General features: G+C 32.5%; 1 protein-coding gene across 1 annotated transcript; it reads right to left on the bottom strand.

Moving 5' to 3' along the window:
- Positions 1 to 16,178: 16,178 nt before the first annotated feature.
- LOC127720273 (protein mono-ADP-ribosyltransferase PARP14-like) lies at positions 16,179 to 59,914 on the bottom strand. The gene is made up of 13 exons (XM_052226774.1): positions 59,633 to 59,914; positions 56,343 to 56,687; positions 55,188 to 55,246; positions 50,107 to 50,337; positions 47,484 to 47,705; positions 44,136 to 44,172; positions 41,519 to 41,670; positions 38,801 to 38,867; positions 21,410 to 22,009; positions 20,260 to 20,625; positions 18,965 to 19,113; positions 18,468 to 18,645; positions 16,179 to 17,750 (listed from the first exon to the last, which is right to left on the bottom strand). Exons 1-13 carry the CDS (start codon positions 59,865 to 59,867, stop codon positions 17,461 to 17,463), a joined length of 2,931 nt encoding a protein of 976 aa, XP_052082734.1. The 5' UTR covers positions 59,868 to 59,914; the 3' UTR covers positions 16,179 to 17,460.
- Between the last annotated feature and the right edge of the window lie 6,411 nt (positions 59,915 to 66,325).

Raw genomic sequence — 66,325 nt, 5'->3', positions numbered from 1 at the left:
CAATAACAGGCACTTAAGGGAAGGATTCTCCTAATAGATACCTTAAACAATCGACAGCAATCCTTGTTCTACTTCATTACATTTATTGAAGGAGAGGAAAGAAATATACCTCGCTTAAAAATACTATAGAATGTTCGTTTCATCAATAAACGAACACAACACAAAAAGTCAAGGCAGCCAGACGTCAGCATACAGTCCTATTGTATCTAAAACACTGTGAACCACCTTTCTCTACCAAAAAAAAAAAAACAACAAAAAACAACAAACAACAAACAAACAAACAAACAAACAAACAAATAAAAAAATCAGACAATATAAAACAAACAAAAAACAACGGGGAAAAGAAAAGAAAAACAGGTAAGATTACGCTTTTAAAATGGTCAGGCTGTTAGTTTACTCAATTGAATTGTTTCATATTTTTCATGTCGGCGCCTTTTATAACCGACTATGCGGTATGGGTTTTTCTCCTTGTTGGAGACCGTACAGGTGCCTACAATTGCTTACATCCACTTTATTAGAACTTTGGTGGTTAGTTGTCTCATTGGCAATCATACCTCATCTCCTTATTTTTATATAAGAGTTGGGCATATCAATTATGTTGGAATCATATTATTCACGATTCAAAATTCAATCACATTCTATTTGAATAATGTCATCAATGCAGACATTTTGGTAAGTTTAAGCTTAATTATTCTTGTCTTGCTTGCTCATTGTTGAAGGCCGTATGGTGATCAATAATTGTTAATTTCTGTGTCAGTTGGTCTCTTGTTGAGAGTTGTCTTATAGGCAATCATACAACATCTTCTTATTTTTATATTGATATGGAAAAAAATAAGACGCAGATATATGTGAATTCTAATGAGGATTCTTCGATTAAGGCTTCTTTTTTTTACATTTTCAGTTAGTTTAAACATATCTTATTGTTCAAAAATGACAAATGGATTAGACACAAGTTTTTCAACTTAGTAACGTCTTCTCCAATATATACATAAATAAACACATGAATGAACATTACATTAATCTGACTTTAACCAATTATTATTTTAGCATGAAGATATAAAAATAAATTACATACAAACATTTTCAGTTATCCGAAGGTTGACTTGGGTACAAATTTGGTCACCCCTGGTCTTCTCCCGTCCCGATCTGCCTTTTTTATCAATAAAACTAAATTTTATAATTTTTAGGTTATTTTGTCTATATTTCACAAAATCTTGTCAGACTCTATACAGGTCTTGTGTGTATTCTGGTAATTTTTAATATTTCAGACAAGTAAAGTTACGAGTTACGCTGAAAGGGGCTTTGATACAAAATTGAAAATTAGAATTTCTTATAAAAGTTCTGGGTTTGTTATTATTTATAGATTCTATCTATGTGGTAGGATATTTTCCACTGATTTCTATTTCGAGTCACTAAATACTAACGTCTGGTTGTCGATTTGTCTAGAGAATCAACTTCCGTTAATAAATCACACAAAAAGCATTTACTTTTTTTATTAAATATATAAAATATTACTAAAATGAAGTGATGAAGTGTGTTTCAAAATGTGTAAGATACATAATTTAATTTTTGTTTTGATCGTTCAATATGCTCAATATGGGATAACAGTCAAACAATTCTTCAATGCACAGATGCAAGTTTATATAACGTGATCGACATCTAATAAAAAAATTGTCTTGAACAAACAGTGAAATTTTTTGCTCCCATCCAACCCCATATATATATACGTTGTAGTGACTTTGAGATGTAGAACAACGCAATACCGCTGTTTCTTAGCCTTTCGGCATTAAGTGATTTTGCGTCTTGATTGATACACTACACTAAAAACCAGTAAAAGTCTGAAATGGCCTATATCTGTACTCGACTGTACTGATTTTTACTCGACCAGTCTGAATTGGTCTGAATTTTACTCGACATTACTCGACCCCAGTCTTAACCATAATCGACTGTACTGATTTTTACTTGACCCTTATCTTTGCCATTGAAAATAGTCTGAACTATTACTCGACCAGTCTGAAACAGTCTAAACCCATTCTCGACCTGTACTCGACCTATTTTTGTCAGTCTAAACCATACTCGACCAAAGGTCTGAACAATACTCGACCAGTCTGAACCATACTTGACCAAATAACCTCTACTTTTTCTAAATTTTAACTGTTAAAATAAATTTCTTTTTAACTGACATGACAACAGCCACAATAAAATAAAGATATATTATAAAAACAGATTTTTACATTCTTACATGATTCTCAGATTTATCGAATAGAGATAGTTAAATCAATTTATCATATATAATAATTTAATTATATTAATTTCAAAGTTTTAGAGTTTTGTTAAAAAAAGATTTTCTTTTACCTAAAAACCACACCTTTACTGACGGTAATTAAACCTTATTAAGGTGCTTCTTGTTTGGCATGTGTTTTTTTTTTAAATTAATTTCCCTAAATTCCTAAATAAAAACTACATAGGTTTCATGGTTACATACGAAAAATGTACAATAGTTTATAATTATCTTTTAATGAGGTAACAACAGCCAACAAAATCACTGAAATTGTTTAACCTTATTTTAGAAATATATCTATTATTATAATTTGGGATATATTATATATAATATATATCAAAAAGGGATAAAAATTAAAGAAATTAATAAAATTGTTCTTCTGATTAGTGGTGAAGTATAAAGTAATACCTCCTGCTTGGGGCACACTCATGAAAAAGATCACACCTGGTCAGAGAGTATTTAATTCTAAATAACATTCATTCAAAATTGCAACATCCTGTGAAACTTAAATTGCAAGGCCTTTTGAATTCACTAGATAAGTAATACACGAGTTTAAGAAAAATAGGGCTTTCCTTTTACCTGTAAAACACACATGTACTGAGGTAATTAAACCTTATTAAAGTGCTTCTTGTATGCCATGTCTTTAATTTTGACAAAAAATATTTAAATTTAATTGAAATAAATGTTTACTGTAACTTTGGAACACATTTCCTTTTTTGAAAGTTTATCACAGGATTACTATGGAAATTCTATTATCATGATTATATTAAATTCTTGGTTTAACAAAACAAAGGTGTCATTTCTTAAATTTATTAAGTTGCTTTATATGCTATTTTATATATATTTTAATAAAACAAATGTTCACTGCATTATTAACTAAACTCAACTGACACCATAAATCTATACTAGGCTTAAGTTAATGGTGAAAATTGTCCAGTAACCATAAAATATATCTGAAACATTCAAAAAATTTTGAATAACATTGAAAATATTAGTCACAGTACAGTTTTGAGATTATTTGATCAGCTTATTTTATTTTTATTTTAAAGGTGATATATATGTATGTATATAAGTGTTGATGAATATGGTGATGAAGTTATATTATGTTTATTGTGAAATTTTGGTTTCAATGCTATATTGAATACATTTTTAATTTCAAATTGTTGTTCAAATTTCTAGCCAGGGAAAATAGCTGTTGTTGTTAAAAACAGTTCCTAAATTGATGAAATACAATAGATAGATACAAAAAATAGGTCTAGGTTGGTTAAGACTTGGTAGAGTATGATTCAGATTAGGTCGAGTATGGTTCAGACTAGGTCGAGTATGGTTCAGACTGGTCGAGCATGGTTCAGACTAGGTCGAACATGGTTCAGACACGTATAAAATGGTTAAGTACTGGTCGAGTAAGGGTCGAGTACAAGTTCAGACTGTTAAGTATGGTTCAGACTACAGTCGAGTATAATCAAGTAAATTTCAGACCAATTCAGACTGGTCGAGTAAAAATCAGTACAGTCGAGTACAGATATAGGCCATTTCAGACTTTTACTGGTTTGTAGTGCTATATCATGAGGGTCTTGATGGGGTTTACAGAATTGAGAATAACAGTCCAAATGAACAGAAAATAGGCAAACAAAAAGAGTAGAGAAAAATAAGAAAAATAAATAAAAATAAATACAGAACAGAAAAACAATGGGGTGCTTAAATATAAGGAATACAGACCAATGGGCAAAACATATAAAGAATAGAGAAAAAATGAAAAATACAGAAAACAGAAAACAGAAATGAAAGACCCCCTATCCAGAGCCACATATCCTTTCTTTTCTATTACACCAATGGTATATTTGTAGACAAAGATAGATGTACAGAAAGCAAGAGTAAGATTAGAATATACAAAAGACATATTCACGCTACCGAATGAATTTGCAGGTACATAATATGTTAAGAAACAATGAAAATTATGTATTATTATATTTAAATGTATATAAAGTTCAATAAAGGTAAAAGCAAAAATATGAAATAAAGTAAACTTTTGTATGTTTACAACTACATAAAGTTGTGATATATATGATAATACCAATGCGACAAATAAGAGGCGGAAGATATCAAAAGGGACGATAAAATGTCATGGATCGAAGAGAGAGAGAGACAAAATCCGTGCAAAAACGAAAAAATGACGAAAAGACAAACAGCAGTTTACAAAAACAGCATAAAAAGCTAAAGACTAATCGCGCGAACCATAAAAAACCGGGTGAGGAAAAGTGGTGGATGTCAAGTGTCACAACTGTCCACCAGAAATCAATTGACGTGATTATGAACAACATTAGATCAATTCAAGTTATTCTTAGTTCGTTAGGACATGATGATTGATGATATGTTCAGAGATAGAGGGTGGGGTTGGTGCACAAGAATATCAATGTCATCTATGAAAAGTGTTACCCTGACACGAATAAGCCTTGGTTAATGATTTTGTTGCCATTTTTGTGCAATTTTGCAGTGTGGTTCAGTATTTGTAGCTATGTTTTCGTTTTAAAATATATAAAAAATAATTTTACTCTGTTTTTTTTGGGCAAATATTCCTACTCATCCCTTTTCGTGTAAGTCTATGATTTATCCGTCAACTGCAGGAGATTCAAAAAGAAAGTTTCCCATTTAAATTCCAGTAGAAAAATCACAATCATATAAATTAAAATGTCAGCTTGCGTTATGTTTATATTTTAACACTTCACTGATTACATGTGAACTCGTTTTATATAATACACTAATTATATGCTTAAAGCTTTTTATTTGTTATTGTAGAGTTATATAAGGAGACCATAGTTACCACCCTTTATTTCATCCCATTAGATATTTTTAAATGATACAAAATACGAGAAATAATATAACTGAGTGAACAAGAAAATAAATAGAATGTTAAAGAAGTGAAATGTAAATGAAAAGAATATAAAGTGGGTTCTCCATTACAAATTTAATTGCAAAATATCAAATATCAAAATACCGTAAAACGTATTGTTTACATTACAATAAAGTGTCGGTTTTCATAAATGCATTGTACTCATATCTAATGAAGTTCATCTGAAGGTACGGGTACCAACCTTTCCCAGATAATGGTAGCCAGTGGAGTTGTCCCCAATGGACTGTAGTTATCACAGCCCCGCGGGAGTAGAACCCCTATACTGTCGCGGCCATTGGAAACCTCTTAGCTTACACCCACACGGGGAATGTGCTCATATCTGGGGTGGTGAGCTGCACAAGAGGAGTCACTGGGAGAGTTGTTTTGAATGAGCGAGCGAGCGAGCGAGCGTGTGAATGAATGAATGAGCGAGCGAGAGAGAGAGAGTGAATTAATGAGCGTGCGAGCGAGAGAGAGAGAGAGAGAGAGAGAGAGAGAATGAATAAATGAGAGAGAGAGAGAGAATGAATAAATGAGCGAGCGAGCGAGAGAGAATGAATAAATGAGCGAGCGAGAGAGAGTGAATGAATGAACGAGGGAGAGAGAGTGAGAGAGAGAAATGAGCGAGAGAGAAAGAATGAATGAGCGAGAGAGAGAGTGTGAGTGAATGAATGAATGAGCGAATGTGAGAGAGAGAGAGAGTGAATGAATGAATGAGCGAGAGAGAGAGAGTGAATGACAGAGCGAGGGAGAATGAGCGAGACAGACAGTGAATGAGAGAGAGAGAGAGTGAGCGAGCGAGAGAGAATGAGCGAGAGAGAGTGAGCGATCGAGAGAAAGATTGAATGAATGAATGAGCGAGCGAGAGAGAGTGAATGAGCGAGCGAGCGAGAGAGAGTGAGTGAATGAATAAGCGAGCGAGAGAGAGAGAGAGAGTGAGCGAGCGAGAGAGAATGAGCGATCGAGAGAAAGATTGAATGAATGAATGAGCGAGCGAGAGAGAGTGAATGAGCGAGCGAGCGAGAGAGAGTGAGTGAATGAATAAGCGAGCGAGAGAGAGAGAGAGAGTGAAAGAGCGAGAGAGTGAGCGATCGCGAGAGAGAGAGAGAGAATGAGCGAGAGTGAATGAATGAGCGAGCAAGCGAGAAAGAGAGAGAGAGTGAATGAGCGAGAGTGAATGAGCGAGCGAGAGAAAGATTGAATGAATGAATGAGCGAGCGAGAGAGAGTGAATGAGCGAGCGAGCGAGAGAGAGTGAGTGAATGAATAAGCGAGAGAGAGAGAGAGAGTGAGCGAGCGAGAGAGAATGAGCGAGAGAGAGTGAGCGATCGAGAGAAAGATTGAATGAATGAATGAGCGAGCGAGAGAGAGTGAATGAGCTAGCGAGCGAGAGAGAGTGAGTGAATGAATAAGCGAGAGAGAAAGAGTGAAAGAGCGAGAGAGTGAGCGATCGCGAGAGAGAGAGAGAGAATGAGCGAGAGTGAATGAATGAGCGAGCAAGCGAGAAAGAGAGAGTGAATGAGCGAGAGAGAGAGAGAGAAAGTAAATGAATGAGCGAGCGAGCGAGCAAGCGAAAGAGAGAGAGTGAATGAGCGAGTGAGGGAGAGAGAGAATGAGCGAGACAGAGAGTGAATGAAAGAGAGAGAGAGAAATGAGCGAGAGAGAGAGAGTGAATGAGCAAGCGAGAGAGAGTGAATGAGCAAGCGAGCGAGAGAGAGTGAATGAGCGAGAGAGAAAGTGAATGAGCGAGAGAGAGAGAGAGAGAAAGAGAGAGAGAGAGAGAGAAATGAGCGAGAGAGAGAGAGAAAAATAAGCGAGAGAGAGAACGAGAAGGGAGAGATAATGAGAATGAGAAAGGCGAGAGAGAGAATGAGCAAGAGCGAATGAGTGAGTGTGAGTGAATGAGCGTGAGAGGAGATAGTGGTTGTGTATGACAGAATGTGAATGAGAGAGAGTGAGTGGGAAGGAGTGAGTGTATGAGAGAATTGGAGTATGTGGGAATAAGTGTGTGTGTGTGAGAGAGAGTGGGACTAAGAGGGAGTGAGAAGTGAATGGGTGTGAGATAGTGGGTGGGATGAGACAGTGGATGGGAGAATGTGAGAGAGTGGGAGTATGAAAGGTATAGTTCGAGTATGAATGAGAGGGTAAGTGAATGACTAGATGAGTGAGACGGTAGGCGAATGAGAGAGTATGTAAATAAGGGTATGATTAAGGGAGTGGGTGTGAAAATGAGAAATTGGGTGAAAGAGTGGATGTATGTATAAAAGAGGGAATGATGGAGGTTAGTATGATCATATGCAACGGCACTCATCAGCAAGATATACACATGAGGCAGTTAGAAGAAAGAGCAATCTAAATGAAACGAGTGGTTTCAGTATTTCTTTTGTCAAGGTTACTAGGCATTTTTCAAACAGCGTAGATTTATTTGTGAAAAAGTAAAAACCGTAAAAAAGAAATCAGATTTTGAAAAAAAAAAAAAAAAATTAATAGCTAGTATTTAACATGTTATATTTGATGAAATTTCATTGAATTTCATTGTTTTAAATTCGATATTTAGATATCACAATTGGTATTTTCTTCTTTAGAAATCACCACTCAGGACATTAAATGTTAAAAGGTTAATACAATCAATAATAAATGCATGCGACTCAAAACAAAATTATATCTTTTGCACTGAATCCAACATATATAAACATTTAAACTTATGTTCGATGGAACAGATTGTTCATAAAATGGTTTATAAAACGTATGACATTGATTGCACAAATATTTGTGATCCCACGAGCGTTGCAAGGAGTGAGACCTAGGGTATTGACTGGGTAAGAATCTCCTGCAATGCAATCGTCAACTGTCATTCAACTTAAAAGTCGAAGTCAAATGTCAGGTCTATTTAATAGAAAATATGAAAGGAAAAGTCAATAACTAATTCATGTCTTCATGTACATTGAAAATATGTATAATATTGTAGCTAATTCAAATACATGCTACGAGTACCATATATTATACATGTTTATCATGCACATATTCATCATTATTATACCTCTTTGTACTTGTTCAATGTACAAGATTGTCATCTTAGCTGATTCTGAAAGAAAAATAAACACCATTCGATGGGCATCAAAATCTGAAGCAAAACGAGTTTGAACTATAGATCCCATTAAGCATTTATATTTTGTTTTGCTCACTTTGAGCCCATCAGTTTTGCTCTTACTCCTAGTTGGTACATGTTTCAAGTGTATAAACAATACAAAATAGTTATTAATTGGTGTAACTATTGAACCTAAGCTTAAAAACTTTTTTTTTCTATCTGTAGATGACGTGATTAGAGACCAACACCAGATATTTAAAGATATTAAAAAAAGGTCAAAGGTTAATTACATCGGATTAGCTAACGAGGATAATGATCAGTATTTAGGTGTTGTAAGTTTTATTTTACATATTTGTTGAATAAAGGATATATGCTTAATATAAATTAATATTTTGAATTTGGTAACCGACTTTATTTTTGTTTATCATTCATTCAACATTGAGATCTTGATCGAAAATGACGCTAAATATTGCAACAAGGGTTACTTTATTAGGCTGCAACAGCCATAAAACATACATGTATGTTTTCACTACGAATACAGTAATAGTGAAAAGGACGAAGATACCAACAGGGCAATCAAAAACGAAACATCAAATAAATACCGGGAATACTTGGAAAATTAAAGTCGAAGATAAAAAGAGAAAACTATTGCAAATAAGAAAAACAACAGTTAAAAAAAAACTTTACACAGAAAAACAAAAGATTGAGCAAAACGAAAAAAAAAATCTTGGGTGTCCGGGAAGAAGTTTTTGATTGCATAAAACCAAAAATGAAAACGATTTCAAAGTGTTGTCGTTTTTCGTTTTTGATTTTTTTAAAAACCAAAAATGAAAACGAAAGTATTTCCGTTTTTGTTTTTGATATCTTAAAACAAAAAACGAAAAACGATAGTGTTTACCTTTTAATTTTATTTTCTTAAAACGAATAACGAATGCAAGCAAATTACACGGACCTGTACGATTAATTTATTTCAATTCAACGGAGATTAAGTCAGCAACAAAACTTCAGCTTAATAAAACAATATCTATGGATTGGTTTTGAACCGAAGACGATTTATAGACAATTCTAGGAATGTGTTGTTATCGATTTTACTTTCCTTTCACATAAATGTACATTTATATTAAGAATATATTTTCAACAATGTGTTATATAAGAGAAGAATTTATATTTTTTAGTTTTTTGTTTACTTTGTTTAATATTGTTTATTGATTTATAAATTTTTTGTAAAATTTTGTGTCATAACATTTCACTGTATCATATAATAATGACAGCTTTCTCTAAGGAATAAAACCACTAATTCATGGCCCCATTGCTTTCTATGTTAAATTCTGCAATTTGAATCATTATTTACAGCAGTACAACTCCCTTTAACAAGAATGCAGTAGAAATTTTGAAAAAAAAACTTGCCCCGCCTACCCCCTCAATCTTGACGATGTGAGTTTCATACATTTTTGTAAGAATGGTTTGAACAAAATATAATTGGTCTCATCCTGCCTATTTGTTTCCATGTTGGTCATCTTTTAAATGAAACACAGTTACAAATAACTTCGTCATCAGTGCTTTATAAAACAATTAATAAGATAAAACCTGGTTATACAAAAAACTACTTTCCAAGCTACAACAAAGCTTTAATCTGAATTTAAATTGATTGTGATTTTAGATATATTGCATTGCATTTCAGTCAACGGTTTATTTTACTATAATTCTAAAAGTGTTATTCAACTTCATCTTGGTTTCCTTTTGCTTGACACAAATAGGTGTTATACATGTAATATGTAAATAAAGTTATAAAGTGCAAACAAAAAATCAATCGGTCCTTAGGTCTACAGAGAGGAATGCACATGCACTTGTATAAATGGCGAAAGAATAAAATGTTCTATCAGTTTTGCTTGAGGCGAGTAAATCTATACTCCAACTTCTTGCAAATTCTTTAAAAATCCACATCTGATTCGTACAATCACTTAAATAAGAAGTTTCAAAGTAATTTTGAAGCCGGCGTTGGTTACTGGTGTAAAATAGACTATATTGTTGAGCATCGATCTAGAAGAACCTGCAATACATTGTGTTTTGAAAATCAAGGAGAGTGAAAGGTATTCAAATAATTTCCAAGTAACTATATATTTTTGCATCACTTCGTGATTGACTATGAAAAAAACTCTGATAGGTATTTTTCTTATTGACAATCATACCAAATCTCTATTAGTTGAAATGGGTAATTTTTCCATAAATATTTTTTCCCGTTCATTTGAAAAATTCGAAATTAAAGAAACATTCTGAAATTTAAGGTAGATCGTTGGTAAAGATTTCCTCAGATAGAATTTTCTTATATTTTGCCTTACTAGATTTTTCCATGCTATTTTTAAAAACATAATAAAAAGTATGGGTCACCGTGCTATTTTTCAAGCTACAAGTCGTACAAAATTGCCCAAATTTGCATAGATCGTTCATAAAAAAACACTTTTTTGTGAATAAAAAGAAATCTATGAAATAGAATTTTGAAATAAAATATTAGAAGATAGGTTTTGAAATATGCTATAAGAAAATAAAAAAGAAAAAATGGTGTCACCGACCTTGTTTTCTTGCTATAAGTAAAAAAAAAAAAAAAAAATCTGTATCATTCCTTCATAAAAAAAAATCCCATTTGAGTTATCTCCCTTTATCAGTAGATCACTGATTTTTCTTTATTCTAATAAACAGTCATTTCCCATTTGTTGGCAATCTGCCTCAAAATTTGCAGATTTAAGCAAAGAACTAGACCTATTGTGAACTGTTATTTGACAATCCAAGATGGCGGTATACAGTTAATCTACCTTAAGCATTGACATTCGTAAACATGGTAAATGAATATCTGTCAGTCAGTTGTTGAATATTTTAATTATTTAAATTCTTAGATGCTGCTACAACCAAAATGGACATTTAGTCATTCGTTTAATGTTTCATTTGTTTAAATTTAAATTTAGGTAAACGTTGCGTACTGTATTTACCATGAGTATGTGAAAAGGGAAAATATAATTTTACTACTCTCAAACGATGTAACCATGGCCAGGTCAAAATTTTCGATATAGCATATAGTCATTTAACTGTTTTCCCTTCAAACTGTAATTTAAATTTCAGCTATGTATTATTCTTTGCATGACTGCAATCACAATGAGATAAACGTAATACTAGACACGGAACAAGGCTAAGTTAATAGTCTGTAATAGCACATGGGGTTAAATTAGAACGTAATAATTACAAAGATCTATAAATATAAAATAGAGACTAGTTGTATTTTCGTTGGTTTATCTTCCGACTGTAATTTGACATAGTATCTACGTCACAAGTGTTAATGTCCTGTCAGGAAATCTTATGTGTTGGAGTATCACTATTGGCCAATTTCAATGAGGCAGAGTCGATTCCTCCGTTCATTCGGCATCTCCAGAGTTATCCGAATGACTAGGATGCTTTTATGTGGTTAGGTAGAACACGCAATATAATTGGTAAAGATGCAAAAGCTTAAAGTGGCTTTAGTAGGAATAAGTCGATGCAACATAATCAACTTTTAAATTTTTTTTTTAAATGTAAATTTTTGATTATGTTAGACTCGAAATTTTTATAACTTTTTTATAGCATTGTCAAGCGAGTACCTCTGCTTAATCCCCTGACTCTAACTGAAAGAATAATTGAAACAAGTAAATATTTAACTAATACAAATATCCCCCATCTCAGATGTCTGTGTTTTTTCATTAATATCTAATTATAAGTTTGTCAAATGATTCAAAGACACAAACATATTTTTTGGCCGATTTCAGTATATGTTTTTTTTAATAGACCACTTTTGAGTTATGTCCTTCACTGGAAAAGTTCTTCAAATATGCGCTCCTTTATGACGTCATTTATCAGATAGGGGGATCGCCTGTATCCCTGCACTATTAAAGTTCAACAAGCGTCTTCGTGATCTTGATTATGTAGGACAAACTAGAAATAATGTTTGTTTCGTAGGTTTTTAATCACAATTCCCTAATGGACAGCATTGCTGATTATCAATTACTAGTATAAGATTTAAATTTGCCGAATAATTCATGCGATATAGCATCATATTTTTTCAACGGCTCGCTCAACATGGGAAGGAAGTGACGATGCCCCTTAAACGCACGAATGATGTTCACTAAAACCAAAGTTTTTGACGGAAAAACAACGAACTCGAAAGTATTCTATTGAATGATCAGTGTCAGAAAGCTCTGAATATGGACAAGGGCACGGTGAAACTTATTTGAAGTAGAAGTTATAAAGCACAAATAGGTTATGGTAACACGCAAGTAAAAGAGAGACGAAATATACCATAAGGACTTTCAAATTTATAATTTGAAAATAAACTCACAACGCCATGGCAAATAAAGAAAAAGACTAAATGGCAAAGAAAGAAAAAGATCAAAAGACAGACAACAGTACACAAAATACAACATTCAAAAACTAAAGACTGACCACGAGCACCCCACCACAACCGAGCGTGATCTCAGGTGCTTTGGACTGGCAAGCAGAACTTGCTCCACATGTGGCACTCGTCGTGTGCTTATGTAAGTACACACCCGGTGATAAGTCTAATTCGGTAGGTCACATTCCGGTAAAAGAGGAAGGGTTTGTGATTACGACAATCGGAACATATCTGTTGTCATCTGTAAAACAGATATTCCATAACGATCAACCAAATCTTTATTGCGTACGTAAAATTTACGAAGGGATGATTTCAACTTAAACACTTGAAACTCTTGATTTGACAGGTACCTTGTGAACAACAACTTCTATCGAGGAAATCATAATAGGAACTACAAGCCCTGGAGCATCGTACTCATTGGGAGATATATATTCTGTATGCAGTATTAACAAATAAACGCCACCTATTCTATTTATAAATTCCGATTTAACGAGATAATAGTATGAGGTGGATTCATATAGTCATACAATCATATAATATAGTTTGACACTTATTATGAGCATTTCTTAGCTCGATAAAACAATTGAACATTTCTGTTGATCATATTTTTCTTCAACGCAATCGCCCATGAAGGTATATTGTCTTTCAGACTGAAATCAAATTGATTATTTCTTATTTATTTAACGTCTAGTGCCAAAAATGTATCAAACATATTCAGGGAGAGAAAAAATTACCAATCAAAACAATAAAAAGGCTTTGTAATGTATGTCGACTGAATTAATTGTCGAGAAATATGGACTGTCATTTAAAAATTAGGGCATTATGGATAGAGGCAGAAGTATTACAACAGGCAATGTACCTCCACCTGAGATATCAATTGCAGGGTTCTCTAACGTACTAGGACCTTTGCATCGGAATTTACTCCTCCGAGACCGACCGATTGCGGCTGCTTATTAAAACCAGTTCATCCCGCACGGGTCAAGGGACGCCCAATTTAGCAAATGTTTATTGCCAGACGGGAGAAGTTAAGGGATGACCATATTTCTATACTCTAGCCAATATTATTCATGTACCAAATTATCTTCAAAAACAAATAACATTTCTTGAAAAAAAAGCCGACATTTATAGTAAATTGAAAACAACAAATTTTCTGCGTCTGAAGTGCCTTTCTGAATTTACCTTCATCAGGAACGCCCAATGTCGAAGCTATATGACCAAAAAGTACATTAAGATAACAACAAAATACATTTAAGGCCAACGTTGCCTGAGGCAGCTTGAGTTGAAACCTACGTTTTTTTTTCTTATTTTTAAATTTATAAACGGACAATTTAGAAAGGTTACCTGAAGAACTGACTACATATAGTTTATGTCTCATATGTTTTTTTCGATATTTCTGTTATTTATATTTTCAGCATCCGGTCTCGCTTTTAGGAGTTCTTAGGATTCCCTAAGTTTTTGTTTTTCTTCCTAATGAACTTATGACATTGACACACATTGGTAAACTACTGTTACCTCTTCTTTTACGTAGATTCGGGTTCAATAGTGTATTAAAGTCTTACCATTCACAACAAATATTTAAAACAAGATACATATAAATACAGCAATCATATATAAAACAAGTAAAATATATGTAGGTGCCATTTGTTAAATAATTATCAGAGAATCTTGATAATGTTTGTATCAATCTTTCAACATATAACATTTATCAAAGAGCAATAAATGGTAAAGAATACTGTTTCTCCTTGTTAATTAAGTATGGCAGGCTAAGGACACAACATTAAAAAATATAGTTGTTTTCAAATAAATATCTTAATTTTGCAGCATCAGACAACCTAAAACGATGATATTTATTTATTGTTAATCTATAACATGAAATTAAACAGACCTTGAGAATCTTCATTACACGATTGCACGTGCTTGATTATTCATCCATATTTATATTAATGTTTATATTGGGGTTAATGACCATCGGTAGTCTTCGGTGTTTACCTCGATAAATACTAGTCTTAAATGCGCACGAGATGCCGATTCATTATAACGAGTCCATGCATTGTCAATTTTTTTCTTTTTGACCTTTAGTAACTTGAATATATGATTCAGTATGGTATAATTCAAATGCGAGACGCAATACCCCTTTAAAAAGTGCATATGTTCTCAATTTATTACCATTACTACATGATTACAAATCAAGTAAAATATCACTTATATTACAATATCTTTTAAAATCATAAGATTTTAACATCTCAATAACTCGATAGGACTTATTTACAACTACCTTTCATCAATGACAATGTATTATTCTTATAATTAATTTTATTGTTTTCCATTATAAATTCGCCATAGGAATCAGGCTTAACATTTTGTACGCCAGACGCAGATTTCGTCTACAAAAGACTTGTAATGAATAATGCAGGCTGTGTAAAATCCACTGATGTGAGGTAATTCAATTGCTTAAAATTGCCTAATCAGAATCGAACCGGTTGTTGTGGTTCAGTGTTTATGTTGTTCTTTTGTTTTCCTCTTATTTAGGTGTTTCCCTCGGTTTTAGTTTGTTCCCCGAAATTGCCTTTTCTCAATCGAATTATGACTATTGAACAGAGGTATACTAGTGTTGCCTTTATTCAAGCGCTCTAAAGCATATTTGGATTACCTTTTCTAACTTAGAGCTGTCTAGCTTTATCTCTATTTTGAAATACTACACAATAAGCGTTAAAAACAGCAAATAACAGTTTTCAAAGGATGCAAGTATTAAACACAGATATATAATTATTTGGCTATATGTTTTTTTCATCCTTTTGATTTCCCCTCAACGGCTTTCCTGATGAAAGGAAATATCTATTGCTAGATCCAGAAAAACAAAAACGATTTGGACGCATAAAATTTAGTTAGTACCTGCTAATACTTTTCGATTGGTACTTTTGGTTCTATTTTTATATATTATTTGTTTTTATGCTTCGTATTAGTCTTTCGCATTAAGGTTAGTCATTTTAAATTGTATTATACCTTATGTTCTTATGTTGTGCTGGTACATCAATGCTCAAGATAAGTGGGCGGATGACCGCACACACACGTGTGTAACCCCGCAATATTCTTCTTGTGAATGTCAGAAGTCTTTAAGTTTGTTTATAGCCGGTGATGCTGTATAGATTTTGAGCATTGTTTAAGGCCCTTCGGTGACATACTTGACAGAAAATGGGATATCAGCAATCAACGGGATCTTAAAAATTCCACACAATACAAGACATGTCAACACTTAATTTATCGGAAAAAGCAATCATACAGAGACAAAAAACGAACAACATATTGTCAAGAGAGCCGGAAATGTACAAGTACAAAATTAATTAAGGTTAATCCAGTTAAACGTGCCATCCCGAACTACACGATATCTACACCATATGTCATAAAACAACACACACAATAAACTTCTGCACAGTGTAGCTAACAACAAGATATCATCGCGTATATCGCTTACGCATAATATTTATACCATTAATTGATAATTCATATAAATGTTATGTCACTTTATTGTTACATACCCCTTACGTCTAACTATATGTTTATTGAGAAAACATTATGAACCTACATTTTGTAAAACGTAAAGTGTATAGCAAGATGTTTTGGTGAACATGGTTATCATACATCGTCCTTTCCTGTGTCTTGATTTAGATGCAGAAAGTTGATAATTTTCTTGCAATATCTTAATTCAAGTCTTCTCTATTTCCCGATAGTCAAAATAATCATAGTATCTTCCTTTACGGGTAACTATGTATTTCGAAGACGGATAAAAAATTCACTTTTAAAAATATGCAAAAATATTCCGAAGGCTATAATGCTGTTGTTATGGAGCAAGTTAATCCCCGGAAAAATATGACAAGCAAACAAGAAAATTTGCGAAAGTTCGCCTTTTCAATTTTGTACTTTCCTAGCCATTAAGAATTAAACTCATTTTAGTACTCTTAAAACAATATACATTTAAAAACTGTCAATAAAAAAAGTAAAAAAAACATTGATATGTAAGAAAAATCAAATACGGGTTTGTTATAGGACAAGTAGATATATATAACGATTAACATTAAAAAATAAATACTTCACTTTTCCCTACTATAAAATTATAGCGAGCTACAACGTTTAAGTATTAGTATTCATTTTTTTAGTCTGTAAGTATATATGTTATAATTTAAAAGGAGGAAATATCTAGAAATAATTTAGAAAAGAACAAAAGAAAATCAATGTTTTTGTCATATGATAGTATAATATATTTCTCTGGTACCTTAATAATAGAAAAAATTGATTAACTAAGTCAAAACAACCTATGTGTCTTTTACTTAGAGTTTAATCTTCCAAAAAACTTGAAATCAATTTTCTAGTGACAGAAATATTGAAAAATTCACCTAATAGACATCTTAAGATTTTTAAATAATTCTTTTTTACTTCACATTCAGATATTTGTATTAATCCAAATTTTGCTCTTAATCCAAATAGTTCTGTGAATTGATGTGCGTAGAGAATTCTTGTATTATTTCCTCTAATCATTAATTTGTATTTCTACCCAGCTGTAGCAGGTTGCCCTCAGCCTGTAAGTAGTAGCAGTTATAATTGTCTTGAACAAGTAATTGAATTTCAACTGACTCTAAGAATTTCTCAATAACAATAACTTGTTAATTATACCATCAATCTAGTATGTAGTTCTTTTTATAATGTCACAAAATAATCGTATATACAGAGTAACACTGTTCCAAATTTGGAGTGCATCTAATTATTTCAACATTGATTGAAAACAATGTCTGATTATCTAAACACAATTAGATACTCAGGGTAAGCTTGAGAATCGTGAAATATAACAAACATTCCTGGTGATGACGGATTGTCAACAACACTATCGTATAAAATGTGTGATCTTGACGCCCCATATTTTTGTGGAGGTACTCTTATGCCCCGTTGTCCTTTAACATACTCGCCGACGAGAACTTTACATAGATATATCCTTTTATTGTTATTATGGTCAGGCGTCGAGTATTGTGTCTTCGTCGAATATGACGGATTTACGGCAAAGTATACTCCATTGCCATAGGAAGCAGCTAAAAAGAAATTATAATTATAATAAAAAATTTAATACAAGATTTAAAAAAGCTGTTTCAGTATGTGTAATCAAACGAACCAAAAAGATTTCAGAGATTATTGAATGATTCCATGGAAAGATTCTTATCTATAGAATACTATTTCTTGTCGAGCAGTTAAAAAGACTTAATCTACAACACGACATATATCGAAAATATATATCGTGCACTTTAATATATGAGCTTCCAATCAAAAAATATTTTCCTGAAAACTGTTACTATATCAGTATCAAGCGCTTGAATAACGTATCAAATTGGAGAAATATACTCCATATGGAGGCCCTGCTGAAATCTTATATATTCCAGTTGTTGATTAATCATCATCTATTCTACCATAGTTCACAAACTTTAATGAAAAAAGTACGTTAATTTTTCCCTTTGCATTTACATTTATATTTTCATAACTCAATGGGACAAAAATTGTATACCTTTTTTTAAAAGCTGCTTAACAATATTTTGATTTATCGATAAAGTTGTTCTTTGCAACAGGTCGTAATTTTGAGTTTACGTAACCCAAAGTTCATTTAGCTTGATGCAAGCTACTTTATATTCAAGTTGTGTTCCGGCTTTTTTTGTCTTTGGGCTGTTGTTGCAGTGATAATTACCCGTTATCTCCCCTTTTATCAGTATTTTGCATCATCAATTGTGGTGTTAATACGCACTTATAAAGTACTTTACCATTTTTTCCACAATAACCTCTGTTGAAACCATAGGTATTTATACCATCGACTGCATCCAGTGTAGTGCCATGCCATAATTTACGTTCATTGTTGTGCATGAAAGGGTTGATAGAATCCATTAATTTCTTTCTGGCTATATATTGCTGGTGCAAAGTTTTGTTCTGTATTCTTTCAACCTTTCAGATTATCAAAATGACACCAATAAGCTTTTTAAGAATCAACTGACTTACATAATTCAGAAAATAAAGATATTACCAAGAAGAGTTGAAAGTATTTGAAAGGAACACCGACGATAAAGGCAGCTTCGATAGTTTCTATATGAATAGTTAACGCACATAGGAAACATTTGCAGAAGAACTAGCAGAATAAAAACCGGAAAGTAAAGTCGATTTATAAATTATAAATATTCAGTTCATTAAATAACGCGGGGTAAATCACTATATGAAAAGAAATATGTTAACATATCAAATAGTAAAAATTATAAGGCTTTCAAACCTTGATAATGTCATAATGTCTTGTAGATCTTTGTTTGAATTCATCAACAGCATCTTTATATTCCTGATCATGTGGTTTTAACACAACTGTTGATATCATTTCATTTGCATCCATACCTGTCCAGTTTGACGGAACATTCTCAGAACCATCTAGAAAAAAAAATAAAAAAAAAGTGTTTGCGTTATTCCTTAAAAAAATACTTAAGATGTACACATAAGGTAAATAAGCCAAATTTCAATTAATCCTTTTTCTCTTGCAATGGAATTATTAAAAAGCTTTTGTATACATATAAGCTCGACAAGGGGTTAATTAAATTTTGAATTATTTGCCCCTTTAATCATCTTAGGCTCAACAAAATATAAAATATTTTTATGATCGTATACCAAGAAACTAGCTCAGCTGTGTGTGTGTGTGTGTGTGTGTGTGTTTGTGTGTTTGCGTGGTCAGTGAATGTACAAAACAATACAACATGACATCATGATTCGTAATGAACGATTCATTCTTTTTAAATTTTATGCAGGTTTATACCTTTGATACCTTTTTAAAGAATGATGCCATAAATATCACCCATTCAGTCATTTAAGCTACTGTCTTTGAATGACCTCAATATTAATTGGAAAATTATCAAATTATGTTATTGAATTTATAATATCATAGATGAATTGAGTATAATTATTTCTGCTGTGATTTAATGAGTAATGTAGTTACTCTCGAAATGTGTCTTCATGATAACAAGTTCAGACTCAACTTGAATTATATTTGCATTTGATGCCTTCACAAGAGTTAGAGGATACTTGAACAGGAAGAAACAATAAGTCGAATTAAATCAAAGCCGAATTCAAAATGGCACAAAAACACACAGGGATTTGTTTTCATGATCATAACTATTTTCAAGGTCATGGATTAATTGTTTTGTTAAAAAAAGTGTCTTCACTGATAATAATAGTTCAAATATGACAATTTGATTGGTTAATGGCATCAGAGGGACATCTACAGAAACGTATATACAATAACGTATCTAAAGTAAATCAATAACTAATGATCATTTATAAATAAAATTAACATTATTTTTGAAAGAACAATTTCACTTTTGGTAATTTCAGGGGCCAACTAATCGTTCTTAGACATGTCACTTTTTTAAAGAACTTGGATTCCAGTAATGCTTGATAATTAAAACAAATTTACGCAGCTATTAACAGGTTTTGACTGTTCTATATATGTTTTACTTGCTTTGCTCAGGTAATTGCAATGTTTTTAGTGACAGAGTGATAATAAGTGTTTTGTATTATACAAACCCGGAAACAAATAAGGCATCGATTGATACATTTTGACTTTGCCAGTCTTGTGACTAATGTTTTTGCTTATTGGGAATTTCAAAGATTCCGTGTTCGTGTTCGTGTTCGTTTTTAAAACATGAAACTCATTCATATCTGCATGTCCCAAAAGTTCACTTGCTCTATCTTTCCTTTTAATGTGTTCATCAGCATAACTATCGGGAATAGTTTGCAAAAAAGCCGAATGTATCGCCTCCACTTCTGCCTGATCCGTATGAACAAAATGTATTTCTTTAATATTTCTTCGCATGTCTGCTTCTTTGCTATATTTCATAACGCATTCTGGGTATGTCTTAACTATATCTTTATTCCAAACTGTATTAAATCCTACAATTAAAAAAAAAACCAAAAAAACAAAAAAACTAAAAACTAAACTCGTGCACAGCCTGAAATTTCTGTTAAATTACAAAAGCCTTCAAATTGAACTTTAAATGTCTTCTGAGGCTCTGAAATCAAAACAACGTGGACAAAAGATAATTATGGAGAACAAGTTCAAACCAACGTTAGAATTTTTTTTACATAATGATATGACACAATCAATTCATAAAATTATATTAAAACAAATGAAATGATATAAAACAAATCCTGTATTTTACACATAGTATGGTAATTCAAATTACATTTACTTTATTGTATCTGAATATTAATATAATGCATGCATCTTTTATTTATACAGTCCTTTTGTTTACATATCCTGTGAAAGCAATACGCATTTGAAAGTTCCATGTCGAAACTTTAGAACAGTTTAGTGAGATTTTTCTTAACGAATTTTTATTCTTTAAACTAAGCGGATTTTTAAAAATATTTTGTAAACAGATCTACTGGGTTAAAGATTTGCATTCTTCTAAATTTGACATTATCAACTGAAATGGTTTTAGTTTGATTTGCTGTATTGGTTTTGCACATCACTATTAAAGGCCGAACAACGACGTATAGTTGCTAACATCTACGCCATTTGGTTTCATTAACAATCGTACCACATTTCCTAACGTTATATAACCTTATTTTGGTTATTTTCAGAACAAATTGTCATTCGTATTACTCTTACCGATTACATTAGAGGTTTTAATTGGTGAAGACAAGAGATTACCCTTTTTGTTTATTAACTCACCTAATGTGATAATGGGCGGAAGAGCTATTGAAGTCATATTATCCATGTTGGCTTGTGACAAACAAATCCTTATTGCTGCCGAAATATTTTCTGTAATTGCATCAATTGTCAAATATTCATTCCGTGCAGGCGCCTTTACGTGAAGTATTTTCTTGTAGTGAGTCAAATTTCCAGCTGTGGTAATGCACACACACTTTTCACGTAATACTCCATGCTTTTCAATGTATTGTGAGCATTCCTTTTTCATTTCTTCTCCAGCTCCCAAGACAATATTCGTTAAACCAACGATTTCCTTCATTTTACTACTGGACGGATTTACTATGCAGTCTACGTTACTTAGATAACATATATCTGCCTTATAGACAAATATTTTAATTCCTTCATTTGTAATTTTTGTTATCGAGTCTTCTGTTGGTCTGTAGAGAATTGGTGACCTCACTTGAATCAACTGAGAAGTTTTTATCATTTTTTCGCTGATCCATACTGTGCCAGCCATCGGGAAATTGTGTGATGAATAAGTCATGTTTTGTCTTCTATCCAACGAGTCAGGACGTAAATCTTCCATTGCATTCATTAAATGCTGTAGATATTGTATATCACCTTAAAAGATAAACAATGCTCATACGCTAGAAAAAAAGTGTGACAAAATGACAAATAATGTTAAGGTGACGTCAAATGATGTGCAGTAGACACAACAAGTAACGCGTGTATACTTTTAGGTTTACTTCTGCTTTAAGATGAACACTGTTGTCTTTTTTTTAATTAAACTTAAGGGACCTATACACTTTGTACTAAACGCGCGTTAACACAGCTTGCTTTTGGGTCCTCGATGCATTTATCTAAATCTTCACATTATGAACAATATTAAAATGGCGAGAATTCCTTTTTTTTTGTTAACAAATGAAGCCATTATGTGTATGTATAGGCAGACATGTCTTTGATAATTACTATGTCGGAAACGTAACAAAATTGATTTTGATTGAAACAAAAACATGGGCTTTTATTTGATTGAATTGTTTTAATGTTTAAAAAGACTGCTGTGTAAGTTCAGCAATATCTATGTTATAGTCCGAGGTAAGCTGGCTGAAGACAAATAAAAATTTACATGATATTACGTAAGAATAGTTATGTTGAAATGTAGCAAAGCATGTTTGTTATATTACCTTGTATATGTTTGTGTAAAATGTCTTTTCAACCTATTTCATCCCGCCGTTTACAGTTTTTGCATAAATTTTAGCATTTTAGGCACACAAGGATTAAAGTTTTGTTTGCATTAATCAAGGTTACTTGAAATTCTTCTGTCATTCAAAGATGCAAAATGTATGCAGCAGCGTAAATTTCATGACATTTTTACAAGAGCTGTCTTTGTGCCAATGATCAGAATTACACAATACCTTAGCAAAAGGAGCAGACAGTTATTATCTGAGAGTGTCAATAGTCCTTCTTTTAGAAAAAAAAAACGTATACTACCGCCATTATAATGTAGTACTTTGGGGTAGATTGTTTTACACAAAATCATATGAAATGTGAGCAAAACAAATCTATATCATTACCTACTTGCTGATTGAACGTTTTACATAAATATTAATCTATCTTAGTATACTGTTACTGTTGTCAGAAACAATCAAACATGCCACATTTCTATTTTACATGAAAATAATGCACTGGCATTATAATGCGGTATTTTAATACCTATACTTAAATAGCTCATCAGGGTGGATTGTTTCACATTCTATGTAAACAAATTGAGTGTACAATTGATAGTTTTTTTGTCGGCATCTAAAGGTGCCTATAATTAATGAAATATCATGTACCTGCATTACAATTAAATTTTTTTGGTACCTTTAGTATAAATGGCTTGTAAGCTATATGAATCTTCGTTTCCTTATATTTGTTATCACAATCATATACTGGCATTATAATTCAGAACTTTTGGTACCTAATGATGAATTGTTTTGTATAAAATATGAACAATAATAGTGCACATTTGTTAGATATTTGACGGCATCTTCTAAAAGTGTCAATATTTCCTTTGTTCTTTGAATAACCTGTTCTGTGATGATAATTTAATACTTTTGGTTCCACTGGGAGATTTTATTTTATATGAAATTGTATGCAATATAAAATGATTAAGATATTTTGAATGATGGTAAATGGGACAGCTGTCCTTCAAAATACCTAAACACCAAGGTTATATGTGAACTTGTTTTGACATTGGTTACGTAAAGCACTAATTTGGAATACAATTTTGCAGTTTTATTTGTGGATTTGTTTTAGATGCAGCATACGTTTGTTAACCGATAACTTATTTTGAGCTATGAAAATAAAAGAAAATGATTTCAATCATATGACAACTAAATGGTAAAAACATGTTAAATTAACGAAAATCTTAACATTCAGTTCGATTACATCTGATTTAATTTCAATGCTTAATGTACATTTTTGTGATTATTTCGAGATTTGTTCATACAAAATCACAATTGTTGTGGTCTACATGGATGAAAAGGTTAAAGAAATAAACTCAACATACGTTTACTCGATATATATATTTATATAAATAAGGAGATTTAATATGATTGCCAATGAGACAACTATCCACCAAAGTTCAAATGAAGGGGATGTAAACAATGCCTACAATTTGAAGATCGATCAATAACAAGAAATGATTTTAACAGGATGCTGTTACGAAGTCTCCAAAACAAAGTTCCCATAATTACAATCATTCCCAAGGTCGCCGGACTTTAGGCAAAGTCCAGTAAAAATTGGTTTGGTCCAGTAAAGTGATATGCAAAAGTGACCCTTGGGAACTGACCCTATATATCATTCAAATCTTCGTGACATGACGAACAGGAATATACAGTATATAATTAAGGGGTGGTGATCTTGACCATATAAAGATATTTGAACATATTCAAATGACAGGCGGTGGGGATGACCCCTTTGGTCTTACCCTGTATACCATTCAAATCATCTTGGCATGACAAACCAGAATATATATGGCTTAAGGATGGGGATCTTCATCATTTACAAGATATTAGAACTTTCTCAAATGGCAGGGGGTGGGGTGATCCCTTGGGAATGACTCTATATATCATTAAAATCTTCCTTACATGACGAATATGAATATATATATATATATATATTGGTTAGGGGTGGGGATCTCGATGATTTACAAGATATTAGATCATTGGGGGTGGGAGGACCCCTTGGTACTCACCCTATATATCATTCAAGTCATCCTGACATGACAAACATGAATATATATGGTTTAGGGGTGAGGATCTCGACCATTTACAAGATATTTTAACATATTCAAATGACAGGGGATAGGGACGACTCTTTGTGTCTTACCCTGTATTTCATTCAAACCAGACCCAAATATTTTTTAGGAGTGGGGCTCCCAATCATTTACAAGATATATGACCTTTTGGGGTGGGGGAAACCCATGGGGACTGACCCTATATATCATTCATATGTTTGTGACATGATAAACAGGAATATTGGGGTGGGGATCTCGACCATTCGCAGCGATGTTAAGGCAATTTCGATAAGATTTTGTCAGGGGCAGATAACCCCGTAAGAACCTCATTATGTATTCATATATTCATTAATGGCGAAAAATCCGTAAGCAGCGTCTGTCGATGAAACTGTATGAAATCAAATTACATACATGCCTGTCAACTAAAAACAGGTATTCATATGATGTAATTTGTGTATCGAAACACGAATATTGTATGTTTGTGCTATAATTATTATGGCAAACAGTTGCAATAGCTGTTTTTCTTGACGAGATTGTCGGCTTTTGGACCCCGCCTCGTTTTGCAGATTAACCAATCAGTGAACGATCGCCGTCAAAAAGATGTTTGTAGTTTGCAGAATGGAAAGAACCTTGCAGCGAAAATTATTTTCACTTCTACGTGAAAATCTAACCAGAAAAGTAAGTGTAAGCCACCAAATATGTATTATTTAGGAAACATACGTTGCTTTGTTTTGTTAATCATTCGCTTCAGAAAGCGAAAAACTGCATACTATTAGATAAAAGCGAGTTCAGTGTTGGCAAGTATGATATACACGTGGTCAAAACGAAACTAGACTGCAACAAATATATGAAATTTGAATAATTTATCGATTCCCGTCAATAAATGAACAGAATATCGAATGAAACAAGTTTCCTGCATTATACCAAGAGCCAATTCTCAACATTTACCCTTAAATTCGTTTCAAACTTTCGTTTCGAAGCCGAAGGTATCCTGCCATTCCTGGTTGGGTACATTTGCTCCACCGTTCACTTCTCTCCGGAACCCACGTTGCTGGACTAGAGCCATGATCTCTACCTTGAAAGCATCGAGCTCTTAAAGGAGCCCTAAACACGTAATCTGGAGCTCGACCACATATGGTGTACCCCCACCCCCCCCACCACCAACCTCTACTCTCACCATAAAATCAGAAAAAAGTCCCGCTTGTAATAAAGTTGCTTATTCTGTGACAACAGACCAGAGTGCGGAGGCACGAAAGTACACAATTCACATTATCAATTTATAAATGGAGAAGGCCACAGCTCTTAAGGAACCAATAGATTAAGGGGGGTCTCATACTTATTGCTCTGAATGTTAGTCTACTACAAGCCGCTGAGACAAAAAAAATTACAACACATACAAGTCATGCAAGTGTTATGGACCAATAGGCGTAACAGTTAAAACAAACCAGACACCATGAACACAAATTAAACAAAAATAATCATAAATGAAATATCAGTTATCACACATACTTGAAAGAAGCATATTTGTATTTGGAGCTCCGCCTAAGAATCATTGCTGGTGAATCATTCAGACAATATCTCTAAACAGCATTCACCAATCTTCATGAAACTTTGGTGAATTGTTTGAATTTATTGACAAAAGTTTTCTTTCCATTTCTATTAGGTATTTTTGATATCTGGTTTTTGAGTATTCATAATTATTTATTCATAATAAAGGGTCGAAATTATGGCGTTTTTCGGACAATGACTCAAAAACGCTTAAACAAATTTTCATGAAACTTTGCTTAAATGTAACGTTAGCTCCCTTAAGATTTTTTTATATATTTTAGATTTTACTTATTCCAGTTATGGGATTTTGTTCATAAAAATTTTCATGAATTGTGCCACTGTGCGCAAGTTTTTTTTTATCTTGTATACCCCCACTTTTAGTCTTTAAAAAAGTGGGGGTACAAATGTACTGTTTTACTTCTGTCTTTACATCCTAAAGTCGGTCGGTCCGTCCGTCCCATGAATATTTTGTGTCGCATCTTACTCAGGAACATTACAGGGATTTCTGAAATTTCAGGTTTTAGAGTTTATATGAGTCAGCTATACCGTGTCATGCTTTTTCAGATTCATCACTCAACAACTTCCTGTTTACCTTATACTTTAAGGGTATGGGGGTATAATAAGTGAGCAGTAAATCAAAGATTCACTTGTTTTTTATACGCCCGTTTACGGGACGTATTATGGTATACCTTTGTCCGTCAGTCTGTCCGTCCGTTTGTCCTTCGTCAACATGTCGGACATTAACTCAAAAACGCTTTAACCAATTTGCATAAAACTTTGATGAATTGTTTATACCTATTGACGTGAGCTCTCATTCGTTTTTTTTAATTTTAGATTTAACGTTTCCGAGTTATTGGGTTATACTCGTTAAAAAAAGGGGGATTTTCCAGTTTTCGGACAATAACTCAAGAATGCTTTCACCAACTTGCAAGAAGTTGTGGCGAATTGTTTATATCTATTGACATGAGCTCCCTTTTGATTATTATAAATTTTAGATTTTATGTTTTTGAGTTACAGGTTTTTATTCATATAAAAATGGTGGATTTTCCCGTTTTCAGACAAAAACTCAAAAATGCTTTCAGCAGTTCTTATGAAACTTTGGTGAATTGTTTATATCTATTGATGTAAGCTCCCTTTAGAGTTTTATAAATTTTACATTTTACATTTCTGAGTAATGGTGTTTTATTCATTAAAAAAGGGGGGATTTCCCAGTTTTCGGAGAATAACTCAAAAATGAGGGGGGGGGGGGGGAGACAATATCTCTAAACAGCATTCACCAATCTTCATGAAACTTTGGTGAATTGTTTGAATTTATTGACAAAAGTTTTCTTTCCATTTCTATTAGGTATTTTTGATATCTGGTTTTTGAGTATTCATAATTATTTATTCATAATAAAGGGTCGAAATTATGGCGTTTTTCGGACAATGACTCAAAAACGCTTAAACAAATTTTCATGAAACTTTGCTTAAATGTAACGTTAGCTCCCTTAAGATTTTTTTATATATTTTAGATTTTACTTATTCCAGTTATGGGATTTTGTTCATAAAAATTTTCATGAATTGTGCCACTGTGCGCAAGTTTTTTTTTATCTTGTATACCCCCACTTTTAGTCTTTAAAAAAGTGGGGGTACAAATGTACTGTTTTACTTCTGTCTTTACATCCTAAAGTCGGTCGGTCCGTCCGTCCCATGAATATTTTGTGTCGCATCTTACTCAGGAACATTACAGGGATTTCTGAAATTTCAGGTTTTAGAGTTTATATGAGTCAGCTATACCGTGTCATGCTTTTTCAGATTCATCACTCAACAACTTCCTGTTTACCTTATACTTTAAGGGTATGGGGGTATAATAAGTGAGCAGTAAATCAAAGATTCACTTGTTTTTTATACGCCCGTTTACGGGACGTATTATGGTATACCTTTGTCCGTCAGTCTGTCCGTCCGTTTGTCCTTCGTCAACATGTCGGACATTAACTCAAAAACGCTTTAACCAATTTGCATAAAACTTTGATGAATTGTTTATACCTATTGACGTGAGCTCTCATTCGTTTTTTTTAATTTTAGATTTAACGTTTCCGAGTTATTGGGTTATACTCGTTAAAAAAAGGGGGATTTTCCAGTTTTCGGACAATAACTCAAGAATGCTTTCACCAACTTGCAAGAAGTTGTGGCGAATTGTTTATATCTATTGACATGAGCTCCCTTTTGATTATTATAAATTTTAGATTTTATGTTTCTGAGTTACAGGTTTTTATTCATATAAAAATGGTGGATTTTCCCGTTTTCAGACAAAAACTCAAAAATGCTTTCAGCAGTTCTTATGAAACTTTGGTGAATTGTTTATATCTATTGATGTAAGCTCCCTTTAGAGTTTTATAAATTTTACATTTTACATTTCTGAGTAATGGTGTTTTATTCATTAAAAAAGGGGGGATTTCCCAGTTTTCGGAGAATAACTCAAAAATGAGGGGGGGGGGGGGGGGGGGGGGGGCTGGCTATTTTGAGCAGTGAATGCTCTCAGCATTTCTAGTTAATCATCATGATCATAAAAATTAATTTAAGACATAAAGACGAGCTAAAATGACAACACACGTATCATGTGTTCATGGCACAGCTCTTTATTTGCATAGGATGAAGCAATTCCAGAAATCTGAGAAAAAATAGGCATTATATCTACATGTGTATGAATAAAATTCTGATATCAAATAAGGGTTGTGTGGCAGACGTAATTTCTTTATTCAAGAAATTATATGAATCATTATACACATGTTTATGCTCCTTATTTTAAAAAAAGTATCTATTTGTAATTAAATAACTACTTTCTCTTTTTTTTTTTAGCTCACCTGTCAATTACAAGATACAGAATGCCATTCCAGCTTTGATAAATATAAAGTAATGGTTTGAATTTGGAGAGCTTTATTATTATAGACAGGTAAATTGTTTTATCCTGCAATTAGCACACTATTGTACAATGAGGCAACTCTCCTCAAGAGTCCAAATGATGCAGAAATTAACAACTTTAGGTCACCTTATGGCCTTATGGCAAAGCCCATAGTCCATTATATAAAAGGCCCTGAGGTGACATATGTAAAACATTTCAAAGGAGAAAACTAACGGCCTAATTAATGTAAAAAAAAATGAATGAAAAAACAAATATGTAACACAGCAACAAATGACAACCGCTGAATTACAGACACATACATACAGAATGTGGCGGGGTTAAACATGTTAGAGAGCCTGGCTTTCTTCCTGTTTTATAATTTGTGCAAATAAATTTCTGTTTTCTTGCATTGTACAAAAATGTTGTAAGAATATTGTATGATGTAAATTCAGAAATTATTGCCATATTTTTATAAGGCAACTTTGAATATCGCAATTATAAGAATTCATATTCTGAAATCTATACATATAAGTAACTGTACAAGTATGTAGATTTTTCTGAAATCACAATTATTAATCTCACTTTTTTGTCCATTTTTCAAAATTTGCATTAATAAATGTACCCAATAATCATGATAATTTTTATTCGACTGCAGTCGTATATTGGTATGACATTGGCGTCGTTGTCGTCCGAAGACACATTTGTTTTGGCACTCATACTTAAGTTGAAGTGAATGGATCTCTATGAAATTTTACCATAAGGTTCAATACCACAAAAGGAAGGTTGGGATTGATTTTGGGGGTTATGGTACCAACAGTTAAGGAATTAGGGGCCAAAAACAAGCATTTTTGTAACTTCCAGACATAACTTGTGTGTTAGTGTATGGATCTCTCTGACATTGTACCACAAGGTTCCATATCACAAAGGGAATGCTGGGATTGATTTTGGGGGTTATGGTACCAACAGTTAAGGAATTAGGGGCCAAAAATAAGCATTTTTCTAGTTTCCTGACAATAACTTGTGTTCAAGTGTATGAATCTCTCTGAAATTGTACTGCAAAGTACCATACCACAAAGGGAAGGCTTGGATTGATTTTGGGGGTAATTGCCTCAAAATTTTAGGAATTAGGGGCCAAAAAAGGGGCAAAAAACAAGCATTTTTCTAGTTTCATAACAATAACTTGTGTGTACGTGTATGGATCTTTCTGAAATTGTACTACAAGGTTCCATATCAGAAAGGTAAAGCTGGAATTGAGTTTGGGGGTAATTGCCCAAAACGTTTAGGAATAAGGGGACAAAAATAAGCATTTTTCTAGTTTCCAGACAATAACTTGTGTTCAAGTGTATGGATCTCTCTGAAATTGTACTGCAAGGTACCATACCACAAAGGGAAGGCTGGGATTGATTTTGGGGGTAATTGCCTTAAAATTTTAGGAATTAGGGGCAAAAAAGGGGCAAAAAACAAGCATTTTTCTAGTTTCTAGACAATAACTTGTGTTCAAGTGTATGGATTTCTCTGAAATTGTACTGCAAGGTACCATACCACAAAGGGAAGGCTGGGATTGATTTTGGGGGTAATTGCCTTAAAATTTTAGGAATTAGGGGCAAAAAAGGGGAAAAAAACAAGCATTTTTCTAGTTTCAGGACATAACTTGTGTGTAAGTGTATGGATCTTTCTGAAATTGTACTACAAGGTTCCATATCACAAAGGTACAGCTGGAATTGAGTTTGGGGGTAATTGCCCAAAACGTTTAGGAATAAGGGGCCAAAAATAAGCATTTTTCTAGTTTCCAGACAATAACTTGTGTTCAAGTGTATGGATCTCTCTGAAATTGTACTGCAAGGTACCATACCACAAAGGGAAGGCTGGGATTGATTTTGGGGGTAATTGCCTTAAAATTTTAGGAATTAGGGGCAAAAAAGGGGCAAAAAACAAGCATTTTTCTAGTTTCAGGACATAACTTGTGTGTAAGTGTATGGATCTTTCTGAAATTGTACTACAAGGTTCCATATCACAAAGGTACAGCTGGAATTGAGTTTGGGGGTAATTGCCCAAAACGTTTAGGAATAAGGGGCCAAAAATAAGCATTTTTCTAGTTTCCAGACAATAACTTGTGTTCAAGTGTATGGATCTCTCTGAAATTGTACTGCAAGGTACCATACCACAAAGGGAAGGCTGGGATTGATTTTGGGGGTAATTGCCTTAAAATTTTAGGAATTAGGGGCAAAAAAGGGGCAAAAAACAAGCATTTTTCTAGTTTCAGGACATAACTTGTGTGTAAGTGTATGGATCTTTCTGAAATTGTACTACAAGGTTCCATATCACAAAGGTACAGCTGGAATTGAGTTTGGGGGTAATTGCCCAAAACGTTTAGGAATAAGGGGCCAAAAATAAGCATTTTTCTAGTTTCCAGACAATAACTTGTGTTCAAGTGTATGGATCTCTCTGAAATTGTACTGCAAGGTACCATACCACAAAGGGAAGGCTTGGATTGATTTTGGGGGTAATTGCCTCAAAATTTTAGGAATTAGGGGCAAAAAAAGGGGCAAAAAACAAGCATTTTTCTAGTTTCATAACAATAACTTGTGTGTACGTGTATGGATCTTTCTGAAATTGTACTACAAGGTTCCATATCAGAAAGGTAAAGCTGGAATTGAGTTTGGGGGTAATTGCCCAAAACGTTTAGGAATAAGGGGCCAAAAATAAGCATTTTTCTAGTTTCCAGACAATAACTTGTGTTCAAGTGTATGGATCTCTCTGAAATTGTACTGCAAGGTACCATACCACAAAGGGAAGGCTGGGATTGATTTTGGGGGTAATTGCCTTAAAATTTTAGGAATTAGGGGCAAAAAAGGGGCAAAAAACAAGCATTTTTCTAGTTTCCAGACAATAACTTGTGTTCAAGTGTATGGATCTCTCTGAAATTGTACTGCAAGGTACCATACCACAAAGGGAAGGCTGGGATTGATTTTGGGGGTAATTGCCTTAAAATTTTAGGAATTAGGGGCAAAAAAGGGGCAAAAAACAAGCATTTTTCTAGTTTCCAGACAATAACTTGTGTTCAAGTGTATGGATCTCTCTGAAATTGTACTGCAAGGTACCATACCACAAAGGGAAGGCTGGGATTGATTTTGGGGGTAATTGCCTTAAAATTTTAGGAATTAGGGGCAAAAAAGGGGCAAAAAACAAGCATTTTTCTAGTTTCAGGACATAACTTGTGTGTAAGTGTATGGATCTTTCTGAAATTGTACTACAAGGTTCCATATCACAAAGGAAAAGCTGGAATTGAGTTTAGGGGTAATTGCCCTAAATGTTTAGGAATTTGGGGCCAAAATACAAGCATTTTTCTAGTTTCCAGACAATAACTTGTGTTCAAGTGTATGGATCTCTCTGAAATTGTACTGCATTGTACCATACCACAAAGGGAAGGCTGGGATTGAGTTTAGGGGTGATGAAACATAAGGGGGTTCAAAAAATTGGGGGGGGGGGGGTATCCTTTTTTTCTTTAAAATTTTCCATTTTGAATTGGTTATTTCTGATTTATATATAAAAGCAAATAATAATGATATGGTTTGAATAGGTAAATTACAAAAATTTAAGTTCTTAGACCACATTCATTCTGTGTCAGAAACCTATGCTGTGTCAAATATTTAATCACAATCCAAATTCAGTGCTGTATCAAGCTTGAATGTTGTGTCCATACTTGCCCCAACTGTTCAGGGATTCGACCTCTGCGGTCATATCAAGCTGCGCCCACATAGCATTTTATTTAATTTAATGAAGTATCTGTACCAACAATAAAATTCATTTACACAGACATGACAGATATTAATACAATAATATACTGAACTTGCTAGCTAAAATTTCTTAGCTGTGGATTACTGATATTGATATTGAAGTATTCCTGTCATCATGGTCATAGTTTACATTTGGAAAAGGAGATACAAAACAATATCGTTAAACATAATACATAAGTTTAAATATTTATTACATAATACATCTTATAGGCACATCTGGGTTTTTCATTTAATTTTAAAGTTTTATAAAAGTAGTGCACCTTATTAAAATGTGTGTGGAAAATTAAATTCTTGTTCAAATGTTGAATGAAGACATTATAAAATAAGGACATGGGAATTATTAATTTATTTTGTTAGCATTTTAACAGTAAATTCTTGAAGAAGTATGTTTGCACTAACTTTTGATTACTTTTCACATGTTGAAAATTTCATTTAATATATATCATATTTGCATTTTCATATTTCAGGGATGGTGACCTGCAGTGAGACAGCAGTAGAAAGTTACTTATAACTCATCATGGCCATTATGGAAGATCTGATTAAAATTTGTTTAGAATGCCACCAAATATGTCCATGAAAAGTAGAAAAAAGACAGCAATTCTACATAATGTACTAAGCAGAAGCATTGACTGTTTCAAGACCAAATGAATTGGAATTTAGTGTTTTGATGCTGAGAGACAGAGGAATATTAACTGGACAATTTAGCTTCTTTTTCATCATCATTGAAGTTGATGTTTACCATCTTAAAGAGCTTTAACCTCAGTTAAAATGAATTCTAAATATAGGCAGTTTGGAGATTTGTGAATTTTCTTACAATTGGAGTTTCAAAAAAGGATTTCATTTAAAAAAAATGTATTTCACTGATGTAATTTGTCGTCTCTTTCATGAAATATTTGAAAAATCTGCAATATCTAACCAAGTGAGAGATCTACAGATCATTTGCAGATAGACATATATATGATATTCAGTTGAACTGTAAAGAAGGAAATATTCATTTATAAGACTTATATGAGTGTTTTGTTATTTTTATGGCAAGTACAGGGAAAAGATAAAGTAATTTGATTTAAACATTAATCCTACCTACAGATATACACGAGATATACATGTAGGCATACAATTCACTGATGCACGACAAATGGAGTTACATGTAATTTTAGAACTAAGAATATGACATACATGTATGATTGCCAATGAAACAACTCTCCATCAGAGAACAAATAGTCATATATTGTCCACCAGAGAACAAGAAAATCATATTTTATCATGATTTATATTTCAATTTCATTTCATAACACAGACTACAGGTTTACAAAAAGTTCAAAAATATAATAAAAGTGTTTTAATTGCAGTTGTTGGTCATATTGATGTTGGCCTTCAATACTGAGCAAGACCTCTGTACACATGTAGCAGCCACAGAATGTTTGAACCAAAAAATTATGGGTATTTTTTCTTTGCTTGCATTTATATCATGTAGCTGCTATTTTGTACATATGTACATTTTCATACATGTTCACGAATCACGTGTATCTAGTTTGTCTACCGGTATACTTGGAAATCTGGAAATTTTGCATGTTTTCATATTAGTCAAGTTAAAATTGGTTAAACCATTGTATTATTTTGGTTAAAAAATATAAATTGATTTAAATGAGACTGCAATAGTTAATCTCACATTTTTCGTCCTTTGTTCAATAATTATAATAATCTAGGGAATAAATTTTACTAAAAAATTTCTGTGTATTTTTAAAAGATATATAAACTTGGAAACTTGTGATGGAATATTTCCACAGTATAAGAGATTCTTATATCTAGCAGGTTTAGCAAAAGATGTTGGGTATACCATGTATACATGTATGGCAATGAGACAGCATTCCCAACACAGACAGATATTACTTTCTTCTTATTTTAAATTTAAAATTGAGAATGGAACAGCAGAAGGTCACCAATAGGTCTTCAATGCAGCGAGAAATTCTCGCACCCGGAGGCGTCCTTCAGCTGGACCCTAAACAAATATATATACTAGTTCAGTGATAATGAACTCCATACTAAACTCCAAATTATACACAAGAAATTAAAATTAAAAATGATACAAGACTTACAGAGGCCAGAGGCTCCTGACTTGGGAAAGGCGCAAAAATGCGGCGGGGTTAAACATGTTTATGAGATATCATATTTATGTAGTACAGCTAGAATTTGATATAAAAATAAGATGATGTGGTATAATTGTCAATGAAGTTTTGATTAACAATTATATGTAAGTTGTGTTACTTTTTGTGATGGGGTCAGGTAAAGATTAACCCATGATTTTTGGTAGGTAGCAGTTTTATAAGCATTTACATGTACATATCATTTTTACTTTCCATGCTGACTATTTTGTCCTGTCCCCTATATCATGATTCATTCATCTGAAACTTTTGGATTGTGTTTACATGTATGTAAAAATAGTAAGTTATTTCTGTATTTTTATACATACATGACATACTGGTACATAGAATTTCTTTTATTCGGACAGAAAAGAAATACCATTTCAGTTGGCTCCAATCTCAGCAGTTGATAGGAAATAAGTTTTCTGATTTTAACATCTTTAAGATGAACCTTAATTAAAATATTATGGCACTTCATAACGAAAACACAATTGATTGATCGTGCTGAATGTCACGTAAGCACTTACGGCTTTTTCTTTGTTGTCCATTTGTATTGGTGGACACTTTGTACAGTAGGCAGGAATTTAATATGAAATAAGCGGCAGAAAAAAAAATAGGTCACTTAGTATTTCCAACTTCATGATAAAATTTTATACTTTTTAAAGGTTGAGAAATTAAGATGATATATATGCCAAGGCTGCAGATTGAATAATTTGTACATGTACATGTACCTAAATCTGAAACAAATCACAGATGAAATTAAAATTAGTCATACATGTATATGCATCTGATATAATTTTTCAAACTGGTTATCGCTTTATGATATATATATATATACATGTAGCATGATGTAGTGTAAGCATAAATTATAGAGCACAAAGTTTTTTTAAGTTTGGGTTACTCAATGCCACATCTTCTAATCCTTATTCCAAAAAGGTAGTTTGTGCACATATTAAAACTCACTCGTTCTATGAAAACAGAAATATATCCCCCATGTTAATGCTGGTGTATGCCTTTGAATCCCAAACAAAATAAAATGAGTAAAAGGAGGTCAGAATGATTTTACCAAGTAACTGTAAGGATGTTAGAATAAGTAAAATATTGCTCCAGATGAGTTGAAAAGGAATATTCTGTGCAATAACATGCAGGAAATAACTATGGACATAATAAAAAAAAGCAAGCCATACAAAAAACTGGCATGGCAGCTGGTGAAAATTCATAATCATTTAGATGCAAAACAATCACCCTGCCCCCACCAGAATGAATTCAAAAAGACCTCCCAATCATGACTTACAAATTGATACCAGTCACACTTGATAAGCAGGAGATATTCAACAAATAAAATCTGGATACATTTATGCAGGTAGGAGTTAATAATTATAATTTAAACATTACCAATGACACGCCGAACAAACAAAAAATCATGAATTTTGGTATAAAATTCTTTGTGAAAATGCAACTTTTTTCATTAAAATTTTAATGGTTCACAATACACAAACACTAGAAGAGACCTAGTAGGCTAATCTATTAATTTATATAATGAACTTGCACTTGGAAAATGAGAACTATACAATTACAAGCACACCAAATGCGGATTCCGGGTTTGAACAAAAAAAGGGGGAAGGCTGCATGCCCCAAGACTGTATAATAATGACCTGAATAATTCTGATTTTTTTCCTTCATTAAATTAAGCAAGCAATAAGATCATATTTGTTTATTCGCCCAATCATATCATTATGACATGAAACGCCGGTGAAAACAAAATATACACTTAGTTTTTCCGTCAGCCGATCCGACTACTACAGGGTCTTTCGAACGCTTTTTTCTTGCATTTCAGGGCGATTATGCAACTACATCTTAAATTAATTGAAAAGTGCAGGTACAAGAGCTATACCAACCCACTCCATTCTGGTATTGGTAGAAAGGCCACATTTCAAATTTTTCAAAAAGTGCTGCTACTAGTTATATAACGTTCGTGTAAAAGAAATTTCACAACCCGAAGTGCCAAAAAGTCAATAAATCGATAGAATTCTCCATGTTTTATTGTTTTTTATTTACAAAACCTCTAATAAAAAACTAGTGGCAGCACTTTTCCAGTAAAATAAGTTATCCTGATTACAGGGAGACCAAAATCAGGGCGATCCGATTTCATCTTGCACCTGCACTTTTGACTTTTTTGGAAAATGTCTTTACTTTCAGTTTGAAGTCACGTGACACTAGTGTATTTATATTTTTCTATAAATAAAAGTTTGGAATGTAAATCTGAATAGACCCTTTTCTCTCCGTTTACTCCTATGACGTGTATTTTGGCTTTTAAACAGAGAAAACTAACTCTGAGTTCAATATGATTTTTCTTGTGTATAAAAATGGGAAATTTCTTAAAACGACCTTAACATCCCTGCGTTTTCAACATATCCGAACTTTCTCAAACGGCAGTAGATGGGGGTGACCCCTGCGGACTAACCGTTTATTTCATTTGGTGTGCTTTATCATGTAGACAATTTTCAATTATAAAGATTGTGTCTATAAGTAACTGTTTTCAAATTATAATCATTGGAAAATGAAAAATAATAAAATCCCATAGGGTTCTATAGTAAACCCCTTCCTTCTTTTAGCCCCCCAAAGTACCCCTTTTGAGACCCCAATGCATAAACAAAACCCTTATTGCACCACTTGACATGATAGTTTAACATATTGTGGAACCTTAGGTAAATCTGACTAGCAGTTTTGGGGAACGGGTGCGGACAAGTTTATGAAAAAGAAGAAGAAGAAGAAGCAGAAGAAGAAGAATAATAATAATAATAATAATAATAATAATAATAATAATAATAATAATAATAATAATAATAATAATAAGAACTGATCAGAAACAATAAGTCTCTAAACTTTGCTTAGGAGACTTAATAAAGAAATATTTCAAGCCCCCCCCCCCCCTCCCCCCCCTGAAATATATCTATTTCTAATAGGACAAAAAACGACAGCTCTATAAGATCGGAAGGGGCTAGGTGAGGCAAATATTTGCTGTTTCCGTAGTTAGTTTAAAACATAAGGAGATGTGGTATGTTTGTCAATGATACAACTATCCACTAAAGTTCAAATGAAGTTGATGTAAGCAATTATAGGCAATCTTACGGCCTTCAACAATGAGCAAATCCCTTACCGTATGGTTGGCTATAAAAGTCTCCGACATGAAAAATATGAAACAATTCCAATTGAGAAAAATAACGGCCTTATTTATGAATATTATATGTTCCACCTGTTAAATACAGTATGGGAATAAAACATCAATTTCCCATGTCGAAGGGAGATACATAGATTTGTTTAGCCTCGAAAAGTCACCTATGAATTTTCTAAGGTAAAAGGAAAATTAAACATAGTAAAATAAAATAAATTAAGATATTTCAGATAAAATAAATTACGTCAGTCAAATTTATTCATTCTTATTTTTGGGAACGAAAACGTTAAATCTAAATTCAGTATTGTTTTGACAGGAAGTATCTTTTATGCCACAATAGACTTAAATGGCTAAAATCATCAATAAGCATTTAAAACAATTTCGAAATAAAGTATTTTTTTCAGAGAAGTTAATTCATGTTGAATCTATTTGAATTATACAGTATGCCTATACTATTCGTTAGGTATTATCGAAAGTATTTGATAACCGGAAGAAATAGATGAACTCGAACTTCGACTTACAAACTGCATTTTAATCTCCTAAAATCTACCAAATGATTGTTTTTTTTAATTTCAAATTTTATGTTTTACCTTTAGGATATTTGCTGCCATGTTTAACACTTGCTTTCAGCTGGGCTACTCTGTCAGATCGAATTCCCTAAAACAAAACAATTTTTTCTTCATTAAACCCACAATAACCTCTACAACTTTTCCATTTTTAAAAAATGTCAAGTACTAATTCATAAATTAGACACATAATGTTAAATCACAAAAAAGAGAGAAAAAAATAAGGTCGATCTTTGTTTTCTCAAATGCTGTATTCTGAGTACAGTTGGGTGCAGACCAAGCATTACATAAAGTAAACGCAAGTTAACGCCGCGTGTACATATTTCGTTAGTTAATTTCAACTTCCGCGTTTACTAGTAAACGCGCGTTTACTATAATTACGTTAACGCGGTCAAAATGGAAATTTCTAATGTCTACCCGAGTAAACGGGCGTTTACTCTGTGTCCGTTTAGTAAGTAGTAAACGCGCGTTTATTTTTCGCGTTAAATGATTGTGTAAATTAAGAAATAAACTTCGTGTTCATTTGTAAATTTATTTTATTAAAACGACTTTTATCTTAATATTTTACGTATATGTTTTTCAAACCAGAACGATTCAAAAACACCTCCATTTCGAAATATTAACTTTTATTTATTACAAAAATCAGTTTCAATATCTTTACTGAGTTGAAGATTTTCTATATTTTCTTTTCAAAAGTTACATGTACAAATATCGAGGCGGATAGAAAGGTTATCCAACACATCGGAAAAATATTTTTATATGATAGGATATAAACATCATGTTTTACGTTGCTTCGTTCCCCATTATTAACAGTCTCTTCCTAAAAATAACTCTATGCATTTAATACATGGAAGTTTAATCGTAATTCACCTTGTTTGCCTTGGATTTACATGATTTAAGATTCTGATTTGCCAAATGTTCAAACGAAAATTGTACAGTGTGTATAGGGATATTAATAAAGTGTTGCATAAGTATGCACATTTGTACCATCTCGTCAATTTAGACAGACTTATCCATAACGATTATAAATGATATCTAGGACGTCCGAAAAATATACCCGATCTGAACATGAATGCAATATTTGCCCCTGGACGTTAGGCTACAAACAAAATCAATCAGACTACATACTGACATAATATATTAGCAGTATACTATTCCAAGAAGAGAACTTCTCATACTTTTCATTATAAAGTATATGAATCAGTCCTGTGAGTGTTGGATGATGTCGTTAAATAGTTTTGTTTAAAATACACACCATCACGAACTACTGCCTTAAGTGACAGTTCATTATTATAGATACAGAGAGGAAATGATGGCACTCTAAATTGATGTGGACAAAATTTTGTAGTCATTGTGTTCCAATATTGCTGTTATCTTTATTATACAATCTGTCCTGACATAAAAATATTACTGGTTTACTATGTGACTATAAGATTTACATAATAAAGTGCACAAATGGTCAGTTTTGGTTGATGCGGTCAAAAAATTTTGTTATACGAGTTAGTCTGAGGTATGAAAACTACTGATATTTGTTTACGTTTCAATATTTTAAAAAAAAAGAGGACATGCTGGCACGCTAAATTGATGCGAACAAAATTGTGTAGTCATTGTGTTCCAATATTGCTGTCATTTGTATTATACAGTCCATCCTGCCATAAAAATATAACTGATTTACTATGCAGCTATATAGATTTACTGGATAAAGTGCAAATATGGTCAGTTTTGGTTAATGAGATCAAATAATTTTGTTTTAGAGTCATTCTGAGTCAGCCAGTCTGAGATGTGAAAACTCTTGAATTTTTGTGATGATTAAATTATTTGAATAAATTTAAAGAAGGACATGCTTGAACTGTTTATTTGCGAAGAAAAAGAAATTTACTATGATTAATTTTTAAATAATTAAAGAGGTGTAATAACACTATTAATTAACTGTAATCGTTAATATGTCAATCAAAAATGACCAGTTGGTCATTTAATTTTGATGTACCTTATCATTTGATATTTAAGGTCAGTGTATCCAGGATGCGATGACAATCTGCGTTAACGCGCGTTCCCTACAAACAGTAAACGTGCGTTTACTTTTAACGAAAAGAGAAGATGCGCCTTTTTTCACGTTAACGCGGAAGTAAACGCGAAAGTAAACGCCCGTTTACTCTTTACAAAATTAGAAAACGCGCCGTTTTTGCGTTAACGTGGAGGTAAACGCGAAAGTAAACGCCCGTTTACTTTTTATGTCTACTGAAATTTCGGAGTTAACGCACAGTTAACGCGGCGTTTACATGAAGTGCACGCGAGTAAACGCCGCGTTAACTTTTTCCGCCCGTCTACATGTAATGCTTGGTATGCACCCAACTGTATGTAACAAATCAATATTTTTGGAACCTTGAAGTTGAACATCAAAAAAGTATTACAATTATATCAATAACACATATCAGATGTTTACAAGACAGTCGTCTTTCAGATTTATTTCTTTATATTTGTGAATGACTTGCTTCGAACTCATCGCATGTAATGCAACTAGTTCGCTGTGTATGCAATTACTCTGTAATACAATATTCCTTATGTTTGTTTTCAGTTATAAATGGAACAGGAAATTACTTTCATATTTCAATTATTCTTAAACGATTAATCTGATGCAGTCGGTACGCATGACCAAGTATATAAGAATACAACTTTAGAAAATTTGAAAAAAATACTCAATATTATATTTTACTTTCAGCAGTAGCAACCCATTATCAATACCTGGTCCGTTTTTCCATTCCTATTAAATGCTTCTTCTATCTGTTTAAAAGTTTCTTGTATCAACTTATCAGTTGGTCCAATAACTTGTACAGTGCATGTTGCAAAATCAGGGCAAGCCACATCAGAATCATCAAACATTTTACCCGCTGAAGCTGAAAGTATACCATACACGATAATATCTTACAAAAAATAATAAAATATCAGTTGGTACTTTGATTTATTAGTTAACAGTGTTCTAGTGTCCTAGTACGATATACGGGGTCAGTAAAAAATCAATTGCATGCAATAACATGCACAACTAAAACCTTTGCGAATCATTTCTTAATTCACATTTCATTTGAGATAATGTAAACAAGTGGGATATTTGAAAAGAATACTTTACCGACGAGAGAGTTACTTAAAATCATATCACCTGAGTTCTTACGTGTTATTTTATTTATTAAATCAAAACATAATACAAGTTAAAACAAGTAGAAGAAGGCAAATAATATAATTGATATAGACATGTTATGACTGCTCAATACAAGAAGGTACAAACTGATATTGTGAAGATTAAAACTCGGGGTATCCTTTAATTACTATATAATATCATTGAAATTGTTACCGTTTTTGCTGTCATTCTTATTAGTTTGTATGTAAAAACTATTTTTAAGGAGGTTGACATTTCGGCTCCAAAAATAAAATAATGTTATGATATGAAACCTGACAAAAACTGTCTGTAAAATATTTAAGCTCCATGTGATTTGTAAAAGATAAAATATAGCAAATCTGCAAAATGATATAAAGAAATATACATCAATGCACAATTTTTTGTTGGCAATTAATTATTGCAAGCTACAGAAAATTGAAGGGAAATTGTTGCGGTTTGTTAATAAGTGTTGCTTAATGCATTTTATGTTAAAGAATAGAAATTATGATCTTAAATAAGGAGGTCATTCAAGTATTCTTTTACCATCCTGTTGTTCAATTATATGTCGATTCAAAATGCAGTTTTATAAATAACCTATATTTATAAATTCAAATGTAGTTAATTTCGATCTTATATATTAATGCAAAAGAGAATACATGTTTAACATGGTTTACAGCTAGCAAAACCTCAAACTTGTATGACAGCCTACTTCAGTTCCGTTATAAACAATATTGTGAGCACATGCTTTATTGGTTAACTAACAACAATTGGGATCCAGCAGCCAAAATGTAAACATACAGCATAGATAAATAACATAACAGAATTAAAGAAAACCAACCAAACAAAATCGTCAAGAACTGCATATAAATAAATAAAAGACGACCAGAACATCTTTCTGTAATTGATAGTAAAATATGATATAGTATAGTTAAATATATTTGACATACACACGCTCTCCCGAACAAGTACAAACATAGAAATAAGATACGATAGTACACAACCTTTAAAGATAACCAAAAGGAAAACTTCAAAGAAAATAAAACGATACACAACGTTAGCACATATAACCAATCTCCTGTATTATTTGTTAATTTAACAGTGAGTATCAATAAATTAGGTTTTGTTACCTTCCGATGATTTTTTTGAGGAAAAGGACGACACGTATTTTTACAAAACCCTGACTCATGAAATTTTAGTTCAGACAGCAATGACGCTTTCAGAGATATGAGTAGCAGCTTCAAGCCCCTGAAAATCGTTGAGTTGAGATATATGTACTACTTACGCCGGCGAAGTTAGTAAATTGTGTTAGGCTGAGGACAATTTATAATTTCCGAAATTAAAATCGAATCGTTTGTCATAGTATTTGGTACTAGAATGACCGCTGGAGTCAAATTTGAGGTTAATGTCTAAAACGAGTCAGCTGACTGTTTCAGTTTTTTTATTGATAGTTCTGGAGGGTATATCAATGAAACTCAATCAAAAAATTTTGATTGTTAGTTGAGAGAATATTATCGATATATCTGTATGCAAAATTAAATGATCTAGCGTCTTGTTTTTACATTGTATATGTCGCAAAGAACCCCAACTCATGTGCAAATAAGGACATGTCGATAAGGAGAGGAGCATAGATGGCTTGATAGCACTAGTAAATGAAGTTTAGTGTAAACGGTAATTTTTATCTAAACAACACATGAACAGTCTGAACCAAAAAACGTGAAGTCTTGTTAACAGGTTTCGAGTGTTTCCAGATATTTTATTAATGTAAATTCAGTACGGTTCAAACATATGGCTTGTAGTCAATCCAGTCTTTTTCAGTAGCGTGCAAGACATTTCAGTATGTTGTTGTTTTGTACAGGTTAAACAACACCTCATAAAACGTCTGAACATAGACTGAACATATCTTAATTGACTACAAGCGAACTGTCTTATCAGTACTGAATCTAACACGGTGGATAGGCCTGGAAATTAACTAAAAGACTGACCAGAACTTTATAATTTATTATTTGGTCTTTTAAGAGCTGTTCTTATCAACATGACAGTTTTATATCAAAATTATTTTTTAGTGTAGACGGTAGTGTCTGATTTACTTAATAAAAAAAATTTAAAATAGGGTAAAACTTTTCTTTTGTTTTCTTTATTTTCTAAATCCTTTAAAGAATTTTGGGAAATACAGTATAAAACAAACTGCAATTGATTAACTTATCTCACCTGTTTTCTTTCTGTTATGTTCTTCTGCTTCAAATACCTATCATACAGAATATGAAATAAAAATGATGAAAAACTGATTAACATATTAAGCAAAACGATTAGATACAAACTATTTTATTCTCATTGCTTATTAATACGTTTCTATAAAAATGTTAAAACTATGCAAGATAGGGACTGCTTGTTGCAAGAATGATCAGAAATGATGAAATTACCTCATTCGAAACAAAAATGTATTTTGTAATCGCTTCAAAAAAATTTGTCTCAGGCGAATGCTTGTGTTGTATGCTTACATTGCAAAACAGTTATAGAAATCGTCATTTTTCTTTTAATCAATCCTCCGAATTTAGCATCGGAATTGACGTAAAATGAAACCTAAACTATAGAATATTGTAAGAAAAAAGAATTTGTATTAAAGATGGCTACGGAAATATGATCACTAACTGTATCAGACATGTTTTGTAATTTGTTATTCCATAATAGGGTCTGGGCTATATGGTGCTCCTCTCGGCAGATCTAAAGTATTCCCAGTTGATGAAAAGCAAAGCACCTACCAGATGTATTAAAACCACGATTGAATGTTCTGGTTGACCTGATAATGTTACGTTTGAATCTGCATTATGACCTTTACCTTTACAAACCTTTTACAAGAAATGTCTAATGGAAGATTATGAACCACCACACAATAGGTGCAAATTTTCTCCGATAAACTGGAAATCGATGTTTAGTGGCATTGTATACTTCCCAGAGAGGAACGATTTCAAGTTTTAGATTTAAAATGCTAGATTAATGCTTAATAGTTGTGCTAAATATTTTCAGTCGTAGTCACACGTGAAGCAAGACTGCATTATTAAAATATTAAAAAACTATTTAATAACTCATTGCTAGTGAAATATGTATGCTGCCTAACATCAGATACGTTTGAACTGCATTCATACTATGATTTGTTTGTAGAATAAAAGAATCGCATAAGGTTTTTAGTATACACGAGTCTTTACTGTAAATAATTCAGACTGAAGTGTCAGTTTCTCTCGAATTATGAGTTTAAATGTAGATTTATCTTCCACCTTTTTTATATTGCTTGGGTTTTTTATGTTCTGCAAAGTACCGGAAATTTTGTGGCTATCGGGAAAAAAAGAATGGTAAACCAATATACAACAGTACCAACAAGTTTCTTCTTGCAACATATCTTCGTAGACCCGATGAAGGCTGTAGGATTTATATACAGGGAACTCCGATAACATATGGTAACAATGAAAAAACAGAGGGAATAACTATTAAATCTAGTCCTTTCTAAAGCTCGGTGAGTGCAATTTATTTTCGATTTTCGTCATTATATATCAACTTCTATTCATTATGTCTCTATTAACGACATTTTGTCATTTATACATAAGCAATGGGGTTATTCGTTATATCCGCTCGAAGTTATATTCACTACCTGACCTGAGAAACGATCCTTTCTAAAATTATTTTTTTTCAAACAAAGGTCCCAGTGCCATCAATTTAGTCAATACCCTTAATCGAAATCAGTTCAATCGAAAATATTTCCCTACTGAACCAACCAGTTAGTTCTTGTCACCTCTACATTTGTTTTGTATACTGTTGTTTGACTTATGAGTTTGAATATCCCTTTTGTTTTATGCCACTTGTATTTACCATGTTTACCTATACCACATATTTTGCGACTTTAATTGTGTTGCAGAATCTCAATATCGACGACTTCTGGTCTAAACATCCTGATAGCACAGATCCCATTTTATACATTTTGCGGTTTGTTACGTTATAACATGTGACCAGAAAAATGCACGAAACACTTCTCTGTGAAATGTGTTAACCAGAGGGCCGAAATACCTTGAACCTAAACCTCAATTGGAAAAAAACTTTACAATACTTATAGATTCAGCAGAAAATTATGCCAGGCAATGAACTAAACTTGAAAAACAAATCGGAGATATTCTTTCAGAATGTGCTATGGTGTTGATACAAATAAGAATTAAAAAGCTTGAAATGAACACGCTGTATATTAACTAATATGAAAAACCATTATCGGGTAGAAATGGAATACTCCGGTAAAAATGAAATTATTTAAAATATTGTAATATTGTAATGTAATATCAATTTACTCTTATTAGATATTCTCCCTGGATACCTAATAACTAATATATCAGGGATACTTAGTGCAATGCTGTACACTAAGTAAATTGTTAACAGCAATAGTGTGCAATAAAATATATTAGTTACGTTAAAGAAAAAAAAAGTTAAAAAGCTAGATGGTACTGTTAACATTTACACCACAACTCTCTTTAAACACCCACATGTAGTTGAACACCTGTTCTACCTCAAAAATAAATTTGTAATTGTCCCGGCAGTTAAAGCCCCTAACAACATCGTCTCGTTTTGTTTGTAAATCGCGTTATAGAAACTGCTTGGTAAAAGCATAAGGCATTGTCAATTCACTATGAAAAGAGGAAATCATGAACAAGCAATAGTATGTTCGATGTTCCCATGAAATTCAACCAAAGATTAAGAAATAAATCTCATTTAATGTACTGATTATCAAAATTACATACATGTACATATCCTTACAAATAATTTTATATGACAGGGTCTGTTGAGTGCTCAATGAAACTCTTTGTTTTTTCTTAAAAATTACCAATATACATTTTATCAGCAATAAAAGTCGGACTTCAGAGTTACGTGAAATTATCTGTGCTAGGGTTGGTGTGAATCAGATCGGCATGCTATCAAAAGATTTGTAAATCCCTTTCCTATTTTGATAGTATAAAACATTTGACTTATATACCCTGTTCATTAGTACTCCTCATTCTACACTAAAGTCAAACCTTGTTTATAAAACATTGGCCAACGACTTGTTCCTTTACACGAGGCAGAGTCTCAAGTAGTACACAAATAAGTTAGAATTATGCTTTAATTTCATTATCTACTGCATAGATGAAGTCCTTTCACCAAATAATTCAGTTCGGCGACTATATTGAATGCATATATGCCATAAAACTTCAAATAAAGGATACCACAGATACAGTTAATTCTGCCTTGTATGAACTTAGAATTAACACTTTATCCCATCCCTTTTTTGACATCCTTCTACTACGTACACAGTATTTCGAAAAAGAATGTATTCACCTTCCCAGATCTTTATAAAAATTTGTATGATAAATTTCGAGAATCCATATTAATGGAAGAGTGTATTAAACACCAAAGCAAAGATGATGACGTTTCTTTATATTTTAACTATGACAAGGCTTGTTTTGAAGTAGAAAAGATGTTGTGAAAATGAACATTTTCAAAGCACAGTTATAATCAAAAGTTATAATTTACAATATTACATACCTGTAATACGCTTGTATCAGCTGGAAATATGACAAAGTTTACTTCAGTCAGAGATCCTACGTTGTTGGCAGATGCAAATGCTTCTACTGCCAGAAACATTGTAGAGGCTGCTGTATTTGATGGATAATTGAGCTTTCCTGTTCCGAGAGCAGGGAATGCGATGCTCTTCATGTTCAAATCTACTGCTGTGTTAAGGCAATTCTTGATGAAAGATTCATACTGCTGAAGTTTAAAATTCAACGAATAACTTTAAGAATAAGAGTTTTTTATCATTACATCTGTTGTTTGTCTAGAATCATTTAGAGCTGGTATGATAGAGCTTATGTTGTATGGACAGAAAATTATTATCTTTAACTTCTATGTCATTTAGTCTCTGGTGGAGAGTTGTCTCATTGGCAACCATACCACATCTTCTTATTTTTATTTGCAAGTATTCAATAGATAAATGAAATCATCCTAAATAAAGGCATCAGGTTTTTTGATCGATGTTCCAGTCTCATAAATCAATTAGAAAGAGACGAATCAAGGTATCAATTAAAAATTGAGGGAAATGCATTAACCCGAAAAGGAGCGAAAACATGTCCGTCATCATGGTAAGCGTCTCCTGATATGCATGCAATACCTTCAGAATCTGCATTTAGTTAAAACGCCCCAATCGACATAAGGGCACAATCGATAGAATTATCACACGACTAAACTGGTATCTAAAGATCTACGACCGCTTAAACATGACACTTGCGAGTCGAAATACTGACACAGCATATGAGTCAACCAATTCGTACTAGTGACCGTAAAACGTATGTAGTGCATGTCGATTTCAGTCGTTTTTCGTCAGAACTCTGTTGGAGCATTTTTTGTTTGTTTAAGGAGCAGGCCCCTTTAAGCGAAGTCAGCATTGAGTTAAAATGAACAAGGTCAACTTAGATATGTTAATGTATACGATGGACCAGAGGGTATTTGCTACTGGGTAATAGGAAGTTGACAAATGGAAAGTTGAAATCATCACGTTTGTCATGGATTCGAGTTTAAAATCGTCCAACTGTGTCAATATCGGGTAACAGATTAACATATATGAAGCAGACCTTCTAGTTATGGGATATATGAGATGTAATCAATCATTAATATCTGGGTTATTTAGTAACAGGAAATATCAACATATCTGAAAGTTAAATTTTTCAAGATACATTTTCGTTTTGTCTCTGAAAAGGGTCTAAATTAATTCTATTTCATATGAGAACAAAAACAAATCGACCAGAAGAAGTGCATATTTATTGCCACTGGAATGCCATCTGTCTGGTGAAATATAAATACATCAAACTAAACAAATATGCTGTCAATAAAACATTCCAGCATTTTGATGATATCATCATCAGTGTATGTGTTGTTGAAATCAGTGTTGTTCTTTTCAAAGTCATATTTTTCATAGCCCAATACAAGGAATTTGTAGCTACGTTTCCAATTTTTGTATAATAAATCTCTGGTTTATGAGACGATGCAGTCGATCTTTTAAATCAAAATTAGCATAGGAAATAGTAGTGTTTAGCGTAGAAAAAACAACGGTTTTGATATAACTGCAAAATTGTCAGATTGAAGATTTGAAGATACTTGGAATGTTTTCGAATCCACATCTGATTTATGGAGGCCATCTTTAACTGTATAAATAGGGACGGTAGGAACTTTAAAAAGATGTTTACTTGAATATTTTGACGACACGGCTATATATCGCTTTATATTAGTATTTTGTGAAGTTAAGGTATCCAGTATATCAAATGTGAGATTTTCATTTTTCATTTTTCTTTTTGACGTTAACACCAAAAGAGAGACCGACGAATTAGTGATTTTTTAAAAATGAATGATGTAGAGGTATATATACACTGATATAGGATTCCCAGTTTTGCGGCGAATTCCAAGCTCTTTGGTTAGACATTTCGAATATTGATTTATGTATATTCAACATTATTGTTTGCCTGCTGGAACAACAAAAAATGTATCGTTAACAGAGGATAACACATCCACATCATCGGTCTTACTGAAAGGGTCAAAGACCCGTGTGTTAATTGTACATCGTAGATTTTGAATGCAACTCTAGATGCGTGACCAAACAGCTTGCGTTTTTCCTATTTTCTGGCATAGTCCTCCACTGCATCAAACAGCAACCTGAAGTTCTTATTCCAGTTGATGGACTGAGGAACGATATTTATATCCTATGGCTTACAACTATCGAAGTTGTTAATTGTTTACGATGCTAAAGGTCTCCAGTCATAACATAACCAACAGATCTATATTCGTATAGGGACGATGTACAAAAGCAATCGGAATGTTTTGATTATACATCCCTGAGGGTAAACCTGTTATGGTCGACAATTTTGGATAAAATAAGTTTGGTGAGTAGATGAAAGGTGAAGTTTTATCTTTGAAATAATTGGGTAATGTTTTCTGCACAGATTTTTTATGGGAAAAAAATACTTATATTGATGGGATCCAAGCCCTTATTGGCGAATTCTATGTAAAAATAATCTACGTTTTTCATCATTACCTTAAACATTGATTTCACTAGCTAGGTCATTGAAACTAATATATGCAGATTACAAAAGCTAAATTTTTAAAGATATGCTTGTAGTACCTGAATATTGTTCTCTTTTTTAAATCTTGGAAGAACCCCATGAAAAACCTTTTTCGCTGATAAATTGTATCCTCCTGTTACAACTACCTCAGTGGACTGTATCTTTCTGCCTTTTATTGTCATGTCGCAATCATGCTGAAGATCAACACCAGCAGCTTTTAGTAATGCTTTAGAAACCATTTCTCTTGATAAATCAAATTCACGATTAGTGGCATTCACAAGGACGTCACACTATTTGTAAAATATAATGAAACAGATTTTAAATCTTTAAATAATAATCAAAAATAATTAATAACTTAGATTAAAAGTAATTCGTCGAATTAGGGATACAATTATATTTTTTCATGATGACTGCGATTTGTTGAGAAAAATGTGTTTACCCTATTAGATTACATGTATCTGATATTCCAAGCTAAAGTTAGGTTCGTGTTGTTTGATCGCACATTGTTTTATGATGTTGTTATTCAACTGCCTTCATTTTTGATTTTTTTTTACCATAAAAATATCCATCCATTTCGAGTTCTGAGTTCTTGATTGAATACATTGTACCTTTTGTTTTTCTTACAACCATTACCATTTTAAACCCATGAAATACACAAAAAGTAGAATGGCAAAAATACCGAACTCCAAGGAAAATTCAAAACGGAAAGTCCTTTATCAAATGGTAAAATCAAAAGCTCAAACACATTAAACGAATGGAAAACAACTTTCATATTCCTGACTCGGAACGGGTATTTCCTTATGTAAAAAAAGGTGGATTAAACCTGGTTTTATAGCTAGCTAAACCAATGAATAAAACAATCATTTTGGAACTTATCTAGCAAACTTTAGACAATAAAACACGTTTAATGCCAAAAGAGTTCACTGACCGTGTATAGATGTACACGACTTGACAATTATTATGGAGGTACAAACATTTTTGAAAACAGAAATTGAACCGTTTCATGTATTTAACTTCCATCCTGTTTTCATTTTTATCAACAGTGGGCCTTATTTTATACTAGTTAGAGTAATACATAGTGCACTAAGGGTTTGTATATTTATCCAAGTAATAGTTTGTAGTAAATCGTTGTTTGCTTGATTATTTTTTGCAGTTTGCATTATCCATTATTAATATTGTTAAAAAATTCATTCAATAATTTCAATTTTCTTTATGGTATATATAATTTGAAAAAAAATGAAATGGAAAAGATCTGTTTTCAGATTGTTGTTATTATAACCATTGTCGAACTTTCATTTTGCACTTTATGAAATAATGCAATATCGTCATTCAATTTGAGGAAAGAGAATATTTTATGGTGTATAGTGATATGAAATAATACAATATCGTCATTCAATTTGAGGAAAGAGAATATTTTATGGTGTATAGTGATATTGGGGTTATTTTAGTGTATAGAGGAATAGCATAACAGGGATATTTGAAATATCAAGGACGGTAGTCTAAAGCATCCTTTAATAATGTTTCATCAATTATAATTCCTCATGCTGATTATTGTGTTGTTAGTTCGTTTGTTAGTAATAATAAATAAACTCATCATAGATACCAGAATAACAGATTTAAACAATAAGCACACTTATTACGGAAAAGACGTATGAAATCAATGTCAGTACGTACGACGCAGTCGTTCGTGATCAACCTCCATAAACTTTGTACGGAGGCAAACGTGTGACGTCATAAAACAAGACGGCTTTACACAGGAAAGCTTCCAAGGTCAATTTTGCACAAGGCAGGAGAACCTTAGTTTTGGTCCAATTTCATAATTTAAACAGTGAACTAAACAAAATTTATAAACTAAGTCAGGCCAGCACTTACTTCTAATATCTTTTTGTTGAATGAACTGCCAAATTTCAATTTTTACTTACGGAATCAGATATATCAGTTGCAATTGTGAGAGGACAGCAGATGTGTAATCAAAACTCAACGTTTGATATCATGTTCCAAATTTTATGACTGTCTAGCTATATTCTATTGCGGTTTTTGTCAAATCATTCTTCTTTTCCGTCCCGTCGTTAAGTTTGTTTTAATGTTGTTTCTCATTTTTGTCATGGACATGTGGAGAGGGTATATATATATATATATATATGTATAAGTATGTCTGAACCAGTGACGACTCTACAACAGATTTTATCCATCGGATCACCAGCAGTGATGGTGATACAAGGCTGAAAATACATTCTGTATATATAATTCGTCTAAACAACAGCCCAACAATGTTAGATCTGTAAATTTGCGAAAGCAAATTTTTTGTTATTCCCTGGCCGGGATTCGAACTCATGCTACTGAGATATCGTGGCACCAAATAGCCTTGCACTATGCCCGACGCGCTAGACCACTTAGGCTCTATAATAATAAAGCTTTCGGTGGCCGGATGTTACCTTTCCTCGTCAGTTTTTATCTAGCGTCGTAACACAGTACATGATATTAAATGCATGAAGATGGAATTGTTACAGATCAGCTGAATTATCTATTGTAAAGGATCCTACAAATTAATGTAACATGTAAGATGCAGTCACAGAAATAATTATATTATAAGTTTGTCTGAACCAGTGTCGACTCTACAACAGATTTTATCCATCGGAACACCAGCAGTGATGGTGATACAAGGCTGAGAATACATTCTGTATATATAATTTGTCTAAATAACAGCCCAACAATGTTAGATCTGTAAATTTGCGAAAGCAAATTTTTTGTTCTTCCCTGGCCGGGATTCGAACTCGTGCTACTGAGATATCGTGGCACCAAATCGCCTTGCGCTATGCCCGACCCGCTAGACCACTCGACCACCTAGGATCTATATATATATAAACAAGTCTAAATTGAAAACAACGTTCAAACCTATGATTGGGTTGGATAAAAATCGCAATTTTTATACATGTGCATGCAAAACAAATTACTTGGTACTTTACACAAAAAACATTTTCCAAGAGACCAAAAAAGTGAAAAAGTATAATTTAACAAAACGCATTTGATTAGCAGGTCGAACAACGGATGTTCTTAAACCCTGCTGTCTGCCATTGGCGATTGCTAAAAAAACGGGTCACCAGAAGTAGCAAAATGGATCTTAACTATTAATTTGATACTAAACAGAAAACAATAAACTTGCGGAAAAGATGGTTGACCGCAAACAATAGGTGCACAAATTAGTACATCATATCCGGATTTCGACAATTAATGTCTCTTCAGTGATGTTAAGAATCGAAACGGTATTTGGAAGGCCATATAATTTACCTCAGTTTAGGATAGACTCTTGAATTGTGAAGAGTCGAAATATGATGAACGGATCATATAAACCCGAAGGCAAATATAATACAAGCCCAAACGAAAAAATATAAACAAGTCTAAATTAAAAACAAAGTTCAAACCTATGATTGCGTTGGATAAAAACTGCAATTTTTATACATGTGCATGCAAAACAAATTCCTTGGTAGAGGGGTCTATATTCAGCACAAACAACATTTTCCAAAAAGTAAAATCACAAAAATACCAAACTCCGAGGAAAATTCTAAAAGGAAAGTCCCTAATCAAATGGCAAAATCAAAAGCTCAAACACATCAAACGAATGGATAACAACTGTCATATTCCTGACTTGGTACAGGCATTTTCTTATGTAGAAAATGGTGGATTGAATCTGGTTTTAAAGCTAGCTAAACCTCTCACTTGTATGACAGTCGCATCAAATTCCATTATATTGGCAACAATGTGTGAACAAAACAAACAAAAACAATAGGTAAAAATGTCACAAATAGGGGTAAATAGTCTAATTAGGTAGGTCACATTCGTGAAAAGGGAAAAGGATTGTAGTTACGACATAAGGAACATATCCGATATGATCTGTGAAACGGGTATTCCATAACGGTCAACCAACTCGTGATGGCGTCCGTAAAATTTACATAGTGATGATTTCAACTTCACCATTTGGAACTCTTGGTTCAAAAGACAAAAAGGTATATTTTAACAAAACGCATTTGACTAGCAGGTCGAACAACGGATGTTCTTAAACCCTGCTGACTGCCATTGGCGATTGCCAAATAAACGGATCACCAGATGTAACAAAATGTATCTTAACTATTAATTTAATACCAGACAGAAAACAATAAACTTGCGGAAAAGATAGTATATATATATATATATGTATATTTTAAATATGATCTATTTGTCCATTAACAAAACTTATGATCTTACACATAGTATATATACATTGTAATTCCCTCTTACTAACAAACCTGATGAAAGGAAGCTAATACAAGGGATATGGATGCTTTTCTTCAATTAATGCATGAAAAGTGTCGTTTATCGCATTTGATAATTCGATGATACTAGTAACTGAAACTAGAATCTCGTATGTGCTAAGAGTCAAGACCGTCAATAATCGAAAACACTTCAATCACGTTTTGTTTTATTCTTGCACCAATCAAACGAGCAACGAACAACAGTAATACATTGAAGTATACTGAAAAAGTCCATCGTGGCACTTCAACTTTGACATATAAGGGGAACCTGACATGACAGGAATACTTGAAGCAATATTTGAATAAAACCATGTGTCCACGATATTTCGGTTTAAAGTACAAAAATTCCACCAAACGGTAATTCGATGTTATTTTTAGCAATAAAGCCTATGTTAAGCAAAAATAAGATATAACGTATGAACAGAGAGTTCGAGTTCGTCATTCAAGAAAGTACATGGAATAAGCTTCCATGGCAAAATCATATGACGTAGGGCAGACGACACCATAACAAAAAGGACGATGGAGAAAAACTAAAGATTGTGCAACATAATAACCACAAACACAAGAAATAATCTGAAGTATTCAAGATGGTTAACTTGTTCCTTCCCCGTCGTGATACTCGTAATAAAATGTGAAGTCAAATTCGGTTATTAATCTTTATAACATAGCGAATATGTAGATTTCGCAGCTTTAAACTACTTTACCCAAACCGTAAACAAATCTTGATGTATCTATAGGCTTCCTCAAATGCATGCAAAGGATAAGGTCCATTTCAGGCCCCTTATCATAATCAACAATATAACACTGACAGATTACTCCAACAGTCAATCGTTTCCCCATAAAAAACTTACTTTCATTACAGCCAATTCGCCTTTCACTACATTAATCTGCAATTTTTGCTTCAAAAATCCTGAAATAAAATGAAATGGTTGAGTAGGGTATGTGTTGCTCAGTCTTTAGTATTCTATGCTGTGTTTTGAATACTGTTGTTTGTCTTTTGGGTTTGTGGAGTTGTCAGTTTATTTTCGACGTTGAAGTTTTAATGTCCCTTTGATATCGTTAGCCTCTCTTTCCCTTTAGTAAATAATTTCATCTTATTACTTTGAAACATTTCATGGGTGATTAAAGTGTTTTCTTACGTTATTTATACCCTAAAATCGTATTAAAATAATATTTCAGGATTGTTATTTCTCACTCAGTATTTATTAGTGATGTTGGCATGTTTCAAATATCTAGTGTTATGACTCTCGCTTAAAAAGTCAGGCTTAATGCATTAAAACCCAAATACAATGCAAAAATGTAATGGACAATTTTTGCATTAGCATACCCCGATACACTGACTTGATTCACGGAAATCTACGCCATTCAGAATAACATTTCAGAGAAATAAATAAAAATATTAACAGCTGGAGGTTAAGGGAGCTATAAAACAAGGTTTAACCTATCAATATTTTGCGCAAAAAGCCGGTTTTATGTCACAAATCAAAGGTGGTTTCTAGTCGTTCTGTTGTTTGATGTAATCGATAGTTAGGTTTTGCTAGTGCTTATTGACTTACTCATTTTCCTTGGGGTTGGGTATTTTTGTAATTACAATTTTTTCAAATAAAAGGCAATATGTTAAGAAACAAACACCAACGCAGTTTATTTTCACTGGTACGTTTATATCATGGGCTGAAATAACATTAAAAAGTCATAACAGTTTGAAATAATAAATCTGTAACATACACAAAAGGCTGTATTTTTTTCACCATAATAATTACAGATCTATTCAAGAACAGTTCAGAACAGTTGGATAAAAGTATATTCTGACACTTCTAGAGAGTTTAATCGATTCTTAACTATAGTACAAGACTCTACTCTATACATATTTCATTTATTTAAAGAGTTTTGGTGGAAAAAAAGACTGAAATGTTCTTCAATAGATTTGTTTGTCCTTAACTTGCAAAATAAAACATGATAATGTTGCAATATCTGTATTATTTGCTATAAATCTTAATACAGTTTACCTTTCTCCAACTGACACCATTGGTTTATAATGTTGAAACTTGGTTCAAATATGTCGTCCGATGGAGCAAAGACCTGAAAATAAGTTGGTCGACTAAAAATGAAGGATAACAAAATTGTTCCTAGAAAATGAACGACAGGCCATCTCACTTTTTCAACTTCAGACAAATCGATAGACATAGGAGGAAGTCCTTGAAGTTTTGCTGATTTGACATAATCCTTCATTTCTGTCATCAGTTTTTGCAGGTAATCTTTTTCTTTCGTTATCTTCCAGATAGGCAGGCATATAGTAGCATGGCCTGGTTGAATTAAATTTACCTTACATTTGATGGTGGATGTATCATCACCTTAACAAATAAAAGAAGTAGATAAAGATACACAAGGCAAACTGTTAATATATATATATATATATATATATATATATATATATATATATATATATATATATATATATATAAATCATATTCAATCACTTATAGTATTTTGTTGAATTGCAATGAATGAGATAAACTGAGCTAAAATATTACTTAACTGAAATATTTTGTTTTAGCAACAGACAACTTTACATATAATCATCGTTACAGTAGAGAACAAGAGTCGCCCAGTAACCCAAATCGCATACCTGGAATCGTAGCATAACTTGACAAACAGGTGTCAGTAAAAATTATGCTTGGGTTAGAAATCTTCTCAAATGTCTGATTTTTGTCATTGTTCACTTCATTAAAAATCAATGAAATACGTGTTTGAAAGGTGCAAAACCTTTAAGGATTAATCAGACAATTTCGGCCCATTTTCCTCTGTTGGTGGATATTGATGCAATGCATTAAATTATTTTATATTTTATGCTATGGTCATTTTTTGTATTGTCTTAGATTATGTTATTTGTCTGTAGAGTGTCTATATGTCATTATTTTTTTCTTTGTTTAAATAGTTATTCGTTTTTATAGTGATTAAGATCATAACACAATTGACTGCTGTATCCCAATTTTTAACAATTTTACCTGTTATGGTTGTTTGTTTTGCTCACACATTGCTGTAAATATAATGGAATTATATGCGATTGTCATACAAGTGAGAGGTTTAGCTAGCTATAAAACCATGTTCAATCCACCATTTTCTTCATAAGGAAATGTCTGTACCAAGTCAGGAATATGACAGTTGTTTTTCCATTCGTTTGATGTGTTTGAGCTTTTGATTTTCCCATTTGAAAAAAGGTCTTTCCGTTTTGAATTTTCCTTAGAGTTGGTTATTTTGCTATTTTACTTTTTACTTAACACGTATAGCTCCAAGCTTTCTATATAAATTTGTTTTTGTGGTGCTTAATGCCACTTTTAGAGCTCTTGGTTATATGATGGCGGGTAGTTCTTATTGGAAACCTAAGTGCCGGAAAACTGACCATCCAGGTAAATTTAAGTTCGGAGTCAAACACATATCGCCATGAACGGGAGTTGAAGTCATAACCTCCGGTTTGACAGGCTTGTTATCATTATAGATGGACCACTCGTCCACCTATGCCCCTTGTGAAATATGCACAGGAGAGAAACGCTTTGCAGGGACAACACTCAGTGAAGTCGTCGGATATTGCAACAAAAGGTAACTTTTGTAGATTGTGATATGCCATATAGTAGTAACCATTATTTCTACCACTTTGAATAGTTTAGATAAAATACTTAGACTGGTGCAAATCATTATCACTATTCAAGCAAACTATAGACAATTACAACCGTATGAAATGTTTAGTAGATTTGGACGTTCATCAATTTTTACTTGTAAACCCTTATTTCATTGTTTTTGAGATATAGTCTTATATGTGCACATGTTATATTAAAGCAATGTTTTATTTTCAAAACAAAACTCTGCAAGGACACCAGACTGATTATTTGTTACGCCAAACTGGCGTTTCGGCTACATAAGACTTATGATTCCGATCGAAAGAAAGCAGCCAAATCTAATTTGCAGTTAACAAAGCATTGACAACGAAGTATTTCCCCTAAAAATGATGCAAATATTTATAAGGTCATATATGCCTGCGAGTAGGAAAACCATAGTTTTTCGAGTAATTCATTTGTGCACAAATTGTTTTCGGATCTTTTACAGTGTTATTGATATTTCATGTAAGCACATGTGTGCTAAATTAAAGTTTGGTAATACCTGAAGAGACGAAACTGTAACAGTTTAAGAGGGAATATTAATGAAAAAGCTAACACACGACGACAAGTACCTAAACTCATAAAGAGTCGTCCGATTAATGTTTCAAATTTCAGGTAAGATAGATCACGATTGGCTTATCATTTATTTAATTCATAAATATAAGTGAATAGATTTTGACTGCAAACAAATAAATAGAACCGTAAAATTATCAAAATATTCATATGTAATCAATTAAGCATGGTTAAGATAGACTAGACCCATTGGTGACAATCGGCTTTTTTCAGCTCTTTGGTCGGGATGTTGTTTCTTTGACACAATCCCCATTTCCATTCTCAATTTTATCCAATATCAGATGATGTATTTGACAGGGCCAAATGGATCGTCCGATTTGTCTATGGTTTCAAAGATAGATAGATTTGTTTTGATGATTATAATTTTCAGGATAAATGGATTTTATCAAGCTGATCATTACTGTAATCTATTTCAAATAGTCAGGTTTGATGTCATATTGAAATTGCCTTATATGACTCTTAAATAAAAAAGTACACTTAGTGCTAAAATAGCTGTACCACAACAAATAGATTTCCGAAATTAACATCGTTGTTTGGGACATAATGTTGCAAAATATACATTGTATAAGCCTTGGTTTACATCTACATATTAATGCCATTTTGCAGTATTGTTTGAAACTGAAGCAGTTTGAAAACTTAGAGCAAAATATGTAAGATACAATAAAAAAATATAAATACTGATACCTGATTGAAATATATCTGAACATCGCCATGATGTGTTCAATACATTTATGGAACTTTTTGATTTTCATATAGAAGGGACCAAAATAGTGACCAAACCAAATCTCCTGCTTTGCTTATAATAAACATTTCAGGGGACAATTACTCAAAAATAAATTGTTTAATTTAGAAAATTCCATGGAAGATAAAATTTTGAACTCCTGATAATTTTTACGTTTAGCTATCAGTTTTTCTCTGACTGCCAGGACGACGACGTCAATTGATTAGGGACTTTCCGTTTTGAATTTTCCTCGGAGTTTTTTGTGATTTTACTGTTTACAATAGATCAAATAGACATTAGAATAAGGTTAATTAAAAACAAAATGTAATGTTATCTTATATTAACTAACCAGCGCTATGTCCAACATTTAGAATCAACGTATTCTGTCCTAACCAATAATTGTTTTGCAAACTGCACTTGTAAAGCTTCACAGTGAAACCATCATCTACTGTTATACTGCGACATCTTATGTGTTCTCTAAGGTCAACTGGTTTCGTTTGTAGTTTGGTTGATATTACTTTGTCTGGTAAAAGAGAAACACAACATCTGTGGCTATCTGCAATGTTCGTCACCCTTAATTGCATATCTGCTATTTTATTCTCAATAATGTACGTCTTGTCTTGACCAGGCATGTGACAGTTCTTGATAAGCAGCTTCCACCATTGAATCGTCTCCTTTAACAGTCCATTTACAAAATGGCTCGTCTTGTTCATATATATTTACTGAATATTGATTTTCAATGGAGGACTTGTGGTTATTCAGTAGCTTTTTAATAGTTTTCAGTTTTTGTTTTGGAATTAAAAGACTCTTCGATGTATACATATGTTCTATGTGAGTTGAATTGAACCAGTAATCACCTGTTCGTGATACATTTACCGTTGCACAGTCGTTGCTCAGCTTTATCGAAAGTTTTCCATTTTCGTTGTTCTCTAATTTGGCTAACTTCTGTTTAGCATCATCTCTACTAAAATAACGAGATGGCACACTAATGATGTCTTCTTTCAATGCATCTTTAAATACGCCAATTGCATGTTCAAGTTTCGATCCGTTTGCTGCATAAAATTTAAGAGTATTCTGGTTGTGTTGAAACCATACACATGTTTTTCCTTGTAGGTCTAGGTCTTGAAATTGAATATTTAATTTTGAGTCAAGAAAAGCATGAACAGTATTCCTCTTAATAAACTGACACAAAGAATGACTAACTGTATGATGTTTGCAACACACAGAAAGGCAACCAGATGTAATTACACTTCTTATCTCATTTTCAACGGTCAATTTTGTACTGGAATCAGGAACTAATATCTGCAATCCAAAGTGATGTTGCACAATGGCAGTATTGGCCCTTTTTAAACAGTCCAATTCTAATAAGTCATAAATCCACAAAATTGCTTGGTCTTCTTCTGACAATTCGACGTAAGAATGTGCTTCTTTCTTTTCTCTTGAACTTTTGAGTTCATCAGATTTCACAATAGTACTTATGTTTACACTACAAATATGTATATTATCTTCAATAAATTCAACAACGGCACCAATAATCATTGTTGGTCCTACAATCCATAATGAATTTTCGACTTCTTTGTTGATATAAATACCCACTTCATACTTAGAAAATTTACTTGAAAATGTTTTTAAATCTTCCACTTTAATTGAGATGTTGACTAATTGTTTTATTTGTAAATTCTTTTCTTGTATCAATCCAATGAAGGTTTGTCTGATACATCTATGCATTTGTGCCTTATCAAATCTTTTTTTTGTGCTACTAATAGCAATTGGATCGGAAGATGCGAATTCATTGACAACTCCTATCTTTTTCATAGACAGATCCTTTTCCGTTGAATCTCCATAAATCATCCAAACATGTTTCCAAAGACATTTTGATTGCGCGTCATCACAGAGATCAAGGACACGTACGGCAATTTTTTTTTTCTGATGCCATCTTAGCTGAAAAATTTACTAGTTTGAAGAAATGAAAACCAATGTATCTAAGATACTACAACGTCTCCTACCTCAGTTGAATGTTGAGCTGCCGCGACATATTCATATAGACTTCATATACTTCAATATTTATGTTGCATTTTCTATATGTATTTCAATGTCTCGATGAAGTAAAACGAGTTATCAATTTATACCACAGAAATGGCCTTTGATTTTAAAAAGTTTGAAGATATTAATAAACAAAAAAAAGTCGATGTTAATACATGTAATATAAATTGACTTTCTCAATTCATAGATATAATACACGATATATCGATTTAATAATATCCATTTGAAATCTTACACAATTTAACCACTTCGTCGATAATTTCAAGTCATAATATAAAATTTGTAGTAATGTAATATTGCCTATGAGACAACTCTCCACCAGAGACAATTTCCAGAACACGATGTAAAATCAAGTCGCTTTATACACGTCAATATTCCGTATTCAAATAAACTCACAATAGATACCAAGCCTAAAAATCTTCACGCCAGACGCGCGCATCGTCCACACAGGACTCACCAGTGACACTAAAATAACAGAAAAATTAAACTAAAAATAAAACTTAGATGATGTAATAATTAATCGAAGTATGGTGGTAAATTTCATGAAAAAAAGACAAAACAAATTGAGATCTTAATGACAATTACGGATCAGTAAAAATATAAAACTCATATCAATTTGGTATGTACACTTATATAGTATTAGCTTACCGAGCAAACTAAAGCTTTGGTTTAATTTAAATTTACATAATTTGAACACAAAAAATTTTGCTAATTTTTCTGCAATTTTAATGGATACGACTTATGAAATTTCACAGCCGTTATCTTGAATTTAGGTTTTGACCAGTTTTTATTTAAAGTTTGATAATGGTACGGTGTATGAATATTTCCCCTTCAAATGTAACAAAATGTACGTGTAAATCTAGAAATTATCAAAAAAGCAGCCATGCCATGCAATGATATTGTTTTGGGACATTATAAAAGAACAGTAATCTTGATAATAAAATTTTACATATGTTTTGTTATGGAAATGCAATAGTTAAAGATTGTCATTCAAAGAAAACTGATGATATAGTCTTACAAAAAGCATAGATGATCCTTTAAATAACAAAACCAGTACCCATATGGTGTATCATGTATACTAGCAAATATGATACTATAGATAATAACCTATATGTATTTTTAATAAACGACCATTTGTATTAATGACCGTTAATAAAATTAGATTAAAGAACTCACAACATAATTAATGTCATTTTTTTATGATATCATATATAGTACCAGGTATATGGATCCACTCACTAAGGTACAAATATTTTACAGTATAGAAGATCTTATACGTATCAGTGATACTGGCTCTGATGTAAACTGTAACCAATGACAGTGAAACAAGTATGTCAAGGCGACTTTATTCGTTTTGTATATTAACTTACTCACCAAGCGAATGTCAAACTTCATGCAAGCTTACATGATCTATCAAGTTCCGGATATAAAAATCTTTGAAACTCAATCTATTTTTTAGGCAAAATGTCCTCGATGGCAAACCGGAGAGCAGAAATTTGATAACTCCTATGACTTTATTTCAACCAATAACTAATCTAATATTAGATACTCAAAATATTTACTTTAAAGTGTCTAAAATTAGAAAATCAATATATATAGTAACAAAGTCTTGATATCAGGCCAAAGGCAAAACCATTTATAAACGAAACAAAGGTTTTTTTTTCTCATGCATTTTATATAATTTTATATAGCTTAAGGACTATTTATCCAAGTGATTTTTTCATTAATAAATAGTATCGTAGTAAATATTTTACCCAATTCGTTGTTGCTTGTCGAATTTGATATAATTTGTTTGTCACTTCATATTCTGACAAAATCATTCAAAATTTTATAAAGAAAATGACGTACATGTGTGTAGTCAACGGAATTTCTAATAAAAATGAAATGTTTGTTAATTCTTAAACCAAGCTTAATACAATTATATTTGCAAGCATTTAATTGTTATATAAACGACACCCATTTCTCAATCTATATTTATTTGAAGTTCGGGTGAGTGTTCTTTTGTTTTGTTATCATGTTTCGGTTGAGAAATCGCCATCAATAATAGGCGAATAACTCATGATTCGTAATCAAAGTAATTTAACATGTTTAATCGGCAAAAACAAAATACTTTACCATATTTACAGACAAAATTGTAAAACGCTTACCTTGACTACATACATAGAAATGATAACGAAAGTAGAAACAACTACAAGCATGCGTATCAAAAAAATGTAACACTCGAGGGCCTAAATGGGGACTTTTATAGAACATGTATTAAAATAATACTTTTTAAGTGTATATAGTTTTTAAGTGTTTCCTATGTCTGCTTAGGATGGTTATTGATCTATTTCTCGGTGTTTTGTTCATTGTAGTCATGATGTTGATCAATATGTGACACTGTAATACAACATCATTTTATTTTATCCAATATTTATCATACAAGAAATATTCTATTTAGGTTTTGATTTATAAGATATAAGTTTTTCACCTCAATGGTAATCACTATTATTTTTAAACAAAATATACAACAATATTCCTTGATTTCATATTTAAACTCCAATTTATCTAATCACAGATATACCTTAATAACATTTCCTTAAATAAGATTATCAGATGCAATTTTAGTAACGTTTAAATTCTTTTGAAATTGCTTGTGTTTATAGTAAGTAATTAGTTTATTATACTTGTGTTTACTTGAGAACATATAAATAAAGTAACGTTTGAATTCTTTTGAAATTGCTTGTGTTTATAGTCAGTAATTAGTTTATTATACTTGTGTTTATTTGTGAACATATATCAATAAATATAACACAATTACAAAGTGTGTATAGTCAATATTGCACTCTGCCCATTGGACCTATCTATAAATACAAATACTACCTTTTGAGTTTCATTGTAACAGTTGCAATTAACGTTATATGGCAACACGGCATTGGACTGGAACTTTTTTTTACTTTTTTGCACATAAATTAAGGGAAAAAAAACCTTACCAAGAACGTTCTCGTGGTTCGTAAACCACTGTAGGTTAAACATTCCATCAGTCTTAAATTAGTTCTGGATAAAATCTTCAACAAAGATAAAATTGTAAATAGTACCTCCACAAAACAATCATTAGGTAGATACCAGATTTTCAAGAGTTTTATTAAAGTCTTCTGGGTAATTAAAATGCCTGATCTATCTCCCATAAAATGTTTTAAATCTCTATTTTGTCTTCTTGTTCTTTCCTAGGGTCACGGTGATCAGGTTATTTTTGTTTATCAGTTTTGTATGCCAGACACGCGGTCGTCTACAAAAGACTAACTAGTGACGATCGAAACAGATAAGTAAAAATGCCAGATAAAGTAGGAAGTTGAACAGCACTAAGAGCCAACTATTCCGAAAGGTCGCGCCGAACCATCAACTAATTTAGGATTTCTTCAGAATGGGAAACTAATTTTTTTTTATAACGAAGGAATGATGCAAGCTGCTTTCAGAAGTACAATGTACATGCATACTTTGTTTTCTATTACATATACCTGTACACATGCCAAATGCTTCAAATTTATATATAAACGCAATGATAAATGATTTATAGATAAAGAGGCGAAACATACCAAAAGGAATTGATATTTATAATTTTTTAGTTGAATTTACGGAAAATGGAGTTGTTTTTTTACATACAGTGTGTTCTTTAAAACTGCCTTTCGCGGATACTTAAAAACTTTATTCGTGTATTTCTCAGGAAAATGTTTCCAATTGTAAAGTTTACGCAATGGGGAAACATGCAATTCTCAGGTTTTTTTTAAGGTTTTGGTCAAAAGTCAAGAAAACAGGTGAGAAAAAAAAAACGTATGCCCTTGAAAATACAAACTTGAAGGTGTTTCCCTGTATGCAGACATTCATTGTTCTTCAATCTATCGATACTTATATTTTGGCATTGCACTAGGTCTTGTTCTTCTCTGACTGTTATTGACATCTTTTCACTTAATCCATTGAATTTTGGATGTTAAGTGTTTATATTTTTGTCTTAGACAAATGATATTTTGTTAACTGTTATTGGCTTTAAACTAGATGTCAGTATCTGCGACAACTGAAAGATTGATGAAAGTTATCTCAATGGTAGTCATACCACATTTACTTTTTTTCCAATTGTTAAAATGTTCTTCTTCCTGGGTGTGTGTAAGATTAAACAGATTTGTTTTGACTGCTGACATTGTCCTTGTGTCAGCTGACGACAGATGGCGTGTTATATGTACTTAATTTAGGAACCGGAATGTTCAAGGTTATTGTTTTCAAATTTTCCATTTTCTAATAAACTATCTAATCTGATAAATTTCTCCTTGCGGACGACATTTCATGAATCGTAACAAAAGAACTTAAACGAAGACAGTTATCTAAAAAAAAAGTAGGTCAATAGAATGATCAAAAGATTTAAACATAAATGAAGGGTTTTTCCAATAAGGAAGTGTTCCTTACAATATAAACGGTAGTGTTCATTGACCTTTATTAAACGTTAAAGCTACATTCATCATACAGAGACAAGTGAGTATTTTGAAAATAGTGCAACAAATTACACTATACTCTGTATATATATATACTATATATTTCAATATAATATAAAATAAATCAAAGTAATTAAAAGGTATAAAATACTTTTTTCACGAAAGCATAAATGTTAAACCTTTTGGAGCACCTGAGTTCAAACATTTTTTTTTGTTTCTGAATAGTTAGTTTTCAGGTAGTGATTCAAGGACTGTTGTTTATATTTTGTTACAATTTATTTTTCAAACAAAAAAAGGTCGATGTTAATACATGTAATATAAATTGACTTTCTCAATTCATAGATATAATACACGATATATCGATTTAATAATATCCATTTGAAATCTTACACAATTTAACCACTTCGTCGATAATTTCAAGTCATCACATACAATTTGTAGTGTTGTAATATTTCCTATGAGACAACTATCCACCAGAGACAATTTCTTGAACACGATGTAAAATCAAGTCGCTTTACACACGTCAATATTCCGTA

The sequence above is a fragment of the Mytilus californianus genome, unplaced genomic scaffold, assembly GCF_021869535.1.
Source record: "Mytilus californianus isolate M0D057914Y unplaced genomic scaffold, xbMytCali1.0.p SCAF_11, whole genome shotgun sequence".
Classification (NCBI taxonomy): Eukaryota; Metazoa; Mollusca; class Bivalvia; order Mytilida; family Mytilidae; genus Mytilus; species Mytilus californianus.
This window is presented reverse-complemented; position numbering and strand designations above follow the sequence as displayed.

Excerpts from the sequence above, each read along its gene's own strand:
- LOC127720273 (XM_052226774.1), bottom strand. The coding sequence starts at position 59,867 with ATGCAATTAAGGGTGACGAACATTGCAGATAGCCACAGATGTTGTGTT. Across the intron at positions 47,706-50,106 it reads AAAAAGAGAACAATATTCAG|CAGTATGAATCTTTCATCAA; the intron begins GTACTACAAGCA and ends TTTAAACTTCAG. Across the intron at positions 22,010-38,800 it reads TGGCAGCAAATATCCTAAAG|GTGATATACAATATCTACAG; the intron begins GTAAAACATAAA and ends TTATCTTTTAAG.